Here is a 72089-nt window from a genome sequence, read left to right on the forward strand (position 1 = left end):
TGACTATCGTATTTGTACCTGGCCTTAAATTAATGAGAAAAGTGATGTTTTGATTTACCCTGTCAATTATTACCCTGAAAACATATCTTAATTATTCACTTGAACTGAGAAATATTTTGGTTTTATAGGACCAGAGTGAGACTACCAGGGCATAGTGACATGGTATTATAACAATGCAATACACTTGTTCTTTATTATCGAAATCTCTTCCCTATACATGAGAATATACACCCACTCCCACGTATGGGGAAATATACTAATGATTTATTGACTGCATTGGGAGTCTGCTAATGCACAGAAAAGGAATAGTATATGAAGGACATAATTTCCTTACCAACAAGTTAGTACCTACCTGGAAATGTATCGAGAATAGTGGAGAGTAGAGTAAAGCCACGTACACACGACTGTTTTTCATGTCATGGGAAAAAAACTAAGTTTTTTTTCGACGTGATTCTTGTCAAGTCGGCCTTGCATACACACGATTGTGAAAAAAAATGCTCAAGCAAAGCGCGGTGACGTACAACCCGTACGACGGCACTATAAAGGGGAAGTTCCATTCGAATGGCTCCACCCTTTGGGCTGATTATGCAAATTTCCCTTCTCATAACTTGCATAGCCTACACACAACGTGAAAAATTACGAGAAAAAATAGAGCAGGTTCTAAAATTTTAATGGTTATTTTTCTCGCCGAGAAAAATGCTCTGGAGCCTACACACGATCGTTTTTAATGACCAATTTTAAAAATGGCATTTTTCTCGTCATGAAAAACGGTCGTGTGTACGCGGTATAAGGGGAAAAAAGCTCCAAGCCTTTAAAATCATGCTTCAAACTGTATTGAGGCATAATCGAAATCCCTATTCAGTGGGGCGGATTTACTAAAGGAAAACAATCTATTTACGTGCATAGTGAATGTTCATGGTCAAGTGAATGATGGTAAATAAGGTGAGTCTGTGTACTTAAACACGTGCAAAGGTACTGAAAAAATTAAAATAAAATTTGCAAGCACTTAATTGGGTGTTTGAAGGTGAACCCTTTTATGACCTTTACGCCTTTGGTAAGTCAACCCCACTGTATACATTGCTTAATGGATAAGAAGTTTGCTCTTTTGATTGCTTTGGAGATCCCATTGCTACATTTTGTGTAATAGCTATCCGTTCTCTGAAATACACAAAAGTAGGATATTAAAAGTACATCATAATGGAAGATATTTTGAAGTATTGCTCATTATTTCGTTTTAATTATTTAAAGAAGTTGTTACTCCAACACTTCATATTCCTGATATTTGGCAGCTATACCATGTACTTGTATAAGGAAGGATCCTGTTCTCTTTGCATTGCTTCCTTTCTGTCAAAGCCTGGTGTTCCTGCTAGCCCCCTTGCTTTCCTATTTAAAACTGACCACACTAAGCAGGAGAGCATACCTTTTTCAGTTCTTAATCTATGCTGGGAACTCAGTGCACTCTCCTCCAATGATCAAACTTGTCCCGACACACACCTGCTGCACAACCATTCACTGGGAATCTCACTGTACTGCTGCTTCTCCTCCTATGCAGCTGAGAACAGAAGGAATGCGATCACCTATAAAAAAAAAAGAAAAGGTATTTATAATGTTTGGTTAAATCTATACAAAAGTGTTTTGCCTTTCATTTCTACTTTAAATGGAATGGGTTGTTTTACAATGTAATCGTTTACAATCACTTTAAAAATGGTCCCCAGCAGGTGTTTAAAAAAACGGCACTATTCTTTGGCACTGTTGTCTACAGTAAGCACTTTTGACCACTAGATGTCCTCAGTCTTCTGTGTTGAAGGATGTCCAGCACCACTGTACACAAAAATACTGAGGACATCCTGTGAGTATAGAAACCTTGAATTTGTTTCCTAAGTGGCCATTTCCAATATGCCTTGCATTCATAGCGTAGTGATGCAGAGAGTGGTTCTGACATCTTCATGTATAAAAAAAAATATATAATACATAAAGCATGGAGCACAGAGCTGGGAATTAAACATAAAACTAGGTAAAATAAAACAGTTTAATAAATATTCATATTTTTTAATGATTATTTGATAGTGTGTTTTACTTAGAGTTTAGTAAAGGTATTTAGCAAAGGTGATTTTTCAGGTTAGAGGATATAACTTTAATTTCAAGCAATTCACATTTAATTATTATTTAATATTTTTAATTTAAATATTATTTTTTAAATGAAGTCACTGAAATCAAATGAATAGCAGACACATCAGTGAACAGCATTCAGTGCATATGAGGCATGACATGTATAATTATACTGATTCTTTATTTTTTATTTATTTTTTAGTACCATTCTATTTCTAAAGACTTTTTGTTTATCCTGTTAAATCTTCTGACATGTCAAATGGTGTTAGTGTCACTTTCCCCATGGATATTGGTTTCTTGTTTCATATATAGTAACACAATAGCCCAGACATACAAAGATCTATTATTTCGGTGAAACCCAGCCTTGTTTTAGCTGGTGACCTCATTATAAAAAGACACTGTGCTCTTTTGTTTATAGCTGAATGGAAAACAAGCCCGCCATTCTTCCTCACTTTCTTTTATGCCTTTCTCTAAAACAGTCCTACAAATTGGGATGAGTATTTGCTCTGGACAGTAGAGTCAGAATAGACTTTGGGGCCAGGGAGTTATCTTCTTGGTAACCTTGGAACAGTAATTGAGGGTACGTGAACTTCTGACCTTCCCATCTAATTACAGTTTGACCTCCCTGGAGTCATTAGAAAGAGCTTTTTTTCTGATCCAAACCTACAGAGAGAGAGAGAGAGAGAGAGAGAGAGAGGAGTTTAATCCAATTCTCACCCTACTACTTTAGGGAACTCCAGCATACGTCTTTCCTAATTGGGGGTTGCTCAATAAGTGTTTCTCTACAAAATTCAATATGTGTGCAGTCATATGAATTAGAAGGAATCTGTCACTAAGGAAAGTGTCCATGGAAAAGCCTGGAATCCGCATTCTCGGTCTTACTATTCTGGGACCAGTATGGTCCCAGGATCTCAATCAGAAAATAACAATCTGAGGCTTAAAAGTAAAAGTGTTTGTTAGTTAGTTAGGGCAGCCAATAATCTCTATTTTTGAAACAGCCTTAAAGTGTTTTTAAACCTAAAAAAAGAGATCCTGTTCCCTTATAGCGGATTAAACAGCACAGTGCTTGTGATGTCTAATTTTCCCCTCTGTAAACTGTAAAAAAAAACTGGCTGATCCTGCCACTTTCTGTGTCCCCCTCTGTGTACTGATCATGATGATCATGGCTGCTGAGCCCTGACTACCATTGTCAGGTTACGTCCCTCCATCATCCATACCCCCTCCCTCCCTGCCTGTCAGCTCCATGTCTATGTCTGTGTCTCTGCCTCCGCCCCCTCCTGCTGTTATTAGTATAAAATACAATTTTAAAAATTGTCACTGCCCGCCCCTCTATTATATCTAGGCATAACACACAGGGTAAGTGTTTTATTAAAATGAAGCTTGTAAATACCTTTTTACAGCTATCTTCAGGCTGGTCACGTGACTCCTGGCTGGTATCCTACTCTGATCCAGGGTTACAGCCAGAGGGACTAAGTGGCCACATGACCTCCCCTGCTGACATCAGAGGGAGATCTCAGCCCCTGCCACTGCAGCCCTTAATTGGAGTAGAGGACCGACCAGGTGTCACGTTACTGGCCTATAGCTGTAAAAAGGTATTTACAAGCTTTGTTTTAATAAGACACTTACCCAGTGTGTTATGGCTAAATATAATAGAGGCTGCCAATGAATTACATTGTCAAGGTAACAACAACTATAATAGATAGTGAAGCAGGTTGACCTGACGTTTATCAATTGCAGTTTTAGTGTAAGTTCACCATCAGTTTTACCAAAAAGCTGAACTCAGCTAGCAGAGAGAAGTGTATACCATGCAGGCATGCAGTTTAAATGGCCCAGAGTGCCCACTGGGGGCACAAATTTGTAATGTCCAGCCTGCCTGCAAACTTTAGGATAAGGGGGGATTGAGACTGGAGGCCAGTTATCGACCTCAGGTGGTTGAACAACCACGTGAAGAAGAAACACTTCAAAATAGAATCGATACAGACCATCCTTAAGGTGATACAACCCGGAGACTGGTTTCTCACGGTGGACTTAAAGGATGCATATTTCCATGTGCCAGTCGCCTCAAGATTCCAGAGGTTTCTGAGGTTTACAATCGGCCCTCTTCACTACCAATTTGTCTGCCTGCCCTTAGGGTACTTGGACGACATCCTGCTGCTGGACCAAGAAAGGGACAAGTTGTTGTTTCACTGCTAGGGATAAGCTTTATGTTGGGATCGAACATGAGTTCGACTCGAACATTGGCTTTTCGCCCGTTCGCCGAATAGCGAACAATTTGGAGTGTTCCCAGCAAATTCAAAAGCCGTGGAACACCCTTTAAAAGTCTATGGGAGAAAGGTGCTAATTTTAAAGGTTAATATGCAAGTTATTGTCATAAAAAGTGTTTGGGGACCCGGGTCCTTCCCCAGGGGACATGTATCAATGCAAAAAAAGTTTTATTTCTATTTTTTTTTAAGGAGGTACTGCCTGTACCCTATATTCTTTTATTTCTCTTTTGTTAAGGGGGTACTGCCTGTACCCCCCTGATGGCGGTCTTGCCTGTCTTCTGGGAAGCCGATTGATGGACGTGTGAGGATTACTCCAGTCAGCTGCAGGGAGTTGTATAATAATTGTATAACCCTTGGTTATAAAACAGCTGTCAGACGGGTCGCGCATCATTTGGCCGGGAGCCTCCTATGGAGGCGGTATAGTTTGTAGCGGCGGGTCGGACTCGTAGAAGGATTATGGTGTTGACATTTTTTTTATTTATTAAAAGACTTGTCCCAACTTTGTGTGTGTGTGTTTTTTTTTTGCTCACTCTTTTGGGTGAAATGGTAGGGGTACAATGCACTCGTTATCAATTCACATGGGGGGGTGGCATCTGGGGGTCCCCTTTGTTAAAGGGGGCTTCCATATTCCGATAAGCCCCCCGCCCGCAGACCCCCACAACCACTTTGGCGCAAGGTTCCCCTTAAAAACTGTGAGAAGAACCAGTTAGATCCGTCCCAGCTGCTGCTCTATCTGGACGCAGAGCTGGACACACAAAAAAATATGGTGTCCCTACCGGAAGGGAAGATTCCCTCTATCTTAGAACAGGCAAAGTCTGCAAGGCCGGCCAACTGTCTCCCCGCCAGGGCCTGCCTCCTGCCTCCAGCTGTTGGGCACAATGACATAAGTAATGCCCATGATGAAATGGGCCCAGTGGCACGGTCGTCCATTCCAGTATGGGTTCTGGACTCCCAGAACCTGTATCAGAATGTATCCCTAACACAGTCCATGAGACAGAGTCTGACCTGGTGGGAATAAAAGAGGAATCTGCCGCAGTGTCACTGCCTCCTCGCAACATCCTGGGTAGTGATCACCTCAGATGCCAGCAAGTCAGGATGGGGAGCCCATTGTGGAGACCAGTGGGTGCCAGGCTGATGGTCTCATCCACCAAAGACAATTTTGGCCAACAGGTTGGAGCTGAGGGTGGCATATCAAGCTCTCCTGGCCTTTGCCCAGGTATTCCGCTGTGGCTTGGTCCTTTTAAAGATGGACAACATAATAACCATAGCCTATATCAAGAAGCAGGGAGGTATGCAGGGTCTGTCCCTCCTGGAGGTGGAGGTTGTACCCATAATGAATTGGGCCCAAGAGAAACTGCTTCTCTCCTCTCAGCAGTATATATACCCAGACATGCCAATCTCCAGGCAGACTACCTATCCAGGAATACAGTGGACAACGAGTGGTCCCTTCTGACACAAGTATTCAGGGAACTGGTAGCCTGGTCTTTTCTCCCGGAAATTGACCTCTTTTGCATCTCTGGTCAACGCAAAGCTCCCCAGATTCTGTACAAATTTGATTCATCCACGGACAGCCCTGGTGGACGCTCGGACTGCAAAGTGGGACTTTCAGACAACTTACACTTTTCCCTGCTTTCTCCTTTACACTGCTCTTTCTGAACAGACTGTGCCGGGAAGACATCACGGTACTGGCAGTGATCCCAGATTGGCCAAAACGCCTATTGTATCATCTACTCTTATGCACAAGCATCAGGGCACCTTGGATGTTACTGACAAGGCCAGGTCTCCTGAGACAGGGCCCAGTTCTACATCTAGTTCCGCAGAAACTCAGGTTATAGGCCTGGATATTGAAAGGTGGAAGTTCATAAACCTAGGGTGCTCCACGGAAGTGGTACAGACCCTCATAAAGGCCCGCAAAAATAGCACAAACAGTGTCTACAATAGAAGCTGGCAAAAGTTTCAAGAATATGCAGCATTAGTGGAACTCGGGATGGAAGAATTTAGAGCCTGTCACCTCCTTGAGTTCCGGCAGAAGGGCCTAGAAATGGGACTAAGTGCAAGTATGCTCAAAGGCAAAGTAACAGCCATTTCCTCATTCACAGGAATTCAGTGGGACTCTAATGACCTAATAATTCAGTTCTTTAAGGCTGTAGCAAAACTAAGCCCCCCCCCCCCAGAGCCCCTGCACTTTCCAAGTGGGACCTGCAGCTAGTTCTGAATTTCCTGGCCTCACCTAGATTTGGCCAAGGAGTGTTGCTGCAGGACTTGACGATGAAAGCATCTTTCCTGATCGCAATAACCTTGGCCGGGAGGGTTTAGGAAATAGCGGCTCTGGGGGCTAAAGAGCCCCACAGGTCCTTCGGGGCAGGTAGGGTCATTCTAAGGCCAATGCCAAACTTTATTCCTAAGGTAGCCACCAAGTTTCACCTAAGTCAGGAGATAGTGCTACTCACCTATTTCCCGAGAGGATGGACAAGAAGCCAGCCCACTGAATGTGGGCAGGACATTGAAAGTGTACCTTAAAAAAACCTCTAGCGTCAGAATCTCAGACTCCCGGTTTGTAATTTTTAATGGAATACGCAAGGGATATAAGGTCTCCAGCAGGATCATCGCCGCCTGACTCGTAAAGACAATCGCCATGGCATACAAGGATAAGGGGTTGGCACCTTCAGAGAAACCAACGGCTCACTCCACGAGGAGGGTTTCAACATCATGGGCAGCTGCATGTGGTATATCTCCAGAAGTCATATGCAAGGCAGCAGCCTGGTCATCCATGCACACGTTTGTTTCTCACTACCGCATTGACCCGGCAATGTTAATTACAACTATTACAATTACGAATTTGGCAAAACTATTATTTCTGTGGCCGGTGGCCATAATTAAACTAATTTAGCAGCATCCCACCCTTGTATATAGTTATTTCCCGTGAAAGCTGACATGGAGATGTCAGGAAAACAGAAAATCGTATATCAAATACTTACCGCAATTTTCCTTTCCTGACAAGCGTCAGTGCAGACTCCCACCCTATGGACAAAGTTCTAGTTATGTAACGCCATTTAGGGCATGGGGTCAAATTTATGAGTTAGGTCATAATTGCATGGGGGTGGGCGGGGCCTTACCCGGTGGTGACTGACATGGAGCTTGTCAGGAAAGGAAAATTGCGGTAAGTATTTGATATACAATTTTCAGTTTTTGCCCTGGTTCACACTGGGTATGATTTGGAACGATTTGAGATGCGATTTGACATGTCAAATCGCATCTCAAATCGGCGGCAATTGTCGGCAATGGCACTGTCCTAATCAGTGCGACACCGCATCTGCGATTTCAAAAAGTAGTTCCTGTACTACTTTTTGCGATTTCGGGCCGCGATTTACATTAAATTGCGGCCGAAATCGCGGCAAAATCGCAGCCGCGAAATTGCGGTAAAATCGTGCATTTTACCGCGATTTTGAATTCGCAGCAGTGTGAACCTAGGCTTTCTGTCCCTTTATTCAATATAAAATTTATAAAATGTGGAATCTAATTAAATCTCTAGAATGGCCTTCATGTGTCTACTAAGAAAAGTAACTGAGTTTATTGGTACAATAAAATAATATCTAAGAGCCCTAACAGCAGTTTATTGTGACAATGAGGAAAACACAATAATGGAATGTTATTTACAATTGTCTGTTAATTATGTAATATATAGTGTGGAATTCAACATGAAAAGGTTAATGTGTGATGATGCACGCTGTTGGTATTACCCTGTCTAAAGTTTGCAATCCATGTTAGATATATTTTGAGAAAGCACTCAGAGCAAATGCTCAAAACAACTTACTGTATCCAGAGCTCCCGTTTAGAATTATTTCATTTTCAAGGTGAAATAAGACTTTAATGCTTTAATATAAGCTTTCTTCTCTGCCTTGGGTGTTAAGGGAATTCCTCAATTTAGCTGCTCCTGCTCTGTTCCTGCTAATAATTCAACACTCGTAGCATCTTAACACAATCAGTGCATGCATTCGGCAGAACAGACCAGGCAAAGCTTAAGGACTGCAGGCCTACAATATGTTGATCCCTAGGTGGTTATTTCAGATGAAAAACAAATTAATCAATATCTGATTGCATTTGCTTTGCTATATATGTTATAGTATCAATGTATTGAATAGAGGCGCATACACTTATTAATGGTAGTTGCAATTTATGACTTCAGAAAGTGAGCATTAAAGGAGGAAACACTGCTATTATTACATTCTTTTGCCCCAGATTGTTCATTTGGGATTATTTTCTGCTGTGTCTAAAGCTCCCCAGTGTTTACTGACAAATAATGTGCCATCGGTGTCTTCAGACTTTGAAAATAAATACTCATGAGTGTGAGGGTTAAGAGACTCAAAAATGACAGGGAAAGAAGAACAAGCCTCATTCTAGCCTTTGTTATGATGCTAACCTGAAACCTTGGGCCTGATTTCCCAATAGACCCACCAGGCATCATTGTTTTAGCCTATTGTAACATACTGCCAACTACTGCAGCCTCTTCCCTATCCCTGCACACAGATCTGGATGCATTCTTCTTAGGCTTGAATAAGGACATTGAATAACAAGGCTTATACTTCCTTTTTGTTTGAGGTTCATATTAGAATACCCCCTAAAGTATCGCCAAATTCTGGAAAACTCCAAGTCTCGATTTTCTTGCGGTCAAAAACAAGGTCACACAAGCAATGATCCAATGCGAAAATTGTGGCTGTCATTTCGGACAGAGTCACCAAATATGAAGTCCTTTGGTCTCCTTGGGTGACCAACTTCCTCCCACCCAATTTTGATGAGTGCCTCCTGCTCCCATGAAACTCACTCTTACTAACACACCTCTTGTCCAACCTAACTGATGCAACCTAGAAACACATATGGTCCTTAGCCCCCCCTTTCTCAAACCACCTTACTCCCCAACCACCCTCTTCCTTCTCCCTCCCGCTTTATCCTACTCTTTTCTTGTCTCCTCTTCCCTTTGGGTAGTTAACATCCTACCAGTTATATCTATATTTAAATCTATTACCAGGTCTGACTCACAATGTTACGACACCGGGCATACTTGTTTATTCATTATACTGTTCCACTGCAATTTTGAAAAGCTGTATAAGCAGTATAAGCAAACAAACGCACTGTAACTCCCTAAGTATATAACCATAAAGCTCACTGACATTGGTTTATTTTTACTTTGATTGATGTTTAGTCTATACTTGGACCTCCTGTTAGTTTCTATTTTATACTACACTATAAAATATAATTATCTCCTCATAGGAAAAATTATTGACGATACAGGCAGGTTGCATTGTCTTCCCCCCATGGCACAACTTGCTCCCCCATGCGGTGCCCAGGGTGTTGGACAATGATCTCTACCTTCTGTTCAGAACTCGGAATAGACTACTTTTCTAATGACTCTGTCATGGGTACACATACATGTTATACTGTTTTCTGTGTCCCAATGTATGACTGACATTGCTTGCCCTCTTTACTGTTTCTTCTGAAAACTTCACCAAAACTTTTGAACAAGAGAATACCCCCTAAAGTAGACGTAAACCCTAACTACACAGAGCTTTTTACATCAGTGCCCCTTGCAGGCCATGTTTACGGGCTAGGGATGCACAGGCAATGCATGCATCCCTTGCTGGCAGTCCCATAGCTGTCAGCTGGGACACAGCAGCTGCACACACACACAGCTCCCATTATGATCTCTGTGCTGGTGTAAGTCCCTGAATGCACCCTGGGTTTTTGTTTCGGGCCGTGAAACCCGCACATGCAGAGATGTTATATTGGAAACAGCAGCTGTGAATGTGCAGCTGCTGCATCCCAACTGATAACTGTTGTGACTGGGATTGCACACATCTGTACATCCCCTTGCTGGTAAGCACAGCCTTGCATGTGGCACAGACTTAAAGCAGAGGTCCACCCTAAAAAAAAATAAAAAATAATTACATAAACAGGCTCCTAAAAATACATTAAATGGCATTTGGAAAAAAAAATGTTTACTTACCAGAAACGCCTGTTGCTAGGCAGTCATCCTAATCTGCCACTTCCTATACCGCGACACTCTTCATTCTCGGTCTCCTTGCGTTGTCTTCTGGGAAATGAAGGTATGCTGTCTTCTGGGACATGTGTGTCCCAGAAGACAGCCGGACATTCACAAAGCGCCGCACGACTCGCGCATGCGCAGTAGGAAAAGGGCAGTGAAGCCGCAAGGCTCCACTGCCTGTTTCCCTTAGTTTGAATGGCGGCCCCGGCTCCCGATCTGATGCACGGATCGTCCTCGCGGAGCGACATCGCTCGCTCCCTGGACAGGCAAGTGTCCTATTTTAAAGTCAGCAGCTACAGTGTTTGTAGCTGCTGACTTAAAAAAAATAATTTAGGCTGGAACACCGCTTTAATTGCCCCATGTGAACAAGGCCTAACATTTAGAGCTGTATTCATAAAATAAATTTGCAGAGCTATTCGGCAAAATCGAATGTTACTAGGCTGTTCTCTCCATGTTGAAGGTTCTTCATTCATAAGCCAGAAACTGCTGTATTATGGTCATTAGATGGGACTGACTATCATAGGAAATGTATCTTCTATGACCAGCAGCTACATCTAGTGGCCATAATGCAATATTTTTCTGATTCCCACTATTAAGCCCTGTACACACGAACGAATATCTGATGGAATCTAATCCGATGGATTTTTCCGTCGGATATTCGATTAAGCTGACTTTCATCAGTCTTGCCTACACACCATCGGTCAAAAATCCGACCGTGTTCAAACGCGGTGACGTAAAACACTGCGACGTGCTGAGAAAAATGAAATTCAATGCTTCCGAGCATGCGTCGACTTGATTCTGAGCGTGCATGGATTTTTGACCGATGGACTTCCACACAGTCGATAATTTTTTTCTATCGGTTTAAAACGTGTTCTCTTTTTTTTAACCGATGGAAAACAAACCGATGGGGCCCACACATGATCGGTTTGACCGATGAAAACAGTCCATCAGTCTGTTTTCATCGGAAAAACCGATCGTGTGAACAGGGCTTAACCCCCTCAGCGGTATTCCCGAGTCTGGCTCGGGGTGGAATTTCAGAATCAAAAGCGGTAACCCCGAGCCAGACTTGGGATCGCCTTGCATTGTCCACAGGCAGGGTTTACTTACCTTGTCCCTGGATCCTGCGATGCCTCCACGCTGTGTGATCGAGCGGTGTGTCCTCACTCGATTCACAGTGCCAAGTGCCACCGAGCTCCATTCCCTGCGACGTTGCGACGCACGGGGGCGGAGATCGGAGCCAAATTCAAAAAAGTAAATAAACACAATGGGGCAGATTCACATAGAAATAGATGGGCGCAGCGTATCAGAGATACGCTACGCCGCTGTAACTTACTTTTGGCCGGTTCGAATCCCCAAAGAATTTGCGTCGTAAGTTAAGGCGGCTTAGTGTATCTCTGGCGGCGGAATTCAAATCGGCGATTAGGGGGCGTGTTTAATTTAAATGAAGCGCGTCCCCGCGCCAAATGAACTGCGCATGCTCCGTTTCTAAATTTCCCGCCGTGCATTGCGCTAAATGATTTTTTTTTTAACTTAGACGTGAATTACGTCCATCCCGATTCACGGACGACTTACACAAAAAAAATAAATAGATTACAGTACTGTATGAAAAAAATACACCCCCCCCCTTTTGTTCCTAGTGGTCTGTCCAGTGTCCTACATGCTCTTTTATATAATAAAAACTTTCTGCCTGGAAACTGGAGATTGTCCATAGCAACCAAAAAGTGTCCGTTTATGTCAAAAGTGGTTTTAGACCAGCTAAAAAACAGCAGTAATAAATTAGAATCACTTGCAGAATTGAGCGATAGTGATTTGTGGGGAAATTTGTCATCAAACACTGAAAGAAATAATTTTTATTATTATTATATTATTTGTTATACCGTATTTATCGGCGTATACGCACACTATTTTGCCCTGGGCAAAATCGTGGGTGCGCGATATACGCCGATACCCGCTTTCCCGCCACGAGTTTGAATACTGCGCCGGCATATACCGAGCGCAGTACACTCGTGTATCTTCGGGCAGTCTCGGCGCCTCTCGCACTGACGTCCTGAGCGTACAGGACGTCAGCGCGACAGTTGCCGAGCCTGCCCGACGATACACGAGTGTACTGCGCTTGGTATATGTCGGCGCAGTATTCAAACTCGGCGCGGGAAACGAGGGGGGAGGACGCGAGGACGCCGCGAGGACGCCGCAGAAGGACGCCGAACCCGCCGAAGAGGACACCCGACCCGCCGAAGAGGACACCCGACCCGCCAAAGACGGACGCCGGACCCGCTGAAGACGGACGCCAGACCCGCCGAAGAGGACACCCGAAGCCGCAGAAGGACGCCGGACCCGACGAGGCCGCCGATGTACGCCGCGCAAGACACCAAAACTGTATTGTACAAAAAAAAGGATTGGGGGCCACTTTAGGGGTGCGCGGTATACGCGGGAGCGCGTTATACCGCAATAAATACGGTAATTATTTATATTAATTTATTATATTATGATTTTGTGTTTCAAATTGTATTATACCCGAGATGTCTACTAGACTCTTGTTTGGACAGATTTGAGTGAGTTATTCCTAAGAATTGCAGGCCTACAATATAAAACGCCAAATTTCCATGCAAAATAATTGTACCGCTTTCAGCACCTAATATCTGAAAGAATCATACCGCCAGGGAGGTTAATAAACAAAGAAAATACCACCTGGAGAAAGAATAGCCTAGTAATATTTGATTTTGCCCCCATTCACACAGAATGAATGTACATGCAGTTTTTCAGGATAAATAACTGTTAACTGTGTATAAACAACTGCCATTTTTTTTCAATCTTTTGTTGTGTCTTTATGCTTCTGATCATCTGCAGCCTCTCTTAAACTACATCCTGTCTACATACATGCACACCAACATGATGCTGGCATGGCAACAGACTTTGTAATATGTGTTGCACAATGTGTATAGTGAGTGGTCTCCTTCAGAAGGAAGTGCCTGAACAAAGATATTTGTGGCAGGATCACAAGGTATGATTTTAATGAAAACTAAATTCAGTATTTAACATTATTGAAAATTACTTGCCATTATATTAGCATGTTACAATTTTCATGAGATTTTAGTAATTGGGTCTACGTCTACTTTTATACAATATCAATATATTCACGTTACTTTGATGAAGCCACAAAATAAACAGCCAAGGATTAAAATAACATAAAATATGCAATAAAAAGGTTAGCTGGGCATGACCTTACAGACTTTCAGTCTAATACGAGAAAAAGATGGCAATTTTGTAAAATGAATGAGCAATTTCTAATTATAAATTGTAATAGTCTTATTTTAATATGCACTCAGACACAGTCAACCAAACAGAATCTTTGAAAGGACAGAAGAAAATTTTGGTTTGGAACAGATGCGAAAATTTTAATATGATTAAACATGACAATAGGAGAGGTGAATGATTTGGTTAGCAAGCATTCTTAAACAAATGCAAAGGTAATATATATACATTTAGAGGTCAGTCAAGTCGTTAAGGAAAACAGATTCATTAAAGATGTGTATTGTGATGGAAGTGCATTAAGGTATTGTAGGCATGCCAGGGATCTGATGCATTTATAAAGGGCTCATGTCACCAACCAAGTTATTCCTATGGCTGTATTCTGGCCAGATCACCTGTGGCTTAGGGCAACAGAGACATTAGGGACTGGGATGCCTACTGATATATGTGGTCTAAAGAGAGAGTTGTGCTCCTGCCAAGTTTCTCACATTCCCTGTTCTCTAAATCCGCAATATGACTTGCCTGGGGATCTAATGTACATTATTCTTGCTGAAGCCAGCCTTCCTAGAAACACATATACATCATTTTTTGTTGTTTGCTTCTCTGTGACTAGGGGGATAACTGAGATAGGTAATCTCTTCCATATGCAATGTATGGGTTCAGTGTCGGACTGTCCATTAGGGGCGCCACCACATAATCCATGCGCCCGGCCCTAATCTACATGCAGGGTGCCAGACGCATGGATTTCAATAGGGTTTGAGGCTCTAATTTGCTTCAAAAAAGGGTGGGCTCGGGGCTCAGAGCACTGCGCCCTCAACCCACCTAGTTGTGTGACAATAGGGAATTGATATACATTATTGTCTTTCTGATTTTCCTCCCAGCCAATCAGGAAGCGACTCCTGAGACCCGATTGGTCACAGAGTCTTACGACTCCCAGCCAGTCGGGTCTCAGGAGTATCCACTTCCTTTTCGGCCGTGAGGAGAGGCTGCAGATTGCCGCCGTCCGTCTCCCATTGGGGGCAGGTTTGTTTGCCCCCCCAAATATTAAGCACCAGCCGCCTTTGTATGGGTTACATTGTGGAATGTCATTCCACACTGTTCAAGCATTTGTACTATGGTAGAACTATGGTGCAAACTGTTTTATAGTTCATAGGAAGGTGTAAAGTAACTGGCATATTCATGTGGAGCTTGACTAAAGTGTTTGTCAATTAAGGTCCACTTACAGTGTCACCTAAAGTCTTTATAAAGGAAAGAAAAGATGTATGACATAGATTTAGTTTGCCACAGCAGTCATTTTAGTAACCCTAACAATTAAATAAACAATCATATTAAAGCAATTTGCAAAATATACCGCTTTAACATTAAAATTTAGTGCCGCCTATCAGTGCCCCTTAGTTTCACCACAGCCCAGGGTTGTTGGGAGTGCATGTTGAGGGCTTATGGCCTGGTATGGTTTAGAGGGGGGGGCGCTTGCTCGTCCCCCCTCACTGACCTCCAGGCTGCATGCTCGGATATGGGTCTGGTATGGATTTTAAGTAAAACTCCATGCCAAAATGTAAAAATAAATTGGCGTGGGGTCCCCCCAGAGTCCATACCAGACCCATATACGAGCATGTAGCCTGGAGGACAGGATAGGGGGGACGAGCGAGCGTCCCCTCCTAAACCATACCAGGCCACATGCCCTCAACATGCCCTCCCGACAACCCTGGGCTGTGGTTGTCGGGGTCTGTGGGCGAGGGGCTTATCAGAATCTGGAAGCCCCCTTTAACATTCTGCCTCCTAGGGGGCTTCTCTATCCACCAAACACCAGAGGGTCCCATACCAACAGATGTGCCCTCTTAATCAGAAATAACTATTGGTTTAGCAGGTACCTTAAAGTGCCCTAAAGTGTCTACCTGCTCAAATGAGAAACAAAAAAAGGTGTGTTGGTTGTATGAACTTTTCAGCTCTGTAGTAACTTCTAAAATGGCCATCCCTAGACTGACCTCTTACAGCAGACCCTTCCAATGTCAGCTGACTCCCTCCTTCACAAAGGGTAAGCTTTACCCAGTATTTTACCCTTTCCCAAGTGTAATTCCTCCCTCTAGTCATGTAATCTCTTCATCCAACTTTTCTTTCTCTGAAGCTTCGTACACACCACCGGTTTTCCCGGCAAGAAAACTGCCAGGAGAGCATTTTTGGCCGGGAAACCCGGCCGTGTGTATGCTCCCTGGCAGTCTTTCCGTCAGGAAAATAATTGGGAATTCCGACGGGAAAAAGAGAACCCTGCTCTCTATTTTCCTGTCGGGTTTCCCGGCAGAGTGTTTCCTGCCGAGAAAACCAGTCGTCTGTATGCGCACCTGCAGGGTAGAAAAACCGTGCATGCTCGATAACACTTTGACGCATCCGCGGTAGCATACAACGACAGTGTGGTGTGTAGCAAGATGGCGGTGACGGAATCGAATGTGACGAGACATCGTCTCGTTGTCGTCGATGACATCACCGCGTTCTTGCCATTCAAAAGAACGGCAGGTTTTTGTGTGGCCGTGTGTATACACTTTTCAGGGCAAGCCTGCCAGGAATCCCGTTTTTTTTTTCCCGACGAGATTCCCGGTTGTGTGTACATGACTTGAGACTTAAGCCCTGTACACACGGGCCAAAATCTCGTCAGGAAAAAAACTTTGTTTTTCCTGACGAGATTCTTGGCAAGAATCTCTTACCGGCTGTGTGTACACACACTCAATTCAAAAGAACCACCGTTCTTTTGAATGGCAAGAACGCGGTGACGTCATCGCGTACGATGAGCATGCGCTCGTCACATTCTATGCCGTCGCCGCCATCTTGCTGCACCCTACACTGCCCTTGGAAGCTACCACACATGCGTCAAAGTCATTTCGAGCATGCACGGGTTTACACGGAGACAGGTAAGTATATAGACACTCAGGTTTCTCGCCAGGAAAACACTGCTGAGAATCACGATGAGGAAAATAGAGAGCAGGTTCTCTACTTTTCTCGTCGAGATTCTGGGCAGTTTTCTTGGGGAAAAATCTGAAAGCCCCGTACACACGCTCGGTTTACATTGTGCGTGTGTATGAAGCTTAACTATTTAACAGACTGTTTGCATAGGAAGGAAAGTACAAACATGCATTTAAGAAAGTATTTTTAAAGATCTACATGTTAAAATATTCAACCATTAATGTATGATTCCACAGTACCTCTGTCTGAATCTTTGTGCATGGGTTAAATCTTAATTTCTGACCTTCTTTTGTATCCTTCATAATATTCTTGTCATTTATATTTATTCTTTAAGTGAAAGTAGATGCATTGTACTGCTTATTGTGCCTGCTCAATATGATTCTGAAGATTTTTATATCTGTAATATGCTGCATTTAGAATGTGGTCTAATAAACAGCACAATCAACTTGTCCCAGGGGAGCCTACAGTATGAAACTGGTTAAGCTTCTAGCACGAGTCAAAGGTTGAATATTGTCTCAGGTGGTACCTCGTAGGAATAACTTGAAACAAAGAGTCTTATTTATCAAAGTATATAATGAAAATAACTATCAGTTTCTGATGCCTTTCTGCATATAATATTTAAACCTATACTAGAGAATGGACATTTTTTTTTTAATTGGTTGCTATGGGCAATTTAGAGGGCTTTATGTGAGAAAATGTTGATAAACTGACCCCTGCTCAGTAATGTTAATGGTACAGGCATCAATATATTATTCAACTCTTTTTTTAACTGATCTAAATGTATGGCAAAATTTTTATTTTCCTCTAGTTTATGCTGTTGAAATGCCTATTTTATTATATTTATTCAAAATAATTTACAATCAAAAACTTTACCAAAAATTTGTTCAATGCACCTCATGCTTTAGAACCATGCAACATGCGGCCTGATGGTGCTCAGTTTGTGGCTTACTGTGCTCCAGACCCCAGTTTGGAAAATACTAGTGGTTCTGGTGGGCTTTAGATACTAAGGGCCAGATTCACAGCTGAGATACGATGGAGTATCTCAGATACTCCGTTGTATCTCTCAGAGTATCTATGCGACTGATTCATAGAATCAGTTACGCATAGATAGCCCTTAGATCCGACAGGTGTAATTGTTTTACACTGTCGGATCTTAGGATGCAATACCGCGGCTGCCGCTGGGGGGAGTTTGCGTCGTAAACCAGCGTCAGGTATGCAAATTAGTAGTTACGGCGATCCACAATGGTTTTTTGCGTTCGCTACGTCGCTGCTAGTCTAGTTTCCCGTCGCAAAGTTAGTCGTCGTTTTTGGTGCCCTAACTTTACACAGCACATGTATGTGCTGTATAAAGTATGGCCGTCGTTCCCGCGTCGAAATTTGAAAATGTTTCCTTCTTGCGTAAGACGTCCGGGAATACGGAAGTACGCTACGCACTTCGCCGTTTGAAAAAATGACGTCACTTCGCGCAAAGCACGGCGGGAAATTCAAAAGGGAGCATGCGCAGTAGGTCCGGCACGGAAGCGCGCCTAATTTAAATGGCACACGCCCCTTTGAATTACGCGGGCTTATGCCGAAGGCCGCCGGAGGAAGTTTTCTCGCAAGTGCTTGGTGAATCAGGCACTTGCGATGAAAACTTGCGGCGGTGTAACGTATCTACGATACGTTATGCCGCAGCGATTCTACGTGAATCTGGGCCTAAATCGGTTGAGTGTTACACTTGAGTTCCTACCACAGAGCACTCCATAACACTATCCCAGTGCAGGTGCAGGATATGATAGGAATACTGCTGTAGGGGTCTATTTTGTGTAAAACATTGGGTTAAGGGTTAGGTTAGATAACTTTGCTTTAGAGTCACAGTATTATTAATTTAAGGAAAAAAATGTAATTAGGGTTTATGGGTATAAGTCTAAAGCCTGGTACACACTATTGGTCTTTTTCCATTCATCCCAGCGGGTTAAACAAACAAAACTGACCACTCCGGTCGGGGCCACTGTACTCGCTATGCAAAGTAAGTACAGCGATCTTCCCCGCTGAGCTGTTGTTTTCTGACAGAGGGATGGCCCCGCCAGAACACCCCAATCAGTGCTTTCTGACATTGGCAGAGAGCGCTGATCGGGAGTCAGTCGGCTACTGGTTTTCTAGCGTGCTCCTCCGACAGACTGACATACACATGGGCCAAATGTCTGCCTTTTTTTTTTGAACCGGAAAATGTCTCCCGACATTCGGCCTGTGTTTACCCAGCTTTAGCCTAAGTGCTAAGGTAAAGGTAAGGGTTAGGTTTAGAGTGTTAAGTGTAATGACCCGTACACAAGATCTGACTTTTTTCCGTCAGTGTTTAGAAATAGAACATGTTTTATTTTTTTCCGATTGAAAATAAAACAATAGGAAATTCCTACCGTCTGGGTGCAACTCTGATGGAAAAAAAAACACACATGCTCAGAATCAAGTCGATGCATGCTCGGATGCATTGAACTCCATTTTTCTCGGCTCTTAGTAGTAGTAGTGCTTTACGTCACCACGTTTTGGACGGTCGGAATTTGGTCTGACAGTGTGTATGCAAGACAGCTTGAACAGAATTCCGACAAAAAATTCCATCGGATTTTAGGCCATCGGAAATTCCGATCGTGTGTACGGGGCATAAAAGTTAGGCTACATGTCAAGGGTTGAGGGTTAAAGGGAAGGTTCGTTTTAGAGGTTATGTTTTATGTTTTTAATGCTACAGTAGGGGTGATGTTTATGGTTATGTTTAAGAGTTAGGTTAAGTGTTATGGTCAAGTAAAGGTTTCAAAGAGAAGTAAAAAAGTAAAAAAACATTTATTCCCACATAGGTGGATGTAGCTTCAATCTGATGTTGCATCTTTCCCCCGCTGGCTATGCAGTGAGAACTGAATGATTGAAAACCTCTGATCACTCAGTTCTTCCCTCCAATGTAGGCAAAAAGCAGTGACTATCAGCAGCTCTCTGCTCTGCTCCTCCTGCTCTTATTGAAGCTATGGGCTGTGGAGGGGGTGGGAGGGGCTGGCTCCGACTCCCAGCAGATCGCTGAAAGGCTGAGCCAGGTCCAGGCATCTGGGTGGATCCCAAACATATGGTCGGGATCTTTCCTGAGCCTGGACCAGCTGAGTGCCATTAGCCGACAGCAGGTTTTAGCCCCCTGTCGGCTGAAAAACGGCCACAGGAGTGCAGAATGAACTGCACTCCTGTGACCTACAAGAAAAGTATAGCCAAAATAGCTTTAACTATTCAGCTCCTTTAATGCTTAGTTCAAGTCTCATATTAGGATGAGGGTCGTTCAGGAATGTTAGAATGTCTCCTTCTTTTCAGATCTAAAGGCCCTTTTCTGATAATTAATGTACTGTTCCTATTATAGTTGATTTTCAAATTCACATGACAGGTCCTCTTTGCAATACCCATTAAAAAGACAATAGCTTCATACTTTCTAATATTTATAAAAATATTACAGTAGATTGTAGATTATCTTGAAAATAGTTAGTCCAATAGCACATTAGAAAATATATTTTTCAGTGTAACCACATTACTAGACACGAATTGCTACTCGTTGGATTTTTTTATTATGTTTATTATTGATATTTAAAGAATATATTTTTTTCTTATTATTTTCCAGCAAGTGCTGCCTATTCCCTTTGTGTACCTCACAGCCATCCCTGGTGATACATAGATTTTTCTCTCTCACGCTCACCCTTGTTTATTCTCTTTATCACAAAAGATAGTACCAGGGAAAAATAAGAAAATCAATACAAAGTCTATCCATGCTCCAAAAATTTGCCAAAAGCAAATCTTTCACTCCATCTCTCCCAGTATGAACCTCACTAGGGGGGCAGCGAGAAAGCAAAACAATTTTAGGGCTTTTGTTTTTGTAAGAAGAACTGTCCCGCCACATTTGAGAACCCATGCTGCTTCTCTTCTCCCAGAGGCCCGTGGGTCCTCTGAAGGTCACGTTCCTTTTTTGCATGGGCTTCGGGACAGGCCATGTCTGATTTAAGCTGTTTGGCAGTGAGAGATAATGTTGTAAATGTTTCTATATGTGTTTAACCGAGCTGCACGCAGGAGGGGCAGAGGCAAGCAGGTTTTCTTCAAAAGACTTTACCACATGGGATTTGCTGCTTGTTGTCTGAGATTAAGTGAAACAACATTAGCAAAGTGTATAGCAAACACAATACAGCCAAGTGAGGAGTTGATGTGAACAGGGAGATTTAGAACAGTCTGGATAAAATCCTCATGGCATGGAATAGAGGGCAGGGGTCAGAATGTAAACACTTACACTTCCAAATCCGTAAGTCAAATAGGATCAAATGTAAAAGTGAAGGGAATTAACTGGTTTAGATTTTAAAGAGAACCTTTCTCTTCTACACAGTTGAGCTTCAGTATTACTGAATCAGAAACTAAAGAACTAAACAATTTATAAAAAACATTTTTTTTTTAACTGAATGAAATGAAGTATACCCAAAATATCTAAAGTAGGGTGACCAGACATGCCCGGTTTCCGGGGACAGTCCCCGGATTGAGGACACTGTCCCAGGACCAAGTCTGTCCCTAGTTTTGTCCCCATATTGGGAATTGAACGGACTGGGGCAATTTCAAAGACAGTCAGTGCAAATTTAAAAGCAAAAAATTTAAATTACACCCCCCTCCCCCGCTTCGCTGCTTCTAACAGCTTAAGGGGGTGTATTTTTTCCATTATCTGTGCACCTTTCTGATGATGATGTGCTGGTCGGAGCGGAGGGAATATTTCTTCAGTTTGGGGCGCATACCCATTCAGCTTCGCTTGCATGATCTTCTGCCTTGGCTCAAGTACCGGCCAGCCACCTGCCTCCTTATCTCCTTTAGTCCCTGGTGGAGTGATCTTCCTCCGCTCCCCACCCAGTAGTAGCCGGGGCCCGGAGAGTAAGACTTGAGAGGCTGTGAGATGGGCGGCGACTGGCAGAGAGTCACTGTTTGCTGCCATTACTAGTAAAAAAAAAAAAAGTCCCTGGATTTCATTTTAAAAATCTGGTCACCTTAATTTAAAGTCACATATATATTTTTTTTTTTTTCATATTTATATACTTTATTTTTCTTTTTGTTTAGGATCAACATTATTCAAAATTAACATTACATTTAGCCTGTTCATAACTTAAGCATAAAGTTACACATATATATTTCTCCTCGCAACTTCTAATTAGTGGCTAATCCTCTCCGGGAGTCCACGGAGTTCTGGTTTATGCTCCCTTCTGATCCTTAATCCTCCTATATTCCCTACCCCCTTCGCACCCCCTCCCATTTGTTCAACACATCAAAAGCATCCCCAAAAAAAAAAACAACAAAACAAAAAAAAAAAAGGGGAGAAGGGGGGGGGGGGGAAAGCCCCCCCCCTTCTAAATTCCCATCTCCTCTCGTCCTACATCGGGGCTCACTCCCAAATGTTTCATTCATATCCCTCTTATCCCTCTCCGGTCGGCTAGGCTCCCCCTTCAACTCCCTACTCCTCCATTAACCTCTTCCCTTCTTCCGTTTTTATAAACTGGTTCCATTCTGTCCATGTTTCCACATACCGCTCGCTTTTGTTCTTAGAAAAAAGGATTAAGTCCTCCATAGCTCCAATCTCTCTGACTCTATTAAGCCATCTTGCAATTGATGGTGGTCTACTATCTCTCCACTGAAGTGTTATTCCCATTCTAGCCGCATTTATCAGATGCCGTAGTATCGACTTTTTATACTCTCCTACTGGGATTTGTGAGCTATGAAGTAAAAATAGGGCTGGATCATCCGGAATCTGGAACGTTGTAAATTTTTGAGCTATTCTCCGCACTTCCTTCCAATAACCTTGGACCTTTACACAGGCCCAAAAGATGTGCAGCAAGGTACCCTGCTCCATTCCACATCTCCAGCAGTACTCTGAATTCTCTCTAGACAGTTTATGTAACTTTACTGGAGTATAATACCATTGGGACAGTAATTTATAGTTACATTCCTGTGTCCGTGTAGAGATTGAGGAGTTTAATGCTAGATACACTACATGACTCCGTTGGGTCTGTGTAAAGTTCCTCCCTAGGTCTCTTTCCCATTTGATAATTCCTGGTAGCTCCACATCATCCTGAGGGGAGTTTAATATTTTGTACATTTTTGAACTCACTCGCTGTATTGGCTCCTCTTCATCACAATATTTTTCAAATTTTGTTAACTGTCGCCTATATTCAGACGGTTTTCCCAGAGATCTTAAAAAATGTCTGATTTGTAATGCTTGCCAGATACTCAGCTCATAACCACCTCCTATCTTCGTCAACTCTTCGATTGATGGCCAGTTATCTGTTTGTAAAAAATGGGATACCTGTACCTTACCCTGTCACATATATATTTAAAGAAATACTGTCACCAAGCCTATTGACAGCAAGTATAAGACTCCTGCATCAGTTATACTCATTTTACTAAGGCGTCTACACGGCCCTTAACTTTGCTGCAGCTGGCACTGAAATCAAAGTTGTCAGTTGATCCTGGGGGCTAAGGGGAGCAATAATGTCACTCCCTCAATTATAATAAATTATCTAGCAAGTGCTTTGAACTGCTTGACCTGAGCACTGTACCATAGGGTAGAGATCACATGTTTTCTCATACCCAGGCACCAGCTATAGTGGGGACAGAAACTGTGAGAGAATCCTCCTCTATATCCCCATTCCCCTTTTTAAACTGATCTGTACAGAGGGGAGCTATGCTAGGTGGAAGATCAGTACTTGGAGGGAACTGTACTAAAGAAGGTGGAGTCTGTAATGGGGGGAGCAGTACCAAGAGGGATCTTCACTGGTAGGAAGCTATACTAGGGGTAAAGGAGGAGGGCTGTACTTAGAGGGAGCTGTACTAAGGGGGTAGAGATCTATATTGGAAGGACAATTTGTATTTGAGGGGAGTTGTACTGGGGGGGGTAGGTTCTGCCCTGGGGGAGCTGTACTAAGAGGGCAGATCTGTACTGGGGAGGAGCTGTGCTGGTGGGGAGCTGTACTTGGTGGGGGGGCTTTACTAAAAAGATGAGGAGATCTGTACTGGGGCTAGATGTACTAGGAGGAGTCTCTGTGCTGGGAGAGAGGTGTACTAAGGGGGTACCTGCACTGGGAGGAAGATCTATCCTGAAGAAATTTTTGTGGGGGAGCTGTACTGCTTCTGCATGTGTGACCCTGGTGCTCTATGCGTTACACACTACTGACCCCTTCACCCTGTGCATTATGCTCCCCTGACCCCTATGCTCTGTGCATTACACACTCCTGACTCCTCATCTATATACATTATCCTGTGTTTGTCATACTCCTGACCACTATGCTATATTACACAACAATTTATGGTTGCTCAGTAGTCAGTGACTATGTTAATGAAGTTCTTCTTTAACTACTTGCCGACCTGCCGCCGCCATTCTACGGCGGCAGGTTGGCTCTCCTGCGCTAGAGCCCGTAGCTCTACGTCGGCTCTCTCGCAGGGAACTAGAGGCGCGCGCGCGCCGCTGGAGGCACACGCGGACGCCCCCCGCTCGCCCCTGACTCCCGTGCATGTGCCCGGTGTGCGCGATCGCCGCCGGGCACACGCGATCGCTCGTTACAGACAGCTCCCGGTCCTGTCAGGGGGGGAAATGCTGATCCCCTGTTCATACAATGTATAAACAGAAGATCAGTGATTTCCGCTAGTGAGGCCACCCCCCCCCACAGTAAGAACACACCCAGGGACATACTTAACCCCTTCCCCGCCCCCTAGTGTTAACCCCTTCCCTTCCAGTGGCATTTTTATAGTAATCCAATGCATTTTTATAGCACTGATCGCTATAAAAATGCCAATGGTCCCAAAAATGTGTCAAAAGTGTCCGAAGTGTCCACCATAATGTCGCAGTACCGAAAAAAATCGCTGATCGCCGCCATTACTAGTAAAAAAAAATATTAATAAAAATGCAATAAAAATACCCCCCTATTTTGTAAACCCTATAACTTTTGCGCAAACCAATTAATAAATGCTTATTGTGATTTTTTTTTACGAAAAATATGTAGAAGAATATGTATCGGCCTAAACTGAGGAAAAAAATCGTTTTTTTATATATTTTTGTGGGATATTTATTACAGCAATATTCATTTTTTTCAAAAATGTCGCTCTATTTTTGTTCATAGCGCAAAAACTAAAAACCGCAGAGGTGATAAAATACCACCAAAAGAAAGCTCTATTTGTGGGGAAAAAAGGACGCCAATTTTGTTTGGGAGCCACGTCGCACGACCGTGCAATTGTCAGTTAAAACGACGCAGTGCCGAAACGCAAAAAGTACTCTGGTCTTTGACCAGCAATATAGTCCGGGGGTTAAGTGGTTAAGGTAGCTTATGTGCATAAAATCATATGTAATACAAAAGTTTCATGTTTTACAAAGTGCTGAGCTTGGTATATGTCAGTTAGACTTCTGGTTGTAGCACAGGATTTAAAGATTACTTTTGGGTATAAGGACTGTTGCAAATGTAATTGTGTACACAGCATACAGTAGGCTCACATTTTAAGCCACTCCTATTGTTAGTGTTGAGCTCACTGAATAAATGATTTGCTCTGGCTGCCAAGGACTGATCCACATCCTGGGCCCACATCTTACCCATTATCTACACCCCGTTAAGTTGTCTCACCTGTCCACAAGGCGTTTTATATGTGATCTGATTGATGTTCACGGCTCTTTATCTTACTCCCTTTACATTGAGAGCTTGCTGATGGGTGAAAAAACTGAGTGCTGGTAAAATACCATAAGGGAAAAGGCTTGCTATTTATTTTGTGAAAGCCATAAGGGACATCCTGTTAGTCAGGAAATAACCTGAGCTTAGTTAGTGGCTATGCAAGCAGATGTTTTGTTTTCTTTACTCTATTAAATTGCTGTCCAAAGCCTTTCCACATCTAAATGTGTTTGTTTACTACCTTGCTGAACAAAAGAGCAGGACAAACCTGCCTAGACTGTTTCTGGGTGTCCCTGTCTCATACATGGTTTAACACTGCAACTACTAGTTGAGTTTATATATATACATATACAGTACAGACCAAAAGTTTGGACACACCTTCTCATTCAAAGAGTTTTCTTTATTTTCATGACTATGAAAATTGTAGATTCACACTGAAGGCATCAAAACTAAATATAAAAATAAATAAAATATACAGTATTTCATATTCTAGGTTCTTCAAAGTAGCCACCTTTTGCTTTGATTACTGCTTGGCACACTCTTGGCATTCTCTTGATGAGCTTCAAGAGGTAGTCACCTGGCGCAGCACCCCATAACTCTCCTTCTTGGTCAAATAGCCCTTACACAGGCTGGAGGTGTGTTTGGGGTCATTGTCCTGTTGAAAAATAAATGATGGTCCAACTAAACGCAAACCGGCTACTTTGAAGAACTAGAATATGAAATATATTTTCTGTTGTTTCACACTTTTTTGTTATGTATAATTCCACATGTGTTAATTCATAGTTTTGATGCCTTCAGTGTGAATCTACAATTTTCATAGTCATGAAAATAAAGAAAACTCTTTGAATGAGAAGGTGTGTCCAAACTTTTGGTCTGTACTGTATATACTTGAAAAAGTATCCATACCCCTTGAAATTTTCCACATTGTGTCATGTTACAACCAAAAACATAAATGTATTTTATTGGGATGTGTCCTCTAATTGAGTTTCCAGGCTCTTCCTGAGATACCATACTTTTTGCTTGGTCCTCTCTGGGAAAAGTCCTCTACTGGTTCCTCCAAATGCTTGGCTTCTCCCCACAGGTAATGACAGCATAGGTCCACCCCTGGATTAGTAGGCACCAGAATTCCTGGGCCTACCTTCAGTAACGAAGCCTCGGGCCAGCAGGACCCAAGGCAGAAGAACTGCCACGACACACCTTAGGCCAGTAGGGCCATCAGGTCAGAGAGCAAACAAACTGTGTCTGTGCCTTAGGTACCCTCTCCCAGAATGCCCAGCGACAGGAACACTCCCACTGGGTTGTCTCTGTGGAGGAAGCACTCAATACATCCAGCATATTGTATTTCCAACCTTGACCCAAAATGACAGCGACACCCAGGGTAAAGTTAAAAGAATGCACAACGCAGCTGAACTGACACAGAAACCAGCAGTTAACATAATCATTCTGAGCTAACTACAGCTCAGATAGCACTAAATTTAAATATAGTGCCTACGCAATAGGAGCAGGGCACTACAAATATATTAAAAGTATGCATTTGTATTCAGCCCCCTTAACTCTGATACCCCTACTAAAATCTAATGGAACCAATCGCCTTCAGAAGTCACCTAATTAGTAAATGGAGTCCACCTGTGTGTAATTTAATCTTAGTATAAATGCAGTTGTTCTGTGAAGCACTCAGAGGTTTGTTAGAGAACCTTAGTGAACAAACAGCATCATGAACGCTAAGGTACACACCAGACAGGTCAGGGATGAAGGTGTGGAGAAGTTTAAGGCAAGGTTAGGTAATAAAAAAAATATCCCAAGCTTTAAACATTTCATGGAGCACTGTTCAATCCATCAGCCAAAAATGGAAAGAGTATGGCACCACTGCAAACCTACCAAGACATGGCCAGGCAAGGGAAGTATTAATCAGAGAAGCAGCCAAGAGGCCCATGGTAACTCTGGAGGAGCTGCAGAGATCCACAGCTCAGGTGGAAGAATCTGTCCACGGGACAACTATTAGCTGCCACACCACAAATTTGGCCTTTATGGAAGAGTGGCAAAAAGAAGTCTGTTGTTGAAAGAAAGCCATAAAAAGTCCTGTTTGCAGTTAGCGAGAAGCCATGTGGGGGACACAACAAACATGTGGAAGAAGGTTCTCTGGTCAGATGAGACCAAAACGTGACTTTTGTTCTAAACGAAAAATGCTATGTGTGGTGAAAAACTAACACTGCACATCACCCTGAACACACCATCCCCACCGTGAAACATGGTGGTGGCAGCATGTTGTGGAAATGCTTTTTCTTCAGCAGGGACGGGGAAGCTGGTCAGAGTTGATGGGAAGATGGATGGAGCCAAATACAGGGCAATCTTAGAAGAAAACCTGTTAGAGTTTGCAAAAGGCTTGAGACTATGGCTGTGGTTCACCTTCCAACAGGAGAACAACCCTAAACATACAGCCTGATCTATAATGTAATGGTTTACATCAAAGCACATTCATGTGTTGGAATGGCCCAGTCAAAGTTCAGACCTAAATCTATTTGAGAATTTGTGGCAAGACTTGAAAATTTATGTTCACAAATGCTCTCCAATTCATTCTGACAGAGCTTGAGCTACAGTATTTTTTAAAGAAGAATGGGCAAACATGTCACTCTCTAGATGTGCAAACCTGGAAAAGACATTCCCAAAAAATACTTTTAGCTGTAATTGCATCAAAATGTGAATACAAATGAACGCCACACTTTTTACATATTTAAACCATTTATCATTTGCCTTTCACTTCACAATTATGATCCACTTTGTGTTGGTCTATCACATAAAATCTCAATAAAATACATTTATGTTTTTGGTTGTAACATGACAAAATGTGGAAAATTTCAAGGGGTGTGAATACATTTTCAAGGCACTGTGTACATATATACATATAAATATATATTTATTGATTTATTTATTTATTTCAGGGGTGCTTTCCTAACTCGTAATGTCCACAACCACTAGTGTATTCTTATCATGTATGTATGATATTTAGCTTTAAATATAGAGCTAAAAATAGGCTTGTACACGTGTTTTAGGGCTTTGTACACATGTTTATGTAACAACTGGTGTAGCAAAGCACACCACATTTTCCCTTAGGCTGGGTTCACACCTATGCAAATTGGATGCTAGTTTCCTCAATGGAGCCAGTCCACACAGCTCCGGTGCAGCCGCGGTCCACACTGCAAAAGTGTCCTGTGCATCTTTGGCTCAGTTTCAGATCCAAATTCAGGCAAAAATTCCAACCTAATTCACACCTGCAATAGAAAACAGGGACGCACTAGACCCCTGCTGCGAGCCGCACCCGGACCTTACAGGGGTTCCAGTTAATACAGAAACAAAATCACATTCTACCACCTTGCCTTGAAGACAGTTTCTCGCCCCCTCTCAGATTTCACATACAACCTGAACAGGGGTCTGTCTGCTTAGGCCAGCAGACCTAAATGCACATCCGCTGTGTGTTGCGCCCACAAACTCCTTGTGCCCTTAGCATCAAGGCCAGACAGCACAGCCCTGGCCTTCAACATTCACCCAGAGGATCCACAGGATGTCTTATTCACTCCCCAAGCAGCACTGGTTCCTCACGGGTGCCTTGACTGGCTGCAATCTCTCTTCTTTGTGTAGTTAACATATACTGTACCTGTCCTAAATTTGAATCTTCTCCTGAGCTAGCTGTTCTGGAGACTCAGGCACCATTTCACTGCCAAAACAATGCCACACTAGAAGTATTCCTATCAGGAATAAGGCAAGGATTTGGTTTTAGGTGGTGATATTGCTGCCTGGCTGCTACTGACAATAAAAAAAACAGTGCATCAAAGCACAGTAGGGTACATTTGACGTGACAGGTGAAAGACTTGCTACGCATTTTTTTTAGTGATTTATCTATTTATGTGTGGCCACAGTGACGTCAGACTGGCTGCTGTGGGCATCAGCTTTTTTTTTTTTTTCCTTTGCTCCAGTTTTCATAAAACAGCCTCAGTGCACAACAATTTATCAACTGGATTATGGAAGTGGGTCATAAACGTAAAACAACTTTGCTAAGCTTAGACAGAATCACTTCTCATTATGATGATTTATAAAAATGAAGATCATCTAATAGCAGGGAATACATTTTTCAGAGAGATTATTCAGACTTTGCAATGTTGCTTGTAAACATTTATATCACACTTCAGCAAACACTAACTGCAGAATGGCCAACAAACACGCAACATTAATCACATGAAGACAAACGTGTGTGCAATTTTATTCTCTCATTGTAAAAACATGCCTGATCAATACAAAATAGTATATATATATTGGGTTGGGTTACATTTGAGTAGCTGGTTAGCTGGAGGAGCTACTGATCCCAATGCATCTGGGCTATTCCTTAAAGGGCCACAATGCCCCATTAATCCCCCTACAATGAAACAGTATAGTGTAGAGCACCAATGTTCTGTCAGACAATCCTTTATGATCTCTCACTGTAGAACTGTGCATGCATACATGTGTGTTTTTTTTGTTTGTTTGTTTTTTAACCAGCCTCCCCAAACACTTGGGGGTTCACCAAAAAAAAAAATTCTAACATAACATTCAGCCGAGTTGTGATAATGACATTATGCTGACCCTTTTAATTCTATTGCCGTACATACCGTTTTATCTATATTTTCACCGTGGCTTCCGGGTATGTAATCTGCGGGACTGGGCGTTCCTATTCACATGCTAATTGATTGCCATGCTTCCGACCGGCCCATACAGCGCGTCACGAGTTGCCGAAAGAAGCCGAAAGTTGGTGCGCAGGCGCCGTATAGAGCCGACTCGCAGTCCGGCTTCTTTCGGCAACTCGTGACGTGCTGTATGCGCCTGTCGGAAGCATGTCAATCAATTAGCAAGTGAATAGGAACGCCCAGTCCCGCAGATTACATACCCGGAAGCCGCGGTGAAAATATAGATAAAACGGTATGTACGGCAATATGATTAAAAAGGTCAGCATAATGTCATTATCACAACTCGGCTGAATGTAATATTAGATTTTTTTTTTTGGATGAACCCCAGCTTTAAGACACTCTATAATCTAGTGATCCTAAAACACACCTGCTGCTGCTGTTGGTGGAACCCCCTCCTTGCTGCCCCTCACATGCAGAAAGATAGGTCTAAAGCACAGATGTCAAACACAAGGCCCGCGGGCCGAATCCGGCCCTCCAGGCCAATTCATGTGGCCCTTGCAACTCTCCTGCAACTGCAAGAGAGCTCCAGCCCTCCTCTGGTCCTACTCCAGACCATCACTTTCTGCTTTCAAGCAATGCATCCAGCTTCTTTCCAGCAGCAGCATAAGGAAAGGGGGGTGCACTGTGATGTAAGGGAGAGTGGGGGACACAACTTCTGATGGTGGGGTGGCTCTTGACATCTAATGTAAGGGGAGGGGTCTCACTGGACATCTAATTTTACAGATACAACCGGCCCTTTTGACGGCAATCATAATGCTGATGCGGCCCACAATGAAATTGAGTTTGACACCCCTGGTCTAAAGCAACAAATTAAAAAAACGGTGAATGGCAGACATGACTAGGTAAACAGTGGAGGCAAGAAGATATAGGTTTAACATTTGGAATCAAGAGATATGAGGTTACTTACTGGGATTGGTGGGATTGAATGTTTAGGAGGGGCTTCAATATGGGCAAGGGGTGATGTAGTAAACTTCAAGCAATGTGAAAACAGGGGACAAAGAAGAAACCAGGTGGTCTGGATTGGTGCTCCTTGGAGGTCATAGCTCCCAGGCGGATGAGATCTTTGGAGACATTTAAAATGAACAGTGATATCACATAACATCTGTGATATGGTGTCCTCTGTAAAATTTCCAGTTAACAGTGGGTTAACTGAGTAGTTGGGACATGGACATATCTGCAAAGAGTTGGGATTGGCTCTGAACCGGTGTGATTGGAAAGAAATCCTGGATTGCTGCACTCCATTAAACAACGTCTTTATTGGATAAAATCAAATCAAAACATGATCAAAACATGATCCAAAAACAGTGCAGTCAAAAAATGGCTAACATGTTTTCACATCGTGAAAGCATCTCACGATGTGAAACATGTTAGCCAATTTTTTGTCCTAGTGTTCACTTTCTATTTTTGACTGCACTGTTTTTGAATCATGTTTTGATTTGATTTTATCCAATAAAGATGTCATTTAACGGAGTGCGGCAGTCTAGGATTTCTTTGCAATCCAATGCATTTGTGCAGAGCCAGCACCTGTCATCCCCAGTAGGGCGGGAGCCACTCAAGGGATCAGCAGCTTTTTCAGAGCGGTATCACCTCTTCTCTCTGAACCGGTGTGTCTAGTCTGGGGACCCAAACTAAGTTTTGGTTCTTTAGTGCTGCCAAAGAATGGCAAATTGGTTATTGTTTCACATTGGTTATTTCTTAATAAATGGCCGCTATGGCCAATTTGTAATCCACAATGTTGTTGGTCTGCTTATTTAGGTTTATTTGGTAAGAAGGATATGGAGGCATAGCAGTCTTTAGAATTTGTGGTTGGGGGCATCTGTTTTTCCCTACTCATGCTTGGTATAAAAAAAAAGTTAGTGTTTGGGCCTCTTTTACACAGGCAGACTGCTGACATGGACCAGCCAAATGCCTGCCATCTGCAGAGATTAGCGGACAGATTCCCCGCTGAGCAGGCGGGGTCCACCTCATGTGAAAGGAGCCTAATGCTTTGTACACCCGATCGGAATTTCCGTTGGGATAAACAGACAGATTTTTCAGACGGAATTCCGTTCAAACTGTCTTGCATACACACTGTCACATATTCCAACCGTCAAGAACGCGGTGACGTACAACACTACGACGAGCCGAGAAAATTTAAGTTCAATGCTTCCAAGCATGCGTCGACTTGATTCTGAGCATGCGTGTTTTTTCTCCGTTGGAGTTCCATACAGATGAACGGAATTTCTGATAGAAATTTGTTCCGTCGGAAAAAAGTCAGTTGGAAAAGTCTGTCGGAATTTCCGAAAGGAAAAACTGAGATGGGGCACACACGGTCGGAATATCCGATGAAAAAATTCTGTCTGACTTTTTTCATCGGAAATTCCGATCGTGTGTACAAGGCATAAGAAATTGTTTACAGACACTAATTTCTATAAACAATTTACTAGGAAGTTTAGTGAAAGATAGGCAGCGTGGAAAATACTTGTGTTTCAGTAATTCTACTCATATTGCACTCCTAATAATCCCGGTGTAGAGGAGTGAGACTTCATTCAAATTGGGATTGCACAGAACTCAGATTACAGTAAAACAAGAGGGCCTCCTGAATTTAACCCTATTCAGTATTTGCTGGAAAGCATTAGTAACTCACTGCTTTCCTTTAATGCTTGCAATGACGTTTTAATAATGTCAGCTGTGGACTGATCTTTGCAGTTGCACCTGTAAATAAATATAGATCACATATAAAATATTAGATTTCCTCCATAAAGGTTTACGTAAAAAAAGAAAACGGGACCACCATCCTAAAATGTTACTGCTTTGTTGTCTTTTGCCAGTTGAAGACATGTACAAATGCTATTTTTTTCTCTAGCTTTGGATAGATTAGAGAAGGATTAAAGCATCTGTCAGGTATTGATCCAAAGTAGGAAGATTCACCCTCTCTATTTGTCTTGATTATCATTGTTACCATGGCAGAAAGTGAGGAAAATCCAAACATTCGATGTCAAAGCAAATTATGAGGGAATATCTGTTCCTATGACAACTCTCTAAAATGGGAATTCCATTCACTTTGGATACATTTCCCCTCATTTCCCAGGGCATCTCCACAATGGGAAGAGACATTGACAGACATAAACAAAAAACTTGACAGGGCTTTACCCTTTATATGTATGTATGTATGTATATATATATATATATATATATATATATATATATATATATATATATATATTTTAAACTTATATACAAAAAAAACATTCTATATATTTAAAGCAAACAAGTATAGGGTTGGTATAGGTGCAGTCTATGTTTTTTGAAGTGCTGTTTATAGTGCAGTATGAGTGCGGTACAGATTGGGTACACTTGGTGTTCTGCTCTGAGTGGATAAGTCCAGTAATGGGCAAATAGCCCTCTCACCAGTCCCTAGGATTCTGTGGTGACCTCTTGCTGTAGAAGGCGGGGTCCCCTTGGTCTCTCCCCAAAAGCCCCTGGTGGGTAACAGAGGGTGAGTGCTCGCTCTAGTCCTCCTACTGCAGCGGCGTAGGTGCAGTGATGTGGGCAATGCTGTGCTGCCCCCAGGTGGTCACAGTTAGAAGTGGTTGAAACATAGTATTTCTGCAGAAATTGTTAGTTTAACCACTTCCAGAGCACCCCACGTACATGTACTGCATGTACGTGGGGTGGCCCTTCATGGTGGCCCTTCAGTGAGAATTCACCTATACCTGTACATTATTTTCAGTTCGGGGTTCTGGACGTGCACTCGGCATGTAAGCATAGCAGTTCGCTGTTCTTTGAGAGGGAAGTTGGAGATCTTGTGTTTCTGCTAAGCAGGAACACATATCTCTGTCTTCCCCCAATCAAAGCACCTCCACACAGTTAGTAAGCACTCCCAGGGAACACATTTAATCCTTTGATCGCCTCTAAAGTTAACCCCTTCCTTTGCCAGTGTCATTAGTACAATGACAGTGCATATTGTTTAACACTGATCGCTGTAGTAGTGTCACTGGTCCCCAATAAAGTGTCAAAAGTGTAATTTAGTGTCCGATTTGTCCACCTCAATGCCACAGTCCTGCTATAAAGTGCTGATCGCCGTCATTACTAGTAAAAAAAAAGAATTCCATAAAAATATCCGTAGTTTGTAGACACTATGGCCCAGATTCTCAAAGGACTTACGACGGCGCAGCGCCATGTATGCCGTCGTAAGTCCTAATCTGGGCCGTCGTATCTATGCGACTGATTCTTAGAATCAGTTACGCATAGATATCCATTAGATCCGACAGGCGTAAGTCTCTTACGCCGTCGGATCTAAACTGCAATTTTTTTTTGCCCGCTAGGTGGCGCTTCCGTTGATTTCCGCGTTAAGTATGCAAATTCGCTAGATACGCGAATTCCCGAACGTACGCCACAGTAAATTTACGACGTTTACGGTATAAAATTGCCCCTGCTATATGAGGCGCAGCCAATGTTAAGTATGGCAGTCGTTCCCGCGTCAAAATTTTAAAAAGTTACGTCGTTTGCGTAAGTCGTCCGTGAATGGGGCTGGACGTCATTTACGTTCACGTCGAAACCAATGACGTCCTTGCGACGTCATTTGGAGCAATGCACACTGGGATATTTTACGGACGGCGCATGCGCAGTTCGTTCAGCGCGGGGACGCGCTTCATTTAAATGTTACACGCCCCCTACCCGCCGAATTTGAATTCCGCCGGGTGATTTACGCTACGCCGCCGCAACTTTACAGGCAAGTGCTTTGTGAATAAAGCACTTGCCTGAAAAACTTGCGGCGGCGTAACGTAAATCGGATACGTTACGCCGACGCAGAGATACGCCCAAGGTACCTGAATCTGGCCCTATAACTTTTGTGCAAACCATGTACGCTTATTGGGATTTTTTTTTTACCAAAACTGTGTAGCAGAATTTTCTATTTGGATATCTTTTATAGCAGAAAGTAAAAAAAAAATGTTGTTTTTTTCAAAATTGATGGTCTTTTTTTGTTTAAAGTGCAAAAATTTTTTAATAATGCAGAGGTGATCAAATACCACCAAAAGAAAGCTCTATTTTTGGGGGGAAAAGGACATACATTTTATTTGAGTACAGGGTTGCATGCCCGCACAATTGTCAGTTAAAGTACTGCAGTGCTGTATCACAAAAAATGGCCTGGTCATGAAGGGGGGTAAACCTTCCGGAGCCAAAGTGGTTAAGGTACAGCCATGTGGTATCCCTGACAAGGGGTTTTCTCAGCTAATCACAATCTCCTGTATGCATGCTTAAGCTAAGGGCAGATGGATTCCAGGCAGTAAATGCTACATGAATCATTTGCCTTACTCAAGATGCCCATGGCAAAAAATGCTAGTGGGTTGTTTTTCAAAGTTATTTCTCAACAAAATAAGACGTGGCTGGATGAGGAGTTTGATTTGAATATTAAAAATGAATTAAATAGTGTTTTTGGTTTGTGGTGCTCTTCATAACAAGGTGAAATTTCTTTCCTGCAACCACAAAACAGTGTTGACAGGGGAATCCCTCCCATCGAGCCATTGTGTTTTCTCAGTCGGGGAGCAAAGGAAGCCGTCTTGCCTGCTGGGGGAAAACAGTGAGAATTGCTAGCGGCTATAACAATTATTTTTTAATAATAATAATTGCCTGTAAAATCCAGCAGGCTGGTTGTACCCAAGTTGATCAATCAATCAACTTGGGTGCATTCAGCCTGCCCATATACTGTATGATTCAAATCAAACTATCAATGGCAGAATTAAGACTGTCAAACAGCAACTATTACCCATTGAAATCTGCTTCAGAATTAAATTTATACAATGACAATTTTAATCCAATATTTTATTTATTTGGACAAAATGTGTCTGCTTAAAAAGTAATAGAGAAATGTACAAATGCACGAGTGCGATCGAGAGGAAGCAAATGTATTGTCACTGAATACAGTTTCTGTGTCACAAGTAAATCAGCCAATCAGTCAGGAGACGGGTGACATGGCAAAGGGGGTTATGGGGGATTATGAGTTTAGCACTTCATTAATGGCTGGTTCCCCTTTTTCTGGGACTGGATCTGTAGTACAGAGGGGCAGATCCACAAAGATCTGCCCCGGCGCAGTGTATCTGAGATACGCTACGCCACCGTAACTTACTTTTTTTGGTTTGAATCCTGGAAGAATTCATGCCGTAAGTTACGGCGGCGTAGTGTGTCTCTTGCGGCGTAACGGCGCCTAATTTAAATCGGCGAGTAGGGGGGGCGTGTTTCATTTAAATGAAGCGCGTCCCCACGCCGAACGAACTGCGCATGCGCCGTCCCTAAATTTCCCGCCGTGCATTGCGCTAAATGACGTCGCAAGGACGTCATTGTTTTGACCTGGACGTAAATTACGTCCAGCCCGATTCACAGACGACTTACGCAAAAAATGTTTTTTTTTTCAAATGATACGCGGGAACAACGCCCATACTCAACATTGAGTACGCCACCATATAGCAGCTTTAACTATACGCCAGAAAAAGCCGACTAGAGACGACGTAAAAGAATGCGACGGCCGCTCGTACGTTCGTGGATCGTCGGAAATAGCTAATTTGCATACTCGACACGGATTACGACGGAAACCACCCAGCAGACGCCGAAGAATTGCATCTTAGATCCGAAGGCGTACGAAGAGGTACGCCTGTCGGATCTAACCCAGATGCCGTCATATTTTGTTTTGAGGATTCAAAACAAAGATACGACGCGGGAAATTTGAAAGTACGCCGGCGTATCAGTAGATACGCCGGCGTACTCTCTTTGTGGATCTGCCCCAAAGTGTGTGAATAAGTGGACACTTACAGCTTTCAGAATCAAAGGAAAGTGCATAGCTCCTTCCCTTCAAACACTACCTTCAATTGCTGGAATCGGGTGCCGACTTGGAGTCCATCATGCCTCCACACATAGCTTGGCACAATCCAAAGGAAAAGTCGCACATTGGACCTATGATTAAAGTGACACTAAATTCTGGTTAAAAAAATAAATTCTTTTAAATGATGTACTCTTAAAACAAAACATACATACTGTTGCTCTCAGTCTTCTATAACTCTACAAAGTCCTTTTATTTTGCTGCTGTGATCTGACTTTCTGTAGGGTGGCTACATTTGTTCTCCACAATCCCACTGTATGTAGCAACGTAGCCACCCTCCCTTGCTCGCTTCCGAGGTGGACTAGAAACTACAGACTATGGGATTTGTAGTGTGCATAGAGCAGTGCACAAGACCATGATTTAAGCTGGCCATACACCTATAGTTTATCTGCAGATTTTCTATGGTTAGTTGGAAAAAAAAAAACAGGTTTCTCCATGTACGCTAAACTGTGTGGATGGAGGAATCTCCCACTGGGCCAAGATTCAGTATCCTGCTAGTCGGCCCCGTTTGGTTCTCAACCTAAACAATGCCTGCACCCAATCAAAATGTTCAGGTATTCTGGGAGTCAACGGGGCCGAATAGCAAGATATGAAAGCTTGGGCCAGTGGGAGATTCTTCCATCTACACAGTTCAGCGTAAATGGAGGAATCTGAAGATAATCTATAGGTGTATGGCCAGTCTAATGCAGGCCATACACGGTCGAATTTCAAACAAATTTTCTTCTCAAAATCAGAATTTTTTTTGTTTTGTTTTTTGTGATCCGATGATGCCACCATTGTTTTTCGAAATCCGGCCAAACAAAGCCTTCATGTTGCTACAGAAAATAATTTTCATGGCCGGGAATATTCTTTTCTCTCCGGGAATTTTCTTTTCTTGCACATGCGCATTTTTTTTTTCTATTACATTTCTCGCATGATTCTCCCATCATTGATTAGAAAACCATTTGTTTTTCAAAAAATGTCCAACATGTCCGATTCCTCAAGTTTGATTGCCGCACGAAAACCGATTGCTGCAAAATTTGTACGAAAATTCTTTGATATGATTTTCGAAAGAAAATTCTTTCAAAATTCGAACCGTGTATGGCTGGCTTTAGGCTGGATTCACACTGGTGCGACACGACTGTTGTACGACTGTCATCCTACTTTGCCCTGCAACATTGGTTCTACTTCCATCTGACTTAAATGAACAGAGTAAGATTTTGCTCCGACTTTGAGATAGTCTGACTTGTCTTTTGACCAATCAAAACAATCCCAAATGGAGATAATTTCCTTTTACTGCTGCCGTAATCATCATGTTGGATGTCAGAAGTTGGATGGTTAGGGCAAGGATCCGACTTTGATCCGACTTCAATGATATTCAAAGGGCTGAAGTAGGACCAAAGTCATTTTAAAATAGTGAAGGAACCTTTTTCAAAGTCGGACCGACAGTTAAGATGGCTCCCACAGGGAATCATTGACTTACACACGTCATGTGACATGTGCTCCCAAAGTGGGAGCGTATGTCGTACAAGTGTGAACCCAGCCTAGCATGCACTTCTCTTTCCAAACAGGTGAGGAAGAAAAGGAGAAGTTTGGAGGTCATGGAGGATGTTTTAACCACTTTAGCCCCAGGCCTGTTTTTCAGAGTCGGTGTTTACGAGACTAAAACATTTTTTTTTTGCTAGAAAATTACTTAAAACCCCCAAACATTATATATTTTTTTCTAACACCCTAGAGAATAAAATGGCAGTCATTGCAATACTTTTTGTCACACCGTATTTGCGCAGCGGTCTTACAAGCGCACTTTTTTGGGAAAAAATTCCTTCTTTTAAATAAAAAAATAAGACAACAATAAATTTGGCCCAATTTTTTTATATATTGTGAAAGATAATGTTACGCCGAGTAAAATGATACCCAATATGTCACGCTTAAAAATTGCGCCCGCTCGTGGCATGGCGTCAAACTTTTACCCATAAAAATCTCGATAGGCGACGTTTAAAAAATTCTACAGGTTGCATTTTTTTAGTTACAGAGTAGGCCTAAGGCTAAAATTATTGCTCTCGCTCTAATGATCGCGGCGATACCTCACTCGTGTGGTTTGAACACTGTTTTCATATGCGAGGCTACTCGCGTATACGTTCGCTTCTACGCGCGAGCTCCTCGGGACGGGGCGCTTTAAAAATATTTTTTGGGGGTTTTCGCATTTATTTTTATTTATTTTACAATTTTTAACACTGAAATAATAAAAAAAAATTATCACTTTTATTCCTATTACAAGGAATGTAAACATCCCTTGTAATAGAAAAAAGCATGACAGGTCCTCTTAAATATGAGATCTGGGGTCAAAAAGACCTCAGATCTCATATTTAGGCTTAAATGCAAAAAAAATAAAAAATTTGGAAATGTCATTTTTTCAAATGACAAAAAAAAAAATGTTGCTTTAAGACGCTGGGCGGGACTGACGTTTTGACGTCACTTCCGCCCAGCAGAGCTATGGGGACGGGCGAAGGAGATTTTTCCTTCAGTCTCGTCCCCAGTCACCAGCCGAACGGTCCCGATCGCCTCCGCCGCTACCGACGGCTACGGTAAGCGGCGGAGGGCGCGGGAGAGCGGCGGGAGCCCCTCTCCCGCCACCGATAACGGCGATCTTGCGGCGAATCAGCCGTGGAGACCGCCGTTATCGTGTACCGGACCGCCCACTGAAGAGATGATTATCTCAATTGTGGCAGCAGCTGCTGCTGTTACCGAGATATTCATCTTTAAAGTGATGACGTATAACGACGGTGGGCGATCGGCAAGTAGTTAAGGAGACAGAAAAACATAGTAGACATGTGCAATTTTTTTAGTTACGAATACGTTTTCCGTCAATTTTTGTTATTTTAGTTGATTCGTTAACATACGAATGAATGAACGGTTTAGCGCAATTAATAATGAATAACGATATTTTCAAAATAACGAATATGGAAAACAACGAAGATACGAAAGAAGAAAGAAACGAAAACATAGAAACAACGAAAATACCGAACCAAAAAAAAAAAAAAAATTACGAAAAACAAAATGAACGAAAATGCAAACTTACTAATATTCGAAGACCGAAAAGAAAACAACCGAAATGCCGAACAAAGAATAAAGAACGAAAATCAAAACTAACGAAAAATAAATTACGAATCTTCGGAAAACGGAAATGAAAACAACGAAAATACGAAATAATGTAAATTTGCTTTCGTTAGTACTGAAATATTTCTGGACATTGACCAATAGCCACTGAGCGCTGTCCCTTTCCTCTGAAGAGGTTTGTTCCTTCCCCCAATAAGCTTCTTTCTCATTACCTCCTGGCTCCTTGTGTCTTTTTCTGTGTTAGACTGCAGTGCATCTAATTTCTAGATTTGTATTTGTAATATCTGACATATTTTAGTTTTCTTCTACGTCAGACTTCATTCTAGACAGGGTGTGTGTGCTAACTAAGACAGTCAAGTCAATCACAGTAAAGTACGAATTACAAAATTACGACGAGTAGTGTGTCGAATAAACGTAAAATGTATTCTAACAGAATTACGAATGCAATAAAATCTACAAAAGTACGTTTTTACAATCAAAGGAAATTAGACACGAAAATACGAATGATCATAAAGCAACGAAGATATATTTATTACGAAAATACGAACGCGGCATGATGGAAAATATAATGTAAATACGAATAGCAAAACAACGAAAATTAAACCAACGTAAAAACGAAGGAACGAATAAAATCATTTTAAAAATACGAACGCGGCAGAATACAAAATATAACGAAAATACTAATCTCGATTCAACGAAAAATAAACTAACAGAAAAAAACGGAAACGGAAAAAAAAGTGTTACGAAAATACTAAAGAGTACGAATACGAAATTACGACTCGTTACGAATCACGATAAACGAACAGAAACGAAACAGAAATAAATGAAAATTTTTGCTGTGCACATGTCTAAAACATAGTAAGAAACAATTTCATGAACTATAGAACTATAGATTACAGTGCTATTACGCAGTGGATATGTATGGCTTATATTTGGAGAATAAGAATATCATTTAGAACGTCAGGTGAAATATCGGGGGAAACATGTTGAAGGGGTGGCCCTGGGGGCAGGGCCATGAAGCTTGGCGAACGATTAAAGTCTTGTCTGTGAAGACATCATTGGTGTATGGCTTTTCATTTGTATCCTGTTGTGCTAAAGAGTGCACTTTGAAGATGAGATTACCTAATAGATTAAGTGATAAGATTACTGGTAAGGAGTACAGTTGTACCTCGGATTAAGAGCATAATCCGTTCCAGGAGTATGCTCGTAATCCAAAGTACTCACATATCAAAGCGAGTTTTCCCATTGAAGTAAATGTAAACAAAAATAATTTGTTCCGCATTGACTGGTAATGGAATGCAATACCGAATGCGGCAAGAGGTTGGGCGCGCCAGAGAGCGGTGAAAACCAAAAAGGTTAGTTTAGTTTTGTTTCTTTTCTGTCCTGTTGATTCGTAATCATTCGTAATTTTGCTAAACTGGATCTTTTGTGTTCAGACTAATTCGTATTTTCACAAGCGTCATTTTTCGTTGAATCGGAATGATTTGTATTAATGTAAGCCTTATTTTTAGTTGATTTATAATTCGTACTTTCGGTAGAGTACATTGTTTTTCGTTGATTCGTAACTTTTTCTTGGTTCATTGATTGGTAATTTTCCGTGTCTCTCTCACAATGGCGCTGCCTAACGTTCTTTGAATGGATTTGTACTTTTCTAAATACATTGCGGTTATTTTATTTAGTTTTTGACATGCGGTTATACCCTCCGCCCCTGTACACCATTTTGAGAGGGAGTTCAGCACGGTGAGGGAGGAGCAGAGAGTGTTATTGTTGGATGAGTGGTTGGGATCACAACAAGTCGACTTGCTGTTGAATTAGGCCGCATTTACGCAACAACGAATTATGCCGAAGGCATTCGGGCATTCGCTATTTGCGATATAATTTATTTCTGATTCGGTTTTATTCGTAATTGCTTTGTTTGTAAATTCTAATGCTTCCGAACCTTCTAAAGTTGCCAAATCCGTCCGAATTTCGATTCGTTATGTTACGAATTGCACAAGCCTAGTTATAATATTATGGCTATTATTTGCATTCAGGTTTGTGTTTTTATATTGTAGTTCTATGTGTGTCAGGAAAAAAGCCTGAGTATCTAGTAGTCAATGTTAGAATTTGAATGATAGCTGTGTAGAACAATAATAATATGTGTGTCTGGTTCCCTGTGGTAGCTCCTCTCCCAGGCCCCAGCTGCATTTTCAGTATCCCGTAACGCCATTGACCGCTGTCGTGATAGGGACCTATTGACCTCTTGTGCAAAGATTGCATGGGTCAAACAATATAAATGGTATGAAAGGTCTCATTTTTCTTTATCCCTGCCATTAACTGATTAGGACCATAAAGCAGACTAATAAAAGTTCCATAATCAGAAATTAAGAATGATTTATTTTCTTCACATTCCCTAGCTTACATTCCACTCTTTGCTAATTTCTACATTTCAATTTTTTCTCTATCTTTTCAAAGAAAAAGACTTCAAAGCATTCAGTAACTGCTGGCTTAGGCATTTTCCCTTTAAAAAAGTTCAATCAACCTCATCTGCCAGAACATAACATTTTCCTTTTAAGTTTCACAGAACAGAGTTTTAAGAATCCTATTTTTTTTTTTATTTGCTTTAAATACTTAAGCGCCTGTCTAGCAAATCCTCCCATTGCTCCTGTCAGTCCAGTTGTTTTTCTTATGATGTTCCTCTGTTCGGGACTTCATAAATTACATAGTATATGCTTAACTACTTTGCACATTATCTTTTAAAACTAGTGGTAATGAGGAACACATATAACACTTATACTTGTAGTGGCCACATTTTCATTTATAGAGAGATGGGAGATATTTACACTATTCTTTAGAAACATTTCCAGCATGGAGTGTCCCCCCCCCCCCTGTCCCTGTAATGTACCCAAGGTGGACTCATCTATCAAAGAGATAAAAAAATGATCTGACTGTTTGGCCATGCCAACTATTCTGCTTCTCCTATTTTTCTACAAATCTTCACAGGAAAGATGACAGCTGGAATCTAACTTATGGATACATTTTTGCAGACACTTCAGGTTTAATTCCAGGAGCATTTCAGTCATCTGACTGATGGCTAATTTTTGCAGACATTTCAAGTCAAGTTCCAGGTGCATTTAAAGCGGTTAAAACCCTGAGACATGAAATATGAACAAAGCATATCCTTCTATAATCTCTACTTGTCTCAGTTAAAACCACTTATGTAATTTGTGTCTGCTATCAGCATGAGTCACTTCTGACAAGTTTTCCTGACACCAAGAAAAAAATGGTGACAAGGGAGGCAGCTCTGTTGCTGTGTGCTGTGTGAAGGGTGTGTGGCACTTCTCTCCTATCAGCTCTCAGAGCTTTCATCAATGAGCTCTGATGAGTGTAACTTCATCTCTCTGCTCCTTTCTTTTTTCTGACAGCTCAGACAATTTTATAAATTATGTACTTTGACCAGATGTAGAGAAGAGACAAAAGAAGATAAACAGGTACACCTTATGTACCACTTTGAAAAAATCCAGTATATAGACACATAGCAGAGTTCCATGTCATACACAACTATTGTGGTTAGCAGGTACCAAGACCAACTAAATTTTGTGGCCTTGTCGACGACAACAAAAAATTCCACTAAACTATTTTATGTAGACATGTGCAGAACGGAAAAAAATTGCTTTGTTTTGTTTCGATTCTTTATTTACATACATTTGTTTAGTTAAATTAGTTTAATTTGTTTTAATTCATTTTTGGGATTCATTTTGTTTATTCATTTTCAAATTGATTAAAAAAGTTTTCGAATTCAAATAGTTTTCCAATTTCCAAAAATAATAAAATAGAATAAAAAATAATAGAATAGAATTTTTTTTTTTCTATTATATTCCTTTATTTTCTATTCTTTATGTTCTATATACTCTCTTTGGAAATCGGAAAACTATTCAAAACGTTTTTGAATTTGAAAACTATTTGAATTCGAATTTCGTCTGAATTTGAATTTTGTTATTTCCGATTCGTTTAAATCTGGTACTATTCTGACACAGAAATTTGGATACATCTGAATTTCTGTATAATGAAAATTCGTCTGAATTTTTGATCGGAATAAAACGAACCACACACGTCTACTTTTATGGCTCTGCTAATGACAGAGAACATGATTGAGCAGATATCATAAGCAAATACAAAGTTTTTCTTCTATTTCACGTTTACTTAACTACTTGCCAACCAGCCGCCATTATTTTACGCCGGCAGGTTGGCTCCCCTGCGCGAGAGCTCGTAGCTATACGTCGGCTCTCGCACAGGTCACTAGGGGCGCGTGCTTGCCCCTGACTCCCGTGCGCATGCCCGGCAGCCGGGATCGCCGCCGGGCACACGCGATCGCTCGTTACAGAATGGGGACCGGGAGCTGTGTGTGTAAAGACACAGCTCCCGGTCCTGTCAGGGAGAGAAATGCTGATCTTCTGTTCATACAATGTATAAAAAGAAGATCGGTCATTTCCCCTAGTGAGGCCACCCCCCTACAGTTAGAACACACCCAGGGAACATACTTAACCCCTTCCCCGCCCCCTAGTGTTAACCCCTTCAATGCCAGTGGCATTTTTATAGTAATCCAATGCATTTTTATAGCACTGATCGCTATAAAAATGTCAATGGTCCCATAAATGTGTCAAAAGTGTCCGAAGTGTCCGCCATAATGTCGCAGTACCAAAAAAAAATCGCTGATCACCGCCATTACTAGTAAAAAAAGATATTAATAAAAATGCCATAAAAATACCCCCTATATTGTAAACGCTATAACTTGTGCGCAAGCCAATCAATAAACGCTTATTGCGATTTTTTTTTACGAAAAATATGTAGAAGAATACGTATCGGCCTAAACTGAGGAAAAAAAATGTTTTTAAAATATTTTTGGGGGATATTTATTATAGCAAAAAGTAAAAAATATTATTTTTTTTCAAAATTGTTGCTCTATTTTTGTTTATAGCGCAAAAACTAAAAACATTGGAGGTGATCAAATACCACCAAAAGAAAGCTCTATTTGTGGGGAAAAAAGGACGCCAATTTTGTTTGAGAGCCACGTCGCATGATGGCACAATTGTCAGTTAAAGTGACGCAGTGCCGAATCGCAAAAAGTCCTCTGGTCTTTGACCAGCAATATGGTCCAGGGGTTAGGTGGTTAAAATAGAAGTAAGGGATATATATATATATATATATATATATTTAAGAATCATACTTTCCTAGGTGATTACAGCATTGGTCTGATGCTGCATCTGTCCCCCGCTGGCTCTACGACTAAGAACCGAGTGATCAAACTCTGCTGATTGCTCGGTTCTCAGAGTTCTGTGAGCAGAGAGCTGGTGACTGTCAGTCAGTCACTGATGTCTGCTATGCCCCCCCCCCCCCCGTGCATGCTCACTGGAGCGCTGGGCCGGCTCAGGTTCTCAGCAGAGCTTTGGCTGTACTTCTCCTTTAAAATTGTTTTACAATTTACCATAAAGCATGTCCCATAAAACAAGTTCTTACAAGGGATGGGAGGTGTTGGGCACAAAACAGCTATCAGCTCTTCACCTGGATGCATTTTTGCATGGCTAACATAGGCAAAGGCGGTGGGTCTGCCAGAGGTAACACACATCATGTTGCTGATTGTTACTAACACATATGCATATTTAACGCCTTAGTTCACCTACAAAAAAAATTAAATAGCGCCGCTTTACCGCCGCTTTACTGCCGACGCCCCCACTGCCCCAGTGTGAAAGTAGCCTTTCTCGGCCCACAAACCACCTGCTGGAGCTTCTGAAGTTGGACCTTTGAGAGTCCTATGTTATCTCTATACCAATTTACACATTGTCACAATATATATCTAGCTATCTATATATATATATATATATATATATATATATATATATATATATATATATATATATATATATATATAAACTGCAAATATATAGTTAAATGAGAAGTATGGTTTTCAAGTTTTTGGGCTATTTATACTTACCTCGGTGGATGGAACATCAGACCGATGCTCCATCTGTCCCCCGCCGTCTGTGCACTGAGAACTGAGCCTCCGAACATCGCCGCTGGCTCGGTTCTCACAGATCCCCGAGAGGAAAGAGGCTGACTGTCAGTCAGCCTCTTTCCTCTCTGCTTCTCCACGCTCATTGGAGAGCTGAGCAGTGGAGGGGCGGGAAAAAGGCTGTCTCAGGGGCTAACTGAGATGCTGAGACTGCCATCAATCAAGGGAGCTGGCGGATCCCGACTTGGGAAGCCGTGATGACGCGCTGCCCCGAATGATGGCAGTGACGTCAGCGGTGAGCGGACTTCAGACCGCTCTCCGCTGAAAACGGGTCACAGGAGTGCAAAACGAATTTCACTCCTGAGACCCATAGGAGAAGCTCAGCCAGCTTAGGCTGGACTTCTCCTTTAAATTCAAGTTAAAAAATCCCTCCCAGATTAATACCAGGGCACCAGCAATTTTGTTTACTGAATTTTGTTACTATTTGATATGGATGACATTTGCATTTACTGCATGCATGTCAAATTCTCACGTAAGCAAACCTAATGTCATTCAGGATTTGGGTGATTGGAAACACGTGAAAATGTCATTGTCGTGCTAATTTGTGTTAATGCCAACCTGAATCGATCTTATCTTAATGTTTGATGCTAACATTTTACGTGCAAAAAATATTTTCCAGCATGTGTTGCAATGAAGCATTAAAAAATGTAAAATTCTCTTAAAGTAACACATTAACATTCACTTTGACCTTTACCATGCCGCTAACAAACATAAAAATTGCACATATGTGATATCTTCCTAATCACTAGACTTTGGCAGATATAATATAGAGGTAAATAGCTGGGGTTGCACAAATAGCGTAAAATGACATAAGTGTGCATGTTTCATGTTAGGTGAAAAGAGAATTATTTGATTTTTTTCTTTTTTGATTTTATCTCTTCAGATACCCACAGTTGTATTCTGTTAATATGGGAAATTATTTTTAACTTGAATATATAAGCATGTAAAATCAAAGATGCCCCTTTAATTGCTATAATTGCATTCTTATATAACTAGCACTGGCATGTGAAGGGTTACACAGCTATTTGTTAGTAATGTAGTCTATGTAGCATATAGGGTTAGTAGCCAGGTTTCATGAGCCAGTGCATTTGTAATCAGACAGTGAAAATGGTAATGTAAATGCTTATTTGTGTCACTAACATCTTCGATCACTCAACCATTAAAAGGTCACATAGCTTCTTTATTAATCTCCAAACTGGAGCTAGCCTGTACGTGACATTTCACTGGGCTGGCACACTTGAACCCCAGCTCCTAACATGAGCCAAGGGCAGGTGGCCGGTGATGGACAACTGTTAGGATATGCGTTGTTCTTGGACACATCAAGCAGAGCTGTTGACTGGCTGTCTTCTTAAGCGTATGAATCATGTTGCCAGTAGGCCAATGTTTTATTGGCACAGATGGCATGTTTAGCTGCAGGCTAATTCCTGGGTATTTTTAACATTGACTTTGAATTGTTGCTTTATGTCTCGGAATCCACAAGGGCTGCTGCTTCCGACTTTGAAGAAACCCTGCAACCAAATGACTTTAGCAGGAAAAATGAATGACACATTTGCAGTTTCTTGTTCTATAATGCCAGTAGGAGACAGGAATTTGTGTAATGTGAAATAGCTTTCAACATAATTCTATTTTTATTTTGCTTTTCAGCAAACCTGAAGAATTTGCAGATTGCATTACCTTCACTAAATAATGGGACTTGTAACTATTAAGAGCAATTCTCCTGATTAGCACATTTGAAATAAGCCTTGGGGATAATATCAGATAAATACATCAGTTTTCTAGTTTAACTAAATTAATGCTGGCCACACACGTTATGTTTTTATTTGAAGAAAATATCTCCATAGTAAAATATTTCACATGATGCTGATTGTAAGACAGACTGTTACCTTACCCCCAAAGATATCCTAATACTAAACAGGGGAAATATACAGGCATACCACACACATCACAGTCTTATCTAAGATCAAATAGAATAATCATACCTCCCCTACACACTGTTTCCTGCAGCCTCATTCAATTTTTATGATTTCCTTGGATCTTATCTGAATGCAATGTCACAATATCTTACAACTCAAGCCAAATTTAGTAGAAAATACACCCCAGCTATAATTGGTGTGGTTATGTTTAAAGTGAATGTAATCGTCATTTACTTGTATGAGGAGCCTGAAATTATGAAGGTGGTCTCTTGTACAGCTTCCATCTGAGCACCCCTGGAATTTGAGACAGGGTCAACAAGGGTGATGGAAAAGCATAAGTGCCAGGATGCCGACACTGTGGACTGGAACTTGGGAGTACTGGTATCGGGTCAGCAGAAGTACAGCTGGTAGTACCCTGAGGATATGCCAAGTCCACTTAAAAGTGGAGTTTGGTTCCAAGCAGGGGCGTCTTTAATATTGACTGGACCCTCCTGCAAACATTTTCTTGGGCCCCCACTTCAATACAATTCCACTCTCCACATGCTTTGAGACATACAATAAATAAAAGCTAGACTCAAAATCAGTTTACTGAATCAGATCAGGAAGATGATTGGTTGCCAGAGGCTGCAGTGTATCATTACCACTCATTGACTAGCTGCTAGAGGTTACAGTACAAATTGTGACTCGCTGATTATTTTCTAGAGTTTACAGCACATGACTTCTGCTTGTTGATTGGTTGCTAGACATTACTGTACATCAATACTTCTCAATGATTGATTGCTAGAGGTTACTGGACATCTAGACCACTCACTAACTGGTTGCTAGAGGTTACTGTACATTATTACTGCTCACTGATTGGTTCCTAGAGGTTACTGCATATCCTTACCACTTAATGATTGGTTGCAAGTGGTTAGTGCACAACATTACTGCTCACTGATTGGTTGCTAAAGGTTAAAGCACATTATCTCCTCACTGCCTGCACACCATGGTCTGGGGAGGTGAGGGGACCCATCAATAGACAGAAAACTTCTAGGGATCTTAAGACTCCTGGGATCAGTGGCAATGCTGAGGGGGGGTTGTGATAAGTGGCAATGCTGGGGGACTGATAGGATCAGTAACAGTGGTGGAGGGATGGAATTAGTAAGAAGGCAGTATACTATGGAAAATTCTGAATCATATAGAGCAAAGCTGGAAATCTTTGGCAAGTATGCAGTGAGGGATTGTACCAATGTAACAGGGAATTTACAATGACCACCAATGTCAGGGGGGGATTTAAACTTAACATCAACGTGAGGGGGAATTGACCACCATGTAACAGGGAATTTTACACCACCCACCAATAGAAAAATGGGGATTTCTACACTGACACCAATGTAATTAGAGCATTTACACCCACCACCAGTGTAAGGGGGAATATACAATGACCCCCGTGTAAGGGGAAATTTGCACTGACAACCATTGTCAAGGAGATTTGCACTGACTCGAAGAAAAAAAAGCCGGGACAGCCGCACTCCAAAAAAATTCCTTTTTAATAAAAATTGGTCACAAAATTACATGCCACGGCCAAAAGAATCAGAACAAAAGCTGACACGTTTCGCACTGTATCTCAGTGCTTATTCATAGCTCAGATTTGTACTGACCATCAATGTAAGGTGACACTTCTACACAGAACACCAATGTTAGGGGGGATTTATACTGACCACCAATGTAAAGAGGGATTTACACTGACCACCAGTGTAAGGGCAATTCTGCAATTACCACCAATGTAAATGGAAATGTACACTGATCACCAATGTTATGAAGAATTTACACTGAAAACTGATGTAATGGGGGATTTTACATCAACAGCCAATAAAGGGGGATTTCTACAATGGTCACCAATGTAAGGTGGATTTACACTCACCACCAATTTAATGGGGGATGCTACATGAACCACCAATGTAAGGGAGGATTCGAAACTGACCACAAATGTAAGTTTGGACTTTTTTAGAGGAGTTTCTACACTGGCCATCAATGTAATAGGGATTTACAGTGAACATTAATATAATAGGAGCATTCATAGTAACCACTAATGTAAAGAGGGATGTACACTGACCCCCCAATATAAGGGAGACCTTCACACTGGTCAGTAGTGTAAATGATAGGATTGTACATCAAGCCCCAATGTAATGAGAAGATTTACACTGACCACCAATGTAACTGAGACATTTAGCCTGCGTACATTTAGCTTGTGTGTCAGGAACTAATGCAAAATTGCTTTCCTGACACCACAGAAACGTGCTTCCCTTTAACATTTATCAGCAGTGTCATTAATTGTTAATGACACCCTAATGCATCGGCTGAGACGTGCAAATTCACATGCACCAAAATTCAAGGTGTTTTGGCACCATGTTATTTTGAAGAAGGGTTCCACCTCCAGTTTGCTTACCTTTGCAGAACAGGCTGATGTTATGCTTAATGACCATAGTTGTAGGCAGGACTTTCAAGCATGGGCAGCATTCAGCAGAAGTGCTGGTAGATATGACCTCAGGGGGACATAATATACATATGAATGTCGCCTCTATTTACATATCACTGCCGCTGTCCATGAATATTTACATATAAATGCAATCTCTACTTACAAATAAATGCAGGTTATTTACATGTAAACACAGGGTCTGCAGGTGAGTCCTCAGCTCATGGCAAAAGGGCAGAGCTGGGATAAAGGGAATTTAAACTGGGACAGTTGGCAATTATGATGCAGTTGCTTTGGGCCCCACAACAATGATGGGGCCCAGGGCAGCTTCCCCTTTTGCCCTGTCTTAAAAACCGTCCTGGTCCCGACTACCAAGCCTGGTCTAGTAGCAGCCGAGCAGGAAAGCACAAAATTGTAGACAGGATCAGAGTCTGAGACCAGCAAAGGTTGACTTCAATGGGGTGCAATACCGAATGTGACCAGAGGTGGGGGATGCCAGAGAGTGACAAAAATGGACGAAAAGGGCCGAAAAGACCCGAGGACACTTTGGCTCGACTACTGCGCTCCTGTACCTCAGGCCAAAATAGGTACTGCAGACCAATGTTCGGCTCCTGCACCTTCGTACCTCAGGCCAAATCAGGTGATGCAGGCCTATTTTCGGCTCTGCTTAGGTCCTGTGCCCCTGTACCTCAGGCCAAATGAGATACTGCAGGCCTATTTAGCTAGAATTCTGCTCATCTTTAAAGTCAGAGTCAGAATAAAAAAAAAAAAGTGTCTCACAAATCAAAACGCTCTCAAACCAAGTTACTCTTAAACCGAGGTTCCACTGTAGTTACAAACAATAAATGGGACTTTACTACCGATTTAAACTGCAGATGTTACCTGATCTATCTTTTCATAGTGAGTTCCACTTCCACTATTGTGTGAATTTTCAACTTTTTGGTAGTTAGGGCATGCCCTTCCACCATCACCGTTGTATAGGCCATGTAGCGGTTACAGTGAGGGACAGATGTGCTTATGGATATAAAAATTACAACTCTGAGAAGGTCACTGTTTGTGTAGGCACTACAGCTAGTCTTAAGGGATCCTAATTGGCGTGTCCCTATTTGAAAGCTTTCACTTTTACCATCACTAATTGCAGTGAATAAACTATACAAAGCCAGTGCCAGTTCACTTCTTCGCATTTTAGATGGGATGCATTACCTTTTTGATGTATTTGACATGGATTTACAATGTATTTTACATGTGTTATCGTTGGAATCTATGTAACGTGCATTTTGATGATACCACATTAAGGATGAACAGTACCTTAAGGTTTGTTGCACAGAGCAGGGAGCTTTGTTAGGATTTATGAGGATATTAGAGGGAAGACAGATGTGGAACAGAGACACGCAGAAGGTGTGTCCTCAAATGGATGATATAAGCCTCCTGTCTTAGCAAAGTCTCAGGGTGCTAGCTCTGAAAATTTGGGCAAATAAACATTACAGAAAACTGTAAATAAAAAAATATGAAAATTGCATAGTGAGCTATAAAATAATGTATAGGGATGCACCAATACAATTGTTTTTAGGACCAGCTACAAGTAACAATATTTTTTTTTCAAGTACTCACTGATACCAATTACGATACCTATTTTAAGTGTCATGTGACAATTCATTGTAATTTATTGTCCTGTGCAATTTCAGTCTGGTTCAGGTGCGATTTCTAATCTCATACACCACAATTCACCTTCGATTTACACTGGTGAACACAATTGCACTGGATCGAGTGTGAAGGTATACATTTCAGTATCAGAGCATCTGCACGAGTACAGGTACTTCTAAAAAATTCTTAGCATCTGCACTGATACCAGTATTGGTGTGACGCTAATAATTGATGAAAAATATTTTAAAAAGAACAAGTCCTCTTTAAGTGACTTAGGCATAATCTGTTCCTCTAAACTAAAAATGAGTGTGGGTGAACTAAAATGCCCATGCAGAATTTTATGTGGATATTGGGAACACAATATAATCCAGTTATGTATTAATTAATAACTGCAATATTACATACAACAAGCATGCAGCATACAACATTTGAGATGTTCAATGAGAATTGCTCAGTAATTTCTACAGATAAAGTCGCTGCACCAGCTTTCTTCTGCTCTCTCCACCATTCACAGAGCTTGTAATACTACACTCCCACAAAGCATTGCATTCTTTGAATAGAGATTAGAATCTTGTCATTCAACTGCTCTGTCCCCCCATTTACAAAAGGTGATGCATTGTTGGGTTCTGCAGGAGAGGCCAGAAGGGGGCAGGCAAGTGGCACAACTTTCCTTTGTAACAGTGGCTGCAGTTACCTCTCACAGCGTCAGAAGACAACTGCTCAGGAAAAGATTTGGGGGTTCTGAGTGTAGCACTACCCCCGAAGGAGCTGCTGTATTGTTTTAGGTGGCATGTTACCACCGTCTGGGGTACTTAATGAGAGTTGTAGTAAATGGAATGTCCACTCAACAGGTGTCTTTTCTGTGCTTTTAGTACCCAGCCGGGTAAAAACGGTTAAACAATTAAAAGGTGAAGGAATAGCAGAAATGGTGAATAACAGATTCAGGTGTATGTGGATGGGAAACAGTCCTGCTTCCAAAGATACTTTACTTCGCCACTCCAGCTGGAATGGGTTTAGCGCACCTGGACAGGCCTCTCTCACAGGCCTGGCAGCCAGAATGTCACTCAGAACTTGGGGCTAAGTCTCTGCCACTTAACGGATCAGGGACCCAGTCGTTTACTGGGCCCCAGCAGCAGATCAGATGCTCCGGGCCAACGTGGTCCCAAAACCAGGATCACTGAGTAGCACGCACACCCCGGCCTGGAAGGCCATTTGCCGGGGTGCCGTGGAATGGTTACCTTGAAGGTGGGCGCCACACAGGAAGAAGACCCAAGAAAATGGCGTCTGCCCCATAAATACCCCTCCCCAGCATGCTCAGCAAGGACGCCTCCTCCTGATAGCCTTCCGGGCAGAAGTATCCAAACCCTTGACTCCGCTGCTGCCACCTGTCAGCCTGGGGTGTGACCAGCACCCCATAAACGACAGCATGAACCCACAGCACAGCCAAAGCTGGGACAGAGGCTCCAAATTTAAACAGATTAACCTGGTCAGAGTCCCTTAATTCTCTGACCCCCTCTAAATTGACACTAGCATCGGTTCTGAAAAGTAACCAGGCACTACACGAGGAAGCACAGCAAGGAAGATTCTTAGCAGAAGCCATCTCCAGCAGGTAGTGGGATACACACCATTATACATTACTAAATATAAAGATAAAAATATACTAAACTTCAGCTTTAAACTGCAGCTTCTTCTTTGTAAAAGTTAGCTGTGCTGTAGTAGGTTGTATGCATTCTACAGATGTGTCACTTCATAGGCAGGTTCAGGGCATCCCCAAGCATGTTATTTGATGGAATTCTGCAATTTTATTTTGTTTTACTTTAAGCAGTATTTATTTTATTTTGTTTAATGTTTGGTACATGTTCCCCAATGCGGTGCTCAGTTCCCAGCATCCTTTTGTTTTACAATCTCTTACTAATACGTCTAGAAAATGATTTTACTGATTTCCAGAGTTGATTCATCTTAATTTCAATGGGGTCAAGCTCAGCATCGGTACACTTTGGTGAATCCACCCTGAACCGGAATCACTAATTACGGCTTTTGATTCTTCGGTGCCCACAAATGGCAAACAGGGATTGGTCTTTTCAGGTAAAGCCAACAGGAGCTGAAAGCCTCTCCACTTGTTGGTAAAATCCCTTGATTCATTTAACATTCTTTAGAAGTACCATTTCCACCTTCTGAAGGTGTCCTTGGTGGGAATAATTTCATTAAGCAGCTTAATGCTGCCTTTTTCTTGCTGAAGGACAATTTGGAAACACTAAGCTGCATTGTTCCTCCTGATCAAATCACTTAGGCAATATCACTGCTCTATGTTGCTTAATAGGGAAAATAAATATAGGTAATACGCACCACACACATTATTATAATTAGACAGTTAGACAGGGCACAGCGCTCAGGTTTCTGTGTTAAAGTACTGCCATATTGTCTCTGTCTTTTACAGTCCATCTAATTACCCAAACCTTCTCTCAGATTGGGTCTCATTTACATAGTGGGGAATGAGCACAGGAAGATGCTGAAGACTCCTGCACAATATAGGTCACCTCATTAAACATTGGTACCTGGAATTATTTATGAGATTTTATAGTTATGTAAATTTGCATTACTCTGAGGCCTTTCATAAGTATTTATGAGTAGCCTAAAGGCTCGAGCATCATTATGTGAGGTACCAACGGAAAACAGCAAACTGCATGGATGCTGAGTATGGATTTCCTCCCCATTTCCTGCGTTTCCTGATTTTTTTCACTCGTTTCATACTCTCCTCTAATAAAATATCTTCTAATAAAAGACAGACCGATACAGTCTCAAATAAGCTTTATAAAGCCTAAAAATCGAATGTGAATAGGAATTTTCAGCATCCGGCAAATAACAGATAGGAGGAGTACACACTAGAATCATGGTATTTTGTCACATGGAAACATAGGATTCTGCTTGTCTTATATTAATTCAAGTTTACAAAGGCAGCCTAACTATGTTATGACAAAACAAGAATGGACAGGAGGTTTGTTTTTTAATATCACAAAGACTTACATATGGTGTGGGCTTAGTTAAAACAGTGCAAAAAGGAAAATGCTAAGTGCAAAGTACACTAGCAGTGCTAAGTGCAAAGTACACTAGCAGTAGAGTTACTGTGAATTGAGCTTATTAAATACATACAAATGTTCTGTCAGTTTTACAAAAATCACATGTACAGGTAGGATTTTGACCTGTGCTGTGTTGTCACACTTCTCCACTATTCAAAGTGGCATTCCTAATGGGAATTTTCTCAGTCTATGAACCATGTGAAAAACCAGTGCCTGTCTCATGTGTCACATACAACATATGGGCAGCCACTAGCTCTGTTAGGACCAAGTTCGCCTGCTGGTGGCACTGTGGTGCTCTGGGCTGATTGCTGCAGTTCCAGTGTTCACCAGCAGATGTCTCCTAAACAGTGCTTTTTTTCTCAAAGAACGGGTGCAGAAACTCCCCCCTTCTAAGTCACTTCATGTCTCCAGCCCCTACACACCTCCGAGCACTGACCCTTGGTTCCGCCCCTACCCACCTCTGAGCACCGACCCTTGGTTCTACTCCCTACCCAGCTCCTAGTACAGGCCTTATTACAGAATATACAGCCAAGTATCATATTGTAGTGCTAAGTAATTAGTATGGAATTTGGTAAGAAAACAAGAAAAACAATAGAATAGATTCCTCCCCTGCAACAATAGACCCCTAGCAGCAACAACAGATCTCCCAGCAGCCAGCACCAATAGATTCTCAGTCAGCCAGCAACAGTAGACCCCTCCCTAAACAGTAGATCCTTTCCAGCAACAATTGACCCCCCAGTAACAAAAGATCCTCCACCAGCAACAATAGATAACCACGCAAAAATAGATCCACTCCAGCAACAATAGATACCCCAGCAGCCAACATCAGTAGACCCTCCATCACACCACAGCACCCCTTGCCATTATATACAATTAGTGCTGGAGGTGCTGGAACTGATTCTCCAATGTTCCCGCTAAAAAAAAGCCCTGTTCCTAGGCCCAGGTAATCATTTCAAAATGGTCTCAGCTGCTAGCAGGACATATAATGCTTCTCCCACTAGCACACAGTGTTTTGGCTGTTTCTGCCCTGTACTCTGGTTGCCATGTTGCTGCTGCCTGACTCTGCTGCCATTTATTCTTTACATTATTCTCATTCCTGCCCTGTACTCGGTAGCCTGCTGCTTTGCTCCCTGTTCCTCCAGTTTCCCCCTGCCTTGTGTGTATCTCATTTGTGTATATAGTGTATTGTTAGTTTTGTTTTTGGTTGCTGGTTAGTCATTTTTTTTTATTTAGTTTTGATTCTCATGTTTATTTTTTGCTGGTGATTTTTTTTTGTTTCACTGTAAATAAATCTCACTTTAAAGATATGTACATATGGTCTGGTTCCAGTTTATTGGTGTGGTTATATATATATATATATATATATATATATATATATATATATATATATATATATATATATCTTGTCTTGTCTTGTCTGATTCCTGACAAGATAGAGGTGCCACAGGACAAGAGAAAAGATCAGGAGACAGGTGATGTAGTCAAGCTTCCAGAAGAACATGAGGTCACCCCCAAAACATCTTTTGACTGGGTGACTTGACAGGTCTGTATTTTGATTCTTTACAATGTGTCAGTGCTCATTCACTAGAATATAATGCCACCAAAAAAAAATGGATATCTATCTCCTACTCAAGTTGGCTTTCCGAAGAAACCAACGTCCCCTGCTTTGTTAAGAACTTTAGCATAATAACCATTTGCAGGTCAGGTTTCCACAGGAAGCCTGTACCAAGAGACATAGGTAGACTACCTTTGATGATCTCTCCTTCTGAAAATCTAAGGTCACTGCTTGTCATTCTAATCTATTGGCTTTGTGAGCTATTGTCCTGGATCAGGTGACTTCATTCTGATATACCTGAAAGGCATACTTGTTCCAATAAACTACACTGCTATAGCTAGAGACAGCCAGCTAAACAATTCCGATGCAAGTCAGTAATATAAGCATGACTGTAGATATGCATTTGTGCCAATCACTCCGTCTTTAAAGCTCCTCTCATTTTTAAAGCCCAACTCCAGGCAAATAAAAAATAATCAATTGCAGTGGGTCTGTGCCTGCACTGCAAGGGTTCATAGCTCAGTTTTTCTAAGGGAAAGAGAAACCGTATTTACCTGATCCTCCACTCCCCGAGCAGGCGACACTCCCCCACAATCCAGGACTTTCACTTGGTGTCATCATGTACAGTGCAGGGCTATGGACTCTTCTCTGGTCTTGATGATGTCAGGACTCTAGACTGGTGGAGCATGGGGTTGCAGACCCTGTGGGGATCAGTCTAGCTAGGTTGGGGGTGCAAGGTGGGAGCATAGGCTCAGGTAAGCAAATTTCCCTTTATTGTTCCCCTAGACCAGTGTTTCTCAACACATTCTTTAGAATTTTGCACAATGTTGGGGGCACCCCATTATAAAATGTGAAAAACTAAACTAATAGTTTTATATATTGCAGAAACATCCACACACGTAGGGCACCAAATGTTACAGGTGATTTATTTTTTTTAAACAAAACCCACCTTTGCACTCAGGTATTGACTAGTATGCCAATTTTTGCCAATTCCTCATTCAGCTAATGTAACCCCAGGGCTGACATTGAGGGGGGGGGGCAAACAAGAATGCTATGCAGGCGCCTGATGTCCTCCTTATCAAAAATACAAGGGAGATGGGGGGAAGGGAACGCAAGTTAACCACTAATGTGTAGAAAATCAGTACAGATGCCTATAATTGATCATGTACCCTGTTGGGTTTTGTTGCTGTAACCAGTAAGCATAACTGTAAGGAAGGAAATGGGGAAAGGGAATAGAGAAGACTAATTGAAAAGGGGTTCCCTTTAGCAACAAGTAATGATCTGAGCAAAAATTATACAAAATAAATTTTATTCCAGTATCAAATTAGTATGTTTAAAAGTACAGTTATAAAGAACTTTTTTGAAAAAATGTAATCATTTAAAATAAATGGATTACCATGGACACATATGACAAACAGGACTCACAAATTACAAAACATAGACACAGCACTAGTCCGGACGTAATTGGTTCAGCCACAGGTTGTATAATATGCACACCATCCAATTGGATTCCTTAATTTAGCTATCAAGGGAATAGAAAAGGGGCTATCAAATGGTTCAAGAAATAAATGCTTGATAACCGCTCCCTTGGCAAAGCCAATGGGTTCCTTTACGAGGGGCTGAACCTGGTGTGTAAGGGGGGGACCGACAATGTCATTGGTTGTTAGGAGGCCAGCGAATAGAAGGTTGTAATGGTGCACAAAGAAAATATGTGGCTTTCTGTAACTAAAAGGCAGGCTTGATCCACTCTCTGGTTTGTAGACAATTTGTATGAATTTTGAGAAATTAACCCTTGAACAGCCCCACTGTAAGAGATTGCTTTTTTTGGGCCAGATTGTACATTGAATGGTCAGTACAGTGACTACATCTGTGAGCCTAATTTAAAATTCCTCTCAGCCCTGGGTCAATAGAAATTCAATATAAAGCAGGATTACAATACAAGTTTAAAAATTACCTTGACAACATGCAATGTGCCTTTTTCTAGAAAAAAAATTGTAATTTTGCTCTTTCTCTGTTTTTTTTTTTTTAAATAACTCAAACCTGATTTTTAAGTGTCATTCTACTTTAACTTCCAGAAAAAAATACATACTTGCTGCTCCTTTAGCTGCTCCCTTACACAGGTTGCAATTGCGTATTTTTATTTTATACCACTTTTTTTCAGAACCTCATGACTGAAATGTTATTACAATGAAAATTATCATGGCAAAAACAAATAAATAAATGGAATCAGCTTCATGATAAAATTAAAACTGACTTAAAAATGTCATAATAAAACCTTACATTAGTTTCTATGCACACAGCATAAGAAACAGTCAACCGATAAGGTAATGTATCTGGGCTGGAATTATTTATGGAGTATGTATCATTACTGCATGCTGCTAGTAACTGATCTTGGCTTATGTGCTCTTATTGAAAGATCCCTCCAAGTACAAGGAAGCCTGGGAAAGTCATGCCCAGTGAACTATACTATTTGGACTTTCAACTTTCTCCGCTTCCCCCTAGGGAGATGATATACTTGGCTGAACCAGCAAAGCTATCTATCCACCCTAATTACTAGCTTGTCTGACAGCTCAAGAGTTAAACTTATTCCTCTCGTTACGCCAGGCCAAAAATCCCTAAGAATTTAAACGTTCAAAGTAAAATGGATAAAATATATAGATATTAATGTAGCAAGGTCATAGGAGTGATAAATAATAATGAGTTTAGCTTTCCTTAAAATTCTACTTGGCTCGCTAACACTCTATGCTATTCCCTTTCATCTCAGGAGGGTGGGAGAAAATCCTAATCTTTTTAATCCTTGGAGTCCTGTAGGCAAGAAAGTTTGTGATTAGAGTACTGAGTTGGAGAGTAACTTTAATACAAAGAAAACCAATTAAAGGTGCAAGAAGTGTTGATTTAAGCTACTTATTAAAGAAAAAAAAAAATGGATTGTTTGTTGGTATGTAATAAAGAAGATAAAAAGGAAAAAAAATAAAAACTAAGACTGGTTGTATGCACAGGCAAATTTCTCACAGTGAGAGATTGATCTATCTTAACGTGAATCTTTGCAGTGCCGTGACCCAGCGCTCTACTGACATTGCATTGCAGCACAGAGCTAAAAGGGATATTTGTTTTTCTGTGGAGGAAAGGTAACATTCGGATCCCTGTTGGAAAGAAATTCCAACATGTTGGAAATCTCTGCATGCAATAAAGAGCGTTATTTCACTGAGAAGTTCTCATGTTCGTTCTCTAATTAACCCATACATGGCCCGATTGTTGCAAGCGCCCAAGGGTGAAGGAATTGAAGGGATTCCCTGGTTCGCCTTAACTCACAGAAAATAATAGCAATTGTGCTTTTCATGACTCACAGGAGAGTTGGTGTTTGTTTTGTTTTAATTTGAATAGCTGATTTGGCAGGGCTCCAGGCAGAGAAAAGATTTTTTTTTTAATTATTTATATTGTTAGGTTTTCCACTGAATTGTTACTTTAGTACAGTTATGATCAGCCCATGGGTTCATCCCATGGACACCATCTGAAATTTTAAATTAGTCTTCTTATAGAAGGACCTAGTGCAACTTGAGATTAGACAGCTCTGTCCTTCAGATGTAAGCAATTTGTTAAACGTATGCTGTGGAAGAAGGCCATTATAACTGAGTAAAAACACTGTGATAGATGACTGCAATTCTTTTTTTTTTTTAAACATGGGGGGAATGTCTCCTCTGTGTAACTTCTGAAAATATAATGAACAAAAAGAAGATCAAGAGAAGAGGTTTAACGCTACCATGGTAATGTGTGAACTATAAATTTAAATGTTGAGGATTTATATTTTCTTTTCAAAGTCAGGGTCTTTCAAATTAAATTCCTTGCTAGTTTCAATTGAACTGAAGGGTTACAGTTTTCTCCATTATTCTGAAAAATTGTTTAAGTGTATATCAAGGTAAAATAAACAGAAAAAATAAGTACATCTCTGCAACACATGCATATTTCCCATGTTTTATCCGGGAAAGAAAACTGTTCATCTGGCCCTCCAAGTTGTTTTGCTGCGATGCAACCACCTCCACTCTCGGATCTCTACAACATAAATGCAAATTATTCTGTAGTCCACAATAAAACTTAGGAGGACTACAGGAAGTGTACAAATGACACAGGACAGTTCTTAAAGCTGAACTCCAGGCTCCCTTTACCCTTGGCACCCTTACCTCCCTTCCACACTTCAACACATTTTACATTTTTTTTAAGGCCTTACTTTTTGTATAATTGATCCTTTTGTTTAGTGTGATGTCATCAGCTTCTTTATAAACAATCTACATTTCTCATCCCTTGTGGGAGGATCTGTGCAGGTGCTGAATCATCGGAGTGCTGATTAGTTTGCTCAATTTCAAGCTGTTTCAAAGACAATTCTGTGTTCTCTTTTTTTGTGGAAGGGTACCAACAAAACAGATCTGTGAAAATATTGCCGAGCCACCCCCATTAAATCATTCTCTGCAGTTATTACCTTTTGTACCACCCCCCTCCCTTTAGAATGTAAGCTCTACGAGCTGGGCGCCCCTGTACCTTCTGTATTGTACTGCAATTGTGCTGCCCCCCCCCTCTACAATGTAAAGCACTGTGTAAACTGTTGGCACTATATAAATCGTGTATAATAATAATAATAATATTGCAGTTGTGACCACTGTTCTTTCTTCCTCCACTGTCAGACAGTTTTAAGGAAGCTCGGTAGGAATTTGGGATTTGCTGGAGGCTGCCGCTTTGTTAAAGCAGTCACTTCCTTATTGGAAATTTGCCTTCTCTCCTTACAAACTATATGTCACTTTCTGTAATTAAACTATGTGCATTCCCAGCCTTAATTATATGTCTGGGGTCAGCTAGAGAGGAAGGCTGACAGAAGCTTTACAGTGCTGAAGTTCACAGGCTGTTGCTGTGAGGGAGAAAGGAGAGAATATCAGGTAGATAAGATAAGAATATCATTGTAAGTGTAGCGCTACCCCAGTAGGAGTCGCTAATGTCCCAGGTCCCCACTGCTGCACAGCCAGTTACATAGCATTTCCTTCACACATTCCAATTCAGAAAACAGTTCTTGGCTTGTTTTTGATGTTTCATTGGTGGTTAATAACTTGGATGGGGTAGGGAATTATGGGATGCCTAAGTTGAGAATGTCCAAAACTCTGAAATAGGGACAACTTCCTCCCTATTTACAGAAAGTCTTCTTCTTCCTTCTACCTGCACAAAGGTGGTTTTCAATGCACAGCACCTGCTGCTTACTCCTGTGGGAACTAGCAGATTATTGCTAGTCCAGGAAAGGCCCAATACAGGCAGGAACTCTCCCGAGCCAAAGTAGTTCAATGTCAGTCAACAGCATGACATCCTTTGTTTTCAACTGTACACACACAGTCACTGCAACCAACAAGAACAGGACATCCGACGCGTTTCGCACTTTAAATTAGTGCTTAATCATGAGCCATGATTAAGCACTAATTACAAGTGCGAAACACGTCGGCTGTCCTGTTCTTGTTGGTTGCAGTGACTGTGTGTGTACAGTTGAAAATAAAAGACAACTTTTTTTAAGTCATTTTGGAGTGCGGCTGTCCAGTTTTCTTTCCTTATTTTGCTACTGCTACAAGCATCGCCAGCACCTTGGTACTCTCTCAGCATGACATCCTTTCTTCTGCTTCCCTGTGGCTGCTGATCCCAGCTGTACTTTCTTGCAGAGAAATGCTAGCCCACCTGGCTTCCACCAGCAACACCTGGCTGATCTTCCTCCCAGATCCTTCCAGGCCAGCTTTCCTGAGCACCTGTCCCCGAGGCAACCCCCCCATCCCTGGTAAGGGGTCCCTAATGGGCCACGACAGCCTCTCCTCAGCACTGCTTCTCCATCTTCCACCCAACTCCCCTGCTGGAATGGCCCATGTCCATTTATGGGTTTGTCTTAGTCCCGTGCCATCCCAAATCTGGAGATTGTCTGATGCCCCATAGAAATTCATGGCAGCTTCTCCTAGCTGCTGCCATCTACGGTAGTTCTAGAAGGATGCCCAACCTTCTAGACACCAGGGGGAGGCACCAGAGAGCTGCCAGGATGATTCATCCAGCCCTGGCCTCTAGTAACCCTGACCCAATTCTGTAACTCAGGTTATTCATGGCCAGAAATATGTTTTACCTACTCACAACTCTAGTAGCACACACTAGATGGTGCTACACAAGTTTATCTTGTTTGTGTCTCACTGGCAAAAGAGTTTTTCCTGTCACCTCTCCTGCTTTTCTCTTCTCTCTCCCTAATCTCTTTTTCTTCTGCACATTCGGTGCCATACTTATTTTATGTCATTCACTTGCAAAGTACTAAAGCAGAGGTTTTAAACTCCTGTCCTTAGGACCCACTAACAGGTCAGATTTTACATATTACCTTGAGGAGATGCAGACTAGAATACTGTAATCACCAAGCAGCAGTGATATTACCTGTGATGTGTTCCATAAATGAGAGATTACGACTTTTGCAGCTGACTATAGGTACCAGGAAAGGAATACAACGTAATATTTGAAAAAGCTATTCATTTATTAAATACCAAAAATATGAACAATATTAAAAACAGAAAAAAAAATTGACTCTCAAATAAAGGAGCCCACACTATAATATATACAATTCCCTATAGGTGCTTGGACAGGATTGGTCGACTTTTTCGCTTTCGCTTCCTCAGGACCTACTTGCCTGACATCAAGCAAAGGGATTCTGTATGAGAAAGGGGAAATATTGTGATGCATTTCAGTTATCTTGCAAACCTGACCTGTTAGTGGGTCCTGAGGACAGGAGTTGAGAACCGCTGTACTAAAGGGTCAGTATAATAGCTAGACAGTTAGTATTTTCAGAAGAGGTAATTGACCTCCCTTACTACTGCTTACCTTTACATGACTCTCAATACCTGTTCTTTCAGAATATATGTTATAATAAAACTTTTCTTGTTCGAGTGCAGCGTGGGTTCTCTGACAACTGCTCTTGTAGGAGGTACATTTCCTTCAACACAACTGTCATCATTGCCAATAGCTCATCACTATCCTCAAATGAACATTGCCATTTTATGAGTATGAAACTTCTGTTCTCATGCTGTGTCCTTTATTAAACAGATAGGCATTTAAGATATAAAACCTTATTTGCTTCAATTTTAGAGTTAGCTTTGCCGTACATGTAACTACACATTTGTTTTAATGTATGTGAATATAGCATGCAACAGAGGTGCTGTTACATTTAACGATACAGATAATTAAGGTGATTAAATAAAAACGCAAGTCTTTTTATTCTTTATCTTATATTTTGCAACAACAATTTTAAATGTGAATCTACAGAAAATGTTGTTGCTTGTCAGTATGGAAACCAGAGGCGCACACAACTAACATTTTTAGGAAGAAGTCAGCAATGGCAGCCGCATCTCACATATGACAGATTTGCTTGAATGTACATCTAAAGCCCAAACTTGTTTTCTTTTGCTTTGAATAGAGTAGGCGATGGTTAAAATCCCAGAATTTTTTTTGTCTGATCCTGTAACTCAGGATCAGGGATTGCTCGACAGCGGCTGGGACTTCCAGGGTCGTGATGGCACCCATGGCCCAGCCGTTGTCGGTCCTCTTTCCTCCACACTGCAGCAAGAGCAATTTAAAAAAAAAAGGTAAGTATACAGATCTTTTTTTTAAAAAAGGAAGGGGGGCATTTTTAAGAATAGTTATAATGAACTTTATTTGTATTGCATACTCACATTGATCAAGCTTGGATGCATATCTCATACCTGATGGGCAGCTGAGGAAGCTGAAAATCACTGTAGTAATTTAACGCTACTACAGTAATAGATTTTCAAGTTCCTGTTGGGTTCTGTGCGAGCAGCTTTCCCTCTGCACACTGACCACAAGGGGTTGCTATTTCAGCACTGCAGACATTCATAGAATGCCTTGTACTTTTTACATAGAATACAAGGTGATCTCTCCTTAGACGAGGTGAAGAGGAGAGGTGGTGACATCACACTCTCTACCTTGTCCACCCAGAGAATGCCTTGTATTCACTGACAAAAATACAAGCTGTTCTATGAACGACGTCAGTGCTGAATGACTCTGTGGTCATTGTGCAGAGGGGAGGCCACAGGACTTTGAATATTTTGGCTATTACTGTAATAGCACTGACTACTTCACTGATTATCATCTTCCCCAGTGGCTCATCAGGTATGCATACTTTCAGTGCCAAGCTTGATCAATGTAAGAATGCAACAAAGACAATACATGGGGTTCTGCTTTAAATATATATCTGACGCTCGCTTTAATAAATGTATGGTATAGGTGTCTGGACAGGCATGCATATGCAATTACTGTAGGCACTGCAAATAAACTGCATACAACAAAAAAAGCAGAGCGGTCATAAAACAACACCCATACCTGATTACTTCAATGTTGGTAGAAAAAACAAGCTAACATCTGTACTGGTATTTGTAAACCTAATGTGTTCATTCAGTGACTATACAAATGAACAGATGACAGCTGACACTCAGCCCAGCAAATCCTGAGAATTCTGCATTAAATACATATTACAGTATTTTATTTGTGGTAGTCAATTGACCTCAGTGAGACGCCAACAGCAAAAACATCAGTGATACCTCTTGTGATGTGACAGCTTTATAAAGAAAATTCACACCAGGGATTTCTTTCCAATCTATCCTGCATATAATTAAATAGCTTCACAATGATGGTCCTCCACTTGGCAGGTGCGGGGGGAGGGGGCTGGGTGCCATTTCTGTACATAAATTACCTTTAGAATGTCATTTTCCCTGATGGGCTAAACGTGATTAAATTAATTGGATTATGATATGGAAGAAGCGAGCCTTGCTTTCATTCTGATGGTAATCCAAGGATTTGATACAGAAAAACAGTTTGGGAAAGTCGCTGGGGGAAGAAAATCGAATGGATTTATGGTAGATGGAGTTACATTTCATTGCCACAAATACAGTAACTAGCGAGTAGTCTGTAAGCCTTCGTTTTCTGGTACGCCTGTGGTTTGAGAACAGAGAAATGTACCTTGGCTGATCCCATTTAGAATTAATCAGAACTGTGTCATCAGCTTGGATTTAGCTGGAATGCAATTACACCAGTGCGTCAGTATTCGTTCTTTGTAGCAGTGGAGTGTAATGTATCTAGGCTGTGTTCCTGTACAGTTATATCACGGTATACATTGTGTGGAATAAGGAGCCTAGCAGGCTGCCAGTGTAACTAATGGGGTTGGTAACCCCAACCAACAAAGACTAAATGCATTTTGTGTTGGTAAAAACTTCTAAAGGACAATTGTACCAGAAAAGTTGCATTGAGGTCTTACTTTAAAGAACCCCCAAATACAACTCAGATTATTCGTACTTCACCTGGCCTGTTTTAATATTAGCATAACAAAAATATGCAGCCTAATTCTTTACAAAAATGCCATTGTAGGCAAAAGACAAACAAAAGGACAAAAAATGAAAGAACAGCAGGCAATTCAAATTTTTGTGATTAAACAGATAATAAAAGGAGGCACGAAAAAAAATATCCAGTTGGTGGTCAACGACTCATGCCTCGTACACAAGGCCGGGATTTCCGACTGGAAAACTGCGATGAGAGCTTTTGGTCAGGAATCCCGGCCGTGTGTATGCTCCCTCACACTTTTTTCCAAAGGGAAAATCCCAAAAATGCCAAAAAAGAGAACCAGCTCTCTTTTTTCCCATCAGGATTCCCAACTGACTTTTTCCCTTCGGAAATCCCAAGTGTGTGTATGAGGCATTAATGAACAGAAAATGAATTTTCCAACCACCCTTCCTGTTCTCAGATCGATTATAATTTTAATAGTCAAAGCTGCTTTGTGGCTGTGGTCTTTGGAGACAGTAAAAATCAGGACAGTGACCCAAACTAAAATGACAAGTGCTGCTCAAGGCTCCACCAGGTCCTCTTATGTAGCAAACGCTTGGAGTGCAGACAAGCACAGAGCTTATCCCTCTAGACATCTAATGGAATAGGGAGAAGTCATGGAATTTACACATCTCTGCAAAACTCTGTAAGAAGGTGTTTAACAGCTTCAAATATAAAGGGAAAAAACTGCGCTTACTATAATCAAATTAAAAAACAAAACAATACAAACTCTAAAAACCGCTTACAGCAGCAATAATAGTGGGATAAACACAGTGACAATAAAAAGGAAAAATTGCGCTAAAGGTCCAAAGAGATGCTAAATAGTGGAGTCCCAAAAAAAGAAGGGTATTTGGAAAAGGCTTCCTGGGTCCTAAGTACCAGATAAATTGAATGCTTACCAAAAAGCAAGCCAATCGAGCGGTTGGCTAAACCCAGCCCAGGTCATGTGTTAATGCACCAGTACCAACTCCTCCAATATAGATGGATCCTTAGCAGATGGGGAATTGACCCCACAAATTGCGTAAAAAAAGGAAAGAAAAACTAAGAAGAACTAATGATCCTTATATAGGATCAATAACATGGAGTGTAGGATACACAAATACACCCAGTGTCCACAATATGTATAAGTGTACCACCACCGCATAAGATGTCCCCTTACCAGACAAGAGATATTAACCAGCAAAAAGGTCAGAAGACATACAAATCCACCGTAATGTGAGCCGCCACCATGCAGGTAATCTCCTTCTTAGATCCAAAAGCTTGTGCACATTAATGGGTATGAGATCACTACAGGCTGACGATAGATGCAAACTATCACTGCTACAATCTCCACCTTCGTACGGCTCGTAGATACGCGAAATGCCCAAGAAAAGATAAAGGACTAATAGTGTAGTATCATCGATAATTTATTATAAAAAGAAGGAATACACTTACTTAAAAACACGATAGGATAGCGTGTAAAACTGAAGCTGGCCGGCTGCAATACAAAAGCTTCCATCCTGCGAACGTGGTCACGTCTGCTCATACCCCCTCAGGCGCGTTTCGTCATCAAAGACATTTTCAATAATATTTTTTTTTTTGTTTAACAGCCTCAGCCTGAGCTCCATCCAGGCCATGCCATGGGGAACCATTGGTAATATGTTTTTCACAGGCACAGTCCACCTAACGGTGGGTTAACTGGGAAATTGAGACATGGAGGTCTCTGCGGATATTTGGGATATTGTCTCCAAGCCGATATGTTGCATCAGGGGGCCTATTATAATTTGGTAAAGAAGTTCTGCAGATACAATATTGGAGATGTGTTTATCATCTTTTTACAACTTTTTTTTTTTACGAATAATGGCGGCAATCAGCGACTCTCTACCCGTCGTCGCCGCCACCCGCCTCACAGCCTGGGCCCCCGGCTACTACTGGGTGGGGATCAGAGGAAGATCACTCAGCCAGGGAAGGCAAGGAGATAAGCAGGCAGGTGGCTGGCCGGGACTTGAACCAAGGCAGAAGAACATGCGAGCAGAGCTGGATGGGCATGCACCCAAAATATTCCCTCCGCTCTGACCAGCAAATGATGATCAGAAAGGGGCACACATAATGGAAAAAAATAGACCCCCCCTAAGCTAGTAGGAGCGGCGGAGTGGGGGTGTGTAATTCAAATTTTTTTTATTCATTTCGCACTGACTGTCTGAAATTGCCCCCAGCCCCTGTTCAAATCCAATCTGGGGAAAAAAACGGGGACAGACTTGGTCCAGGGACAGTGTCCTCAATTCAGGGACTGTCCACGGAAACCAGGAATGTCTGGTCACACTACCCTACTGGTCACTCTAGACCAAGAATTGTCCGAGGCTGTATACATGATCAGCCCAGGCTCTATCTCCTCCACCTACTATGTTCCAGTACTTTCTGGAAAAACAGGGGGAGACAGGCAAGCCTGAAGCTGCAGAGCCAAGATCAGACCAAAGCAATCAAACCCAGCTCCATTGATGATAGGAGAGCCCAAATATAGCTAAATTTACCTATAACCTACCTACCTATTTGCACTTAACTAGAAGGGTGCTACAGATGCAAGTGTCACCAGCAGACAGCCAGGAAGTTCTCACTGAGGCACAGACTAAGACCAACAGGGACATTAGTGATACAGATGTTGTACCCCATGGGAATGCTTAGTATATGGGTTTCTTCCACACTGCAGGGGTTAAAGTAGTTGTAAAGGCACAAGGTTTTTTACCTTCATGCATTTAATGCATGAAGGTAAAAAACCTTCTGTGTGCAGCACCCCCCCCCCCCCCCCCAATACTCAATCCAGCTATGTCTACAAGAGCCGTGACTTTCTGTGGACTTGCACTCTTGGTGGGCTTTTGTCAGCTGCTGTCAATCACAGCCAGTGAGCTAATCGGGAGATAGAGGGGGCAGGGCTGATCAAGCGGCTCCATGTGTTAATGGAAACGCAGAGCTAGGGCTTCAGGAGCGCGCCTGCTTGGGTGACCCCAGAACAAGCTGCTTGCGTCTGAATCCTTATACAGTCTAACGCACACTTCCATAGTTTATGCAAAACCATTTCTAATGAAAGCCTTTTATTCTTTTTTTTTATTATTATTATTTTTCTGGGGTTTGTATGTGTCCGTGAGACTCTTGCTTGTGGCACAGCAATCAAAGCACATTTTATAGGTACATGGAAACCCAGGTTTTGTTTAAGCATGCACATTAAGCTACTCCCACTGTTAAGAGTTTGACCACACCCACTTTTGCTGCAGTGCCCTCGATTGCTTCCTCCCTCAAGTGTCCCTCATTCTGAAGTTCAAAAGTTATGAGGTATGCGATTGCAAATATATATTTTTTAAATCAGCACACAGAAAGGTACTTAAATTCAATGTGAAGTGTCCCTTGTGCTGCTGGCTGGTCTTTTAGTTGACATTCAGCCTAGGTTCACATTGGATCGATTTGGAACCGTGCCATTGCCTTCAATAAGCTGCGACTTGTCATGCGATTTGATCTCACAAATCGCATGACAAGTCGCAGCTTATTGAAGGCAATGGCACTGTTCCAATCAGTGCGACACCGATTTTGAGTTGCCGCACCGATTTGCAAAAGCCGTTTCTGTACTACTTTTGCTGATTTCAGGTGCGACTTCAATAGACATCTGTGCATGAAGCCACACAGATGTCTATCAAGTAGCACCTGAAATCGCACTGACCTTGCTATTTTGAAATCGCTTCAAGTGAAGTAGCATGATTTCAAAGTAGCATCAATGTGCACCAGGGCTCAAAGTCCTCTGCCTCCTTCTACTCCTGCAGGACATAGTGTGGGCATAGTCAGCACACTTGATACGTTATTGTGACAGGTCAAGCACTCCTATTAACATTTAAAAAAATAAAATCAGCACAAGGGGCAGTACATAAATCCAATGAAAAATGCCCCTTGTGCTGCTATTTTGTATTTTAGTTGAAATCCAAAGTCCTCTGCCCACCTCACCCCACCCGCTATGATCTTCTGGTGCTGTGGGGGTATGAGGGGGGTAAGGGACTTTTGATTTCAGCTAAAAGATCAGTCAGCAGCACAGAGGGCACTTCATACTGTCCCTTGTGCTGAGTTTGAAAATCTTTTAGGCAAGATTTAAAACCTGAAAAAATAAAACTTTGGACCTTGAAGTTTGGTTAGTTTGGATTTTTTTTATGAAGCAGCAGCTTCTCCTATATAACTAATAATAATAATAATAATAGGAAATGTTGTGAAGAATTAGTGGTGTGAGACAATGGGGGTTATTTACTAAAGGCAAATCCACTTTGTACTACAAATGCAAAGTGCTGTTGAATATGCACTGAAAGTGCACTTGGAAGTGCAGTCGCTGTAGATCTGAAGGGGACATGCAAGGAAATTAACAAAAAAACATTTTAGCTTGCACACGATTGGATGATAAAATCAGCAGAGCTTCCCCTCATTTCAGATCAACCCCTCAGATTTACAGTGACTTTATGTGCAATTTTAAGTGCACTTTGCACTTGTAGTTTGCACTTGTAGTGCAAAGTGGATTTTCCTTTCGTATATAACCCCCGAAATTACACTGGAATGCACCAGTCCAGCCACATTTACAACTAGGTCTGCCTTCAATTCCCTCTTCTTAACGCAATCACTATGGGACAAAATGAATGTGAATATCAGTTACAGATGTTGGCCTCTCAATGTTTCAAAAAATGAAGCCAGAAGTAGCATCTCATTTATTAGTGCAGAAATGTAAATGCATTTTTTTAGAGAGATTTAGAGAAGTCTTTCTGTTACTGATTTTAATCTGGGAAGGGGACCTTGTCCTTTTAGAATAAATATATGACGTTTTTTCTTCGAACAGGTGGTATTAATAAAATGCTATTTTTCTTGGCCTGGATTTTGTCCTTCATCTGAAATCAATATTTTGTAAATCCTAAACTAGACCTAATGGAGCTGAACCCTTCTGCTCAGTAGAATAGGTTTAGCATTCCAACACAGTCCCTGCCTTACATGGGATTTCCACTAGAGGGCACTCTGCAACTTTCCTTTGTAGCATTCGCACGTGGAGATCACAATGTCATCGGTGGCATGAGATCCTGAAGCTTATGTTTATCACACTATCATCATTTGTTGGAAAGGACTGAGATTTGTTATCATCTGCATAGTGAACAAGCCCCCGAACTCTGCAACATGCCCACCTTGTGTATTCTGCCCTCTTAGTAATGTAACATTATTCTGATTTCACAGATAACCTTTAGTCATGAATAGAAAAAAGAATCATTTTTTTTTAATACAGTTAACTGTTGATCTGCTAGTAATAATGTGTGCCTGTATAACATTATGCCTGACAAAATACATATATTGATATTAAAATGTAAGTCCCCTTTAAAGTGATATGTCATGTATAGGGGATTTTTAATGGCCTGTCATTTGTAGGCTTGTTGTACAGTACCTCTTGGGGGAAGAAGTTTCCTGGGCTGCTTCTGTCACCTTGTCCTCATGCTACCTCTAGGGTACTCCAGCCGGGGAATGAGAAGTACTTCATTTGCTGCACCAGATGCAGACCTTAAAGGGGTTGTAAAGGTATTTTTTTCCCCTAAATAGCTTCCTTTACCTTAGTGAAGTCCTCCTCACTTACCTCATCCTTCCATTTTGCTGTTAAATGTCCTTATTTCTTCTGAGAAATCCTCACTTCCTGTTCTTCTGTCTGTAACTCCACACGGTAATTCAAGGCTTTCTCCCTGGTGTGGAGAAAGCCTCTTGAGGGGGGATGGGGCGAGCAGGAGTGTCAGGACGCCCACTAACACACAGCTCCTTTCTCTATCTGCAAAGTAGAGAGCGTCCTGACCCTCCTGCTCACCCCCTCCCCCCTCAAGAGGCTTTCCCCACACCAGGGAGAAAGCCTTGCATTACTGTGTGTAGTTACAGACAGAAAAACAGGAAGTGAGGATTTCTCAGAAGAAATAAGAACATTTAAAAGCAAAATGGAAGGATACGGTAAGTGAAGGAGGACTGCACTAAGGTAAAGGAAGCTATTTAGGGGAAAAAAATTACCTTTACAAGGTAGTGCAATGTGAGTTCAGTGA

This window comes from Rana temporaria, chromosome 4 (assembly GCF_905171775.1).
Source record: "Rana temporaria chromosome 4, aRanTem1.1, whole genome shotgun sequence".
NCBI lineage: Eukaryota > Metazoa > Chordata > Amphibia > Anura > Ranidae > Rana > Rana temporaria.